Raw genomic sequence first — 72089 nt, 5'->3', positions numbered from 1 at the left:
ACAATTTTATTTTTATAAAATATTAAAATTTATTATTGCTGGCATATATCAACGAATTTGAGTGCACAACGTGTATTGAAATATTTTATTTTATATGGTATCGATGAATTACAATTCTTAGCTCAACGCAAAGTGTTAAGAATTATTGGAAATCCGTACTATTTTTTTTGACAAATAAATATTTTTGTAAATCTGTGCAATTCATTTTTATTGGATGATAAACATTGACGCACAAGTGAAATCCTTGTATCCTATATGTGCCATTGCTCAAAGGACAATTTTAGCCTTGTAGAACTTTTTTAGCTTTTTACAATGTACGGCTTTTGTATTGAAATATATTTATCTTCTTTTCTGTAACGGTTCCCTTTCGTTTTTTCATTGTTCTCGTGTTACCCTTAAAAATACCTTAAACATCACGTACTAACTGATATTGAGAACACACAATTCTTCAGTGAATATAAACAATGTTTCCTGTTAAGTATTACGAACTATCTCATCCTTTTTTGTTTATCCTTTTCTCTAACCTTCCGGTAGCCATTTTGCGAAATGATAAAGAACACTTAGTTATTTGAAACCTTATAATAACGACAACATTAATTTCAAATATTTTCATTTTCATTACAGCATTTTTAATAATATATTTTAAAATCAATATAAAGACAATGTCACGTTTTTATTTCCAAAATTCCAACAAGATAAATACCAGCGCATCAAAGTTTGTGAAAGTAAAAAAAATCTTTACGATCTCATAACTAGTACTTTAGATAACTATTTAACAATAGCACAACAATTATTGCAATAAATTGTATACTAAGGTTGTTCAATAGTAACTGTACCCCAAACGATGCAATTCTATACTGTCGCTTAAAGTTTAAATCTTTTCCAACCATTTCTAACACTTTTACTTCTGTTTACATTTTGTGCGTTATATTGAAAATATAATAAATTATCATGTAATGTGTATGCACAAAATTGCTGTAAAGGTAAATAAAACGCTCAACAACATTAAAGAAACGCAGAACCCAATAAATTGAAGCCAATTTGATTTGGATCAGTAAAAGTTTTCCTTCTTTTAAGTTCAGAACTAACTTATAAAACTATCGACTTTCCAAAAACTTTTTTTATGATGTAGCAGTTGTACACTGCTGCATTTTTTTTGCGCAATAAAGTAAAAATATGTAGCAGGTACTTAAAAAGTAAATTTTAGTTTTTAAAATAAAAACATTAGAAGTTAAAATATTTGGTGTTCTATAACTTTTAACATTTAAAGACATAAGGAATAAGTAATAATTAAAAAAAATAACATCGTTTACCTTTACCTTTTCTTACAACAACGCAATTTATGATCATTTAAATAATTCTATTATTTCTTGTTTTTATTTAATATTCAACTAACTAAATTATTGTAGTTAAAAAATAAATATTTCTTGTTTATATTGGACGATTTAAGGTCAGAGATTATGAGTATAAAAGTTAACGTTTAGTTAAAGATAAAAAGTGTTCATCATCATGTTGCAGGAGAAATTAGTAAAACTTTTTATAAATTCTGTCATTTGCAAGAAAAAGAAAATTATAATACTTATAAAAACTATAAAATAAAACTTATGAGTTCATGAAATTATTTTTTTTTATTACTGTACATATTTTTTTAATCTGTTTTATAACTAAAATTCAAACTTTAACGCAGCAATTGTATTAGAGTAAAAAATCATTGAAAGTACTTAAGGCACAATACTAGTAATAAACTCTAAAATAATTCATAACAGGAAATTTATTTTTACATTTTCCATTTCTTCGTTACCTTTTATCGTCTTCCTCTAACAAAGTAAATTACTTTCCGGGTTGTTTTTACATAGAAATTATACATCTACGCAAGGTAACAACTTCTGTAACTTCAAAGTTCAATGACATTTTTATACAATAGTTGTGTAGTTGGATACTAAAAGTAAAAATTAAGTTTAGTTCAATTGTTACGCGATAATTCTATAATAGCTATGCGAAACCAAACAATAAACTGAAAGTTAGAGTTATTCATTTTTATTGATATCTTTTTACTATGTAAGGTATATGTAGATTTTATTTAACGAATAGAGCATTAGTGTCGTTAACAAAGTCGTTTCAGTGTAGGCTTCCAAAGTGCTGCCTTGTCAGTTCTACTGATAATAGAACTACTTTGACATTTAGTGTAATATCATATGACTTTGCCAGAAGTAAGCCCTTAACTAGCTCGTATGGATTCCTAAGGGAAACTGATAGGTACATAGATCACGATCATTGTCCCATAATAACATAGGACGACGAATGATACACAAGCTCACACACGACTAAGCGGACAAAGATGGGTAATGAGATGAGGTAAGTGGAAAAGGGTTCGAGGCATCGATGGCGCTCAAAATCTGTAGTCATGACGACCACAACACTCCTGCACCCCGTGCAAAAGTTACACAGTTATGGTATATACAGTCACAATTTATTTTTACTTTTATAAATAAATAAAAAAAGATATTAGTTAATGTAATTGAAGGCCGATGCTCTCTAGCAATAGAGGTATATTGTAGTATCCATAATCATAAATACTATGATTTATTATTGAACATAAAAGAGATATGATTAAGTAATAGAAAATTACATTTATTTTCATTTTTTTTATAATTTTTTCCAATAAATTATAAAATGTAGTCTATCAATTAAATTAAATTATTTTTTATCATTATTTTTTAATTTAAACTAACCCATCTTAATCCAAAACTACTATGTTTTAAAAATCAAACTTTAAAACAAAATTAAAGTAAATTAATATATTGATCATTATAAGGCTGATAAGTGATAAACTAAATTAAACTCTATAGTAATATATTATTTTTATGAATTTTTCGTGATATTTGAAAAGTTGAGTGTTTAATTTTTTTAACAAAATATGTTTGAAAATATATTTCTTTGACTTTTCTGAAAAATGATAAGTCATAATATTGAGTTTGTGATGCATTGTCGGCAATTCGGGAGTTTAGCGTACTTATGTTCTTAAAATGAAAAAATAGAGAACTTAGCCCCTAAAAATAATAGTTGTATTATCGTATTTGATAAATCGTGATATTTTTTATTTTTATATATTTCTGCTTTGAGCGAAGGGAGAAAAAATTATTTTAAGTTATCTAAAAAAATTAATTCTTTTGTGCCAAAATTTTCACAAATTTTCCGTACATAGTTTTATAGTAATGTACACCGAAAAATAACTTTTGTTATGAGATAGAAAATAAAAAGTTAATTTTATTGGTGAAATTTGTTTTATATATATATATATATATATATATATATATATAAAAGTTATTACACAAAACAAGTACTATAAAAAAAAAAATTGTTTTTGATCTTTTAAAAATTTGACATAGTAGCTTTTGTGAAGTAACTAAAGATTTGATTGCATAAATAATAAATTCATACAATTACTCACACATAAGCAAAATATAAAACGGATTAATTTAGTATTTTCTTAGAAATTTTACGAAATTGCTATCTTGATGAGTTATGCAAATTATCTGAAATGAGTTCTCTCCCAGACAGATTTTGAAATATCAGATGACATCTTGATCCACTCCAACTTTCATTTATAAAACTTAAAGACATCCAGTTTGTGTTATATTTAACATAATAATTTTTATTCTGCAAATAACGATAGCATTTAAGTACAAAATTAGCAACAATTACTAAAAACGTTACTTGTCAAGAATAGTTTGGAAATTGTACTTTAAACGTTACATTCATTTGAGAAAAGGTTTTTTAAATAAGTCACGTGAGTTTTAATTGCAATACTGAAAGTATTACGTTTAAATTGAGGTACTTATAGAGTATAAACCTAATTAAGTAGAATTTCAGAATAACACATCAAACTTAACGTAATTTAAATTTTAGTTAAAAATTATTATTCTTTATTGTAAATTTAAATTTAAATTCTATATTGTCTATTTTAGTTGATCAAATATATATCAAACAATATTTTACTCGATAATTTATTGCAATAATATGAAAAATGGACATTTTTTATTAAAATATCTATTTAATTTTAGTACATCAAAACAATTTTCTTTTCATGAATAAAAATGGTATAATTCTCCGTATTACTGTACCACAAAATTGGTATTACCGTAATGTAAATAATTACTGAAACGTTAAGTAAATGTATTAACTTAACGCGATTTAAAAAAAATTGTATGAAAAAAACAGCCCAAAATTAGCATGTTATGAGTGACAAATATTCTAATAAATATATACATTATTATAATGTAATAGTGAAAGTAAATAATAAAATTAACAAAGTTGTTCGTTAATTGCTTGGTAAACAATCACTTAGTCTGGAGGCAATTGCATTAGAAAGTTTTGTAGGTCATAATAGTCACGGAACAGTAATAGAATTAATCTCCTATAATAATCCCAACTAATATTAACAATTTACACTTTTCTAATAAAACTTCTAGTATAAAAATATGAAGGTTTTAATAGCTCATAAGTAGACGTATATGCATTTATATATTTTGTTAAGTAATTTAAAACAAATGATCAGCAAATACAATTTACAAAAAATGCAATATTTTTCTCATACAAAAAATTACGTTTTTATAGCGACATTGATAAAATGAATTCTAATTTATTTTTAATTCGTTAAAATATCTTATTTTCATTAAATATTACAATACAGTTTTTATGGAATGTTTGATATATTATTGAAAAAATATATTAGAGGCGTAGCAGGTGCTGTCAAATTCTGATCAAATAATAAATTTCCGTTCAGGGGCTTGAATATTAAAAGTATAGGCGCCACGCATTTACATTCATAGTAACGTTGTAGTTGTTCATAGTAATCCACGACGGGCGAAATGCCAAAGGACAAGGAAAGTATTATCACAAAGTCTTGGGTAAGAAACTTAGGTGATGTGGATAACGAATCTATAACGTTATCAAAATCTAGGAGATTGCCAAAAATCTTATCCGCCGTCAGCCAGTATATCCGATTCCACAGGGGCTTTTCTATTGCCACCATGAAATATGTTACAAATGCAATTAAACTGACTTTAGAAATAGTGCAGCCAAAATGGATATATGGAAAGGGACAACTTTGGGAATTGAGTAGCACATAAACCGTAGAATTTGCACAACGATGTTGACGACATAATACTTTTTTTCAAGCCAGTTAAGCGGGTTTTAGGAATACTATGGGTATTCACGGGCGATAAATTACCCTCGAAAATCGTCCAAACAGTTTGAATGGCACTTTACTTCTCAAACTGTTATGCATTTCACATCATAGAATACAAAAAATTTCACGAGACTGCGCAGCGCTTTTGTTGACGAACATTTTCATGCGATAATACGTTGGTATTCAATATAAAACTCTGCTTAAACTGAAAATGCATCTGTAATCAAAACTAATGGTGCTCAGATTTTACAGAAACCATGCCTGAATGTATTATAAACTTCATACAATTATTTGATATTACATCCTACATAAGCTAAGCATGTGATTCACTTTTTAATATTGCTACATTGTTATGATTTTCCTTTTAGTAAAATTGAACTGCTTGAATTTCACACCATTGGAAAAACTTCTAACATAAAATTTACTTGATATAATAATAAGCAATTCATTTCTATCGTAGACTCAATTATTTTTTTACTTTTTTATTAGCATACAATATGATTAGTAAAAATTAAAAGGACTTTTTTCTAATTAGACATTTATACCAAGTTCTGCACAATGTATATATAATAAAATAATTATAGAAATATTATATATATATCTATTGCCATCATTGAAAATTGTTAAAGTTATTTATTATTAGATAATGCTGTAGTGTCATATGCAAATGGAATTTCTATGCGAAGCAATAAACATTTTTGATAACAAAATATTATGTTCTTACGAATACTTTTAAATTGTGTATAAATTAAAACGATGAATTATTTAAAAAAAATATTACATTATTTATTTTAGTGCAAAGAAAAAATGATTAAAACATGTTTGAAGGCTTCTTAAGAAGCATAGTAAAAATTGTATATTTTCTTTTGCAGGTTATTTAATTACTATAATGGTTGTTTAAAATATCGATTATCAAAATAGAAAATCATGGTAAATGCAAATATATTGACCGTTTCTTTGGTTAAAAGTAAATTGAAGAAAATTAATTTGGCGCAAACATTAAGTTACATTCGTTGGACTATGTAACAACAACACGTCAAGTAACCTGAACAACATATTTATATATCCGTTTCAGTGCTGTTCAAAATACGATATTGGATATTGAAGTTCTTTCTAAACTTTTCATTTCACACATCAAAAAACACTTAACTTCTACATTTTCATTTTGTTCCAATTAACTCAGAGCGATTTTTAACTTGCTTTCTAATTATTTTCTGCAATAAGATGACGTTACGTATAATTTATTACTTGTTAAATAATTTTATTATTTCTTTATTATTTTTTGAACAATTGCAAATAAAATCATAACTTTTTCATAGCGGATTCAAGTTTTTATCTCAAATCATTATTTTTAATAATATTAAAATGTTTCATACTTGATAAAATAAATAAAAGGGATTTCTGAGAATTGAATAATGTTAATTTACCAATTTAATATTAATGTTTATTAAAAGAAAGAAAAAAACTGTATTGAAAAAACTGTTGAGCAGATGGTTGATCCTTCAGTTTTTTTAATATTAATCTGTAATTTATTTCTTTAAAAAAATTAAACGAGAGGTAGTAAACTTCAACATTTTTTAATTTTTTTTTTTGTAATAATATACTAAGTGTTAAAATATGACAGTTGCAAGTTATAAATTAATAAAACAATTAATTGCAAAAATTCTGTAATAAGCCCTATCGTACATAATTTCTTGATCATACTTTTTATTATGATAAAATAAACCTTTCAATCAGTTTTTTCTTAATTTTTTACTTAAAATTAAAAAATTATTTCAACCTTAAAGAAATTAAAATAATTAATATTCTGTAACAATTTATTATCAACTATAACAATTATTGTTATTATTTAAATAAGTTATAATTTAATTTACAACAGCGTTTTAGTTTTTTTCCGCGAGATCATTTTACATGTCTGGGAGACTAACATTATTAAACATATAAAAATTTTATTCTTTACGAGAATTCACTTATGAAATCACTTAAAAACATCTGGTAATATTTAATAAACATTTTATAAATAAAAAAACATACTTTATTGCATTTTTGTAACGTTGTTTTCATTAAAAATCTACACTATTTTTCGTATAAATATATAATTTTATATTACTTTTATTTTATATTTATGATTATTTTACGAGTTTAAGAATTATTATATTTAAAAAATAGATAACTTTTTTTAGTATAATTTTTGTTGTTTTTAAGGTTTTATGGAACATTATGGAATAATCCACAAACCTCTGATGTCTTTTTTACAAACGTGTAAGTACTTTACAACTGAGTTAAACATGGTTCTTTTCATATGGATATATTAATTTCATTTTTAAATGAGCAATAAGAAATACTATTAAGAGCATATGCTGTCAAAACCCATTTTATGTAAAATACAAATCATTAGTTAACATTATTATTATTTGAATACAAAGTAAGGGCTGTTGCCTGATCAGCAATTAACATAAGACAATGTTTAGTTGGTACCCTCGAGAGTTAAATACCTTTTAATATTTAATAGAAAGTTTTAATTGTTTTTGTCTTGTATGAATCAAATAGTTAATTGAACCGTATACTTTAAAGATAGAAAAACAGTGTGCTAATTAGAAGTGAAAAATTCAGTTATTTATTGGTGTACAAATTTGAATTTATTTCCTTTTTATTTAATAAAAAATAAAATTTTGTATAAATATATATATTTTTTTAAACTATATATTATTAAGTTAATTTTATTATTAATAATAATAAAAAATAATATTAAAACAATGATTCAATATTCTTACAGTTTTGATAATACTAAAAGTTACTATTTAATCAAATTTGACATGGTTCATTAAGTATTAAATCGAAAATGAAAAGTCGAAAGTATAAATATTGAAGAATGGAATACAATTTTGTTGAAAAACTCCACCATGTAATTGACTTTTCAAGAAAATAAAATTCAAGGAATAGTATTATTATTTTATTTAATTAGTCAACAGTAACTCTTGATTCGTAATGTTAACTATTAACAATTAGAACTATTTTACGAGGTATAATTAATGCAACAATGTTAATAAAAGTATTCAGTTAAAATTTTTTTTATTGCTTTTGCAGTTTTCTAAAGGCAGTTTCTGTTTGAAAATTGACATAAAATTTAATCATCTTACCATGAAAGTAAAATATAATTAACAACTGAATAACATCAATAGATACTCAAACAGTTATTTAGTATTTTTCTCAATAATTTATTGATTTTAATATTTTATAACAATTATTTTGTTTATAAATGGAATGTTCATTGAAGCTTATAAAATGTTAGTTGTTTAATTATTTATATTGATATAAAATGTTATTATTAAAAAATCGAAAAGTACAAAACATAAATCAAAGGTAATACATCTTCACCGTTAAGCTCTTGCTTTAATATTTTAAATCTCCTAGTCATTATATGTGATTGCAATAAATTGAAACCCAGATTTATGTAAGAAATTGGAAGTTTATTAGGTTGACTGGCATTTGTTTGTGACAGTAGCACCAAAGAGCATCCGAAAATAAAATCGTCATCTGTCTTGCAGTTGCCAACGGTAGGCGGTTTCTTTTGAATTTTTTAATGCGCTTTGAACTAGAGCAAAAATGTGTGTGGGCTGATCAATATAAATTGGTCGAAACGATATAATGGTAGATAGAGCAAGGGTGGGTATAAAAAACCGCTCGATTTGAGACCAAATACATTTGTGTGACTGTTGTGCAGAGAAAATAAAACAATATTTGAAACCGTTGGAACTGTAATAAAATTTTACTTTATGGTTCAAAAATAAAATGATTGATAGCATATTGATACGAAATATTATAATTTAGTTTTTACATTAGCAGTGTTATAAAAATAAATATTACGTAGAACAGTTTGAAATGAAAAATTTAAATTATGTACATGGCTTATGTAAAAACATTGAACAACTGTAAAAGTCATAACGGTTGAATTAAGTGATCAGCTTTGAAAATTCATAAAGTTCAGTAATATTAAACATTTAAGCTCTTAAGTTTAACAGTATTTTATCATGTGATATGAAATACAATGTCACTCTTTTTAAATTTACGAGTACTGATACATTGCCATGGAATTAAATGAATATGTTAAGCACCTTAGTTTTCATAATATTTTCTAACGATATTTGCCAAAAAGCGTTTGAAAGTACTTACACTACATGACTGAATAATTTCCGATACAATATTTATAGTGAAAAGCGTTTCTTTGGCAGTCACAATAATTTTCAACATTCACAGCTTAAAGATGATTCTAATTAAATAAATTTTCTATCTATTTTAAATGCCAATGATTTCATTTCGACATTTAAAATGTGGCATTTTTTCAACTTTTATACTTAAACACATTTTTATACGAATATCAATGTATTATAATAAATTAAAAATTGATTTAATATGTACAATTATAAAGTAAGATAAGTTTAATATATATCGTTTTAACTATTGAATAGGAACAAAATCAAAATATTTAGTTATATGTGAAAAATATAATTATTATATTTTTAACTATTTTAATTCGCGTTCAAACATACGAGAAATTTGAATATGAAAATTTTATATAAAAATAGGTGAGGTTATAACTTCCAGAAATTAAAATAAAATATATGTCTATTATGTCTAAATATATTAGGGTATATTTTGGGGTAGAGGAAAAAAATATTTCATTAGTACCACCTACTCTACAAATATCATATTTCCGTCTATTCTAAATACTTTAAAGCTCATTTAGTGGAGAAATCGGATTCTATAAAAAAGCTAAAATATCAAATAGACAGTGTGTTCATTCCAGTGCATAGATTATTTTTATTTTAATGAGAAAAATATTTGAAGGGATTATTACTATAAAATGTATAACACAACTTTAAATTGCTATAATTTTTTGAAAAATGTATGGATCAGGAACATTTTTTTCTATATAAAGTGTTATAAAAAAACAGTTTATATATACTTCTTTCGTGTGATATACTTTTTCTTTGAATCGGACCATTTGCCCTTATACAGAGGGTGTTCAAAACTTAAAACATACGTTTAAAAAGTAGAACTATTCAGCTTAACTTTTGAAAATGTTTCGGAAATACTGCGCCTTTTAAACATATGTTACATTAAAGCTTTTAATGTGTACTATAATTAAAAAACAAAAAAATTCCCGACGACCTATCTTCTATTTGCAAATAGCCGTCGAAGTTGAACAAATTTATTAAATATTTAGTCATATATTACACTTATAAATCATAAATCATAATCAGGATGTAAATAAGGAAATGGGAGTTAATTTTGTTTTTGGAATAATCCACTAATTTCTTAAAATTAAACACTATAATCATCATCGAAGCGTTTATTATTATGGTCATTGTAATCACTGTCAGATATCATATATACTTATCCCAACTATGCCACGTATATAATATTTTACAATGACCAAACGTGGACCATTGTACAAAAATATAACAATAAAGAAAATAAAAAATATTTTTTTTTATAATTGTTTATGATTTTATTTTATAAAATTAACACTATTGATTTGATAAATTCTTTGGCACATTTATGCAAGTTGTTTTTCAGTCGAAAAACCAAAAATTAAAAATAACTAAAATTAGAGGCACTTAATTTTGTCATGATTAATATTTTAGGTAATGATAACCATTTTGAATTCTTAAATTGCATGATGCACTACATAGTACAACATTTAACACTACGTAAAAATACTTGTATTAATTTTTAAAGCAAGTACTTTTGTACTATGTTTTTTTTTAATTTTATTGAGGGTAACTCTTCAAATTGCTCATTCAAGATTAGGATTAGGATTTAAAATAATAACGTTCATAAAATTACAAATAGGTCTTTGTATAATAATAATAATAACTAGCACATTGCGCGGATGCTGTGTAATCCCTAATTTTATTTTATCGCCAACAAATTACATGTTATTGTTATAAGAATAAACGATAAAACCATATGGGTCCCACGTAATTATTATTCACGACATATGTGATCGTATTCCATGTAAAGTTACTATACACACAAAATTGCTTGGACTATATCCAACCGGATTACCGTCTATCCGGTGCTTCCGATTTTATACAATTTTAGTATTAAAATAAAATATTCTTAAATAATTTTCTCTTCATCATAACAAAAACTTACAAGTGCACACCATTAATTTACTCAGATATTAATGCATGCATGTATATTTATTACGTTCAAAGAAAAGTTGAAGGTTCGCTGAAATGTAAAATATTTAATTTAAAATATCCATGTACACATTGTACGAACTGTTTTTGTACTTAAAACTTTAATTTAATTTAACGCAAAACTTGGTGCATTTTACATTAATACAATGAAACCCCACAAGCCAAAATAATTGTAACAAACTATCAAATAGAGGAAGTCATGTTTCCTCCTGAACTTGCTTTGAAAATAAATCATATAACAAAGTAACACTACCAAGTACCACTAAACCAAAGTAATTGTATATGAAACCCATTGTATTATTGCAAATACAAGCCCTATATTACCGCCCTGGTAGATAACGTCCGAAGTTTTTTAGTTTTTATCATAAAAATTATTATACTACAAGCCTATTTATAGCTACGGTTTTACACCGGTAAATTTTATCACAATAAATTACGTGACTTGATACAAAGTATAATTTTTTATTATATTTTTAACGAATTTTTAAAAAAATTTATTAGACATTATTTATTTAAATTTAATTGTAAAAAAACGATAGATATATTTTAAAAATAAAATGTATTTATAAAAGCTTAACTAAGTTAATTTTAGCCATGTATAATTATTTTTATAATCAATCAAATATGCTGAAAGTAATCAAATCAGTACATAATAGTTAAATGAGATCTAATTTACAGTAAATATGCAAACATTTTTTTTTACTGTGAATTTTTTGATCGCATCTACACTAAATTATTTTTTGGAAGAGTAATTTTTTTTAATCTTAGAAAAATTAAGAAGCGACAAAAGTACAAAAACATTAAGTAGTCATAAAATCATTTTTGGAATCAAATGTTTTTTTAGAGAATTTTTGATATTATTTGTTATCAAGTGACTATCAACAAAGTAAAAAATGACTTATTCTTACATTATAAATTTTCAATGAATATTAATAGTTTAAATCATTTTCAAGTTTCATTAAATTCTCTTAAAGAAATTATTTAGGTATTTTGATTAAAAAATATGCCATCCTATTAATCTGAACATGAATATTTCCATCACTGAGAATATTTTTTCGTTACATCACTACTCGTAACTCTTGAATATCATATTCCATATAATTTTATATTTGATTACTTATTGCTTATTTCATATAGTCTGTATTTTTTTTTATTAGAAAACCAATCTGAAAAAAAATTAAATTACAAAAAGTTTGTTCCAAATATTATTATGCATAGAGTTATGCGTTTCCGTTATAGAGTTATAATGACTTGTTTTAACGTTACTATAATAGAGTAAAAGGAAGTGTTAGTAACACATCAAATATTTTGTAGTTCCACCATAAAACAGCTAATTAATCGTACGTTATTATGATCTTACCATCAAATAGTATCGTAACAATAGTTAATAAAATAATTCATATTTTAGCACAGTAATGTGTGAGTCGTATAACCTTACATAGTAACAATAATTTTAATTGATTTTATGAACGCTTCAAAGAACCGGTTTTTTGTAGGATTCTGGTATTTTAAAGGGTTTTTTAAATCAAATAATTTTTAATTCCGGTTAGGTTTTAAGTTCTTTATTTTCTTATTCTAAAATCATTTTGAACCAATATTTAAAGGTTCTTATTTAAAACGTTTCAAACGCTGTTTAAGAGCATTATTGCATTTTAGAAAAATAATATTTTGTGATCTGTAAAATTTCATTTATTACTATACATTTTTTCAAAATACTTTTCTGTTCATAGCTTTTCGAATTATTTTGTTTACTAAATAGGTAGACAAATATTAGTATTTATTACTTATATATATCGATCAAATAAAAAATCCTTTATATATTTTTTATATCATTTGTTATAATTTTAGAACTTGTTTTTTAATTTTAGAACATCAAAAAAATATTTAAATGTTTGATACGAGAAACTAATATCTGATTTCTTCCAAAAGTTTGTTATTACCTAAAAAGGTCAAATTTTGAGGTGGCAGTGTTATGTGGTCCTGTTTATTTAAATTTTTTTTTTATACTACTTTTGTTCAGTAAATTAAGAGCGACAAATAAAGATGTCGTAACAACGTATATCATTCTTGTTCTAGTGTGTTATATCGGAATTTTAAAAGGAAATTTCATAAAAACTATTTAAGAAATCTTATAAAAATTAAATACAGTCATATCCAATAAAGTGATGATTTAAAAATAAAAAATAACCTCGTTATTTCTCTTATAATAGGAACAATTTTATAGATAATTATTTATTATAAATATCAAATTAAAGAAGTATGTTTTATCTACAGCATAAGTTGCCTAACTTCAAAATACAAACTTTACATTTAAATTATGCGTTTACTAGAATTATCAATAGAAGAAATCGTTGTAGTTGAAGTTTTTAAAATGGAATGCTAAGAGTAAATAAATTAAATCTATTGGTTGATAAAAGTTCAAGAATAAAATAGTTAAAAATGGAAAATAATTAACTTTTAACAGTTTTTTTTAATAGGTTATTGTCGTGGATTTACCAACAAAAAGACGATAAAAAGAAAATGAGAAATATAATGACAAAAGCGGCAAAAACTTTTTTAATCATGATAGCAGTTAACACTTAAATTTATGTCCACGATAGTCTTTTTTTCGAAAATGAATTTCCAACTTAGTCAACCCAATGATTTAAAAAATGATTAATGATTATTTAAAAATTACCAAACGTGGTGAATGGAAATCCAGAAGAGGTAATTTAGAGGTCGATATAATAAAATGTGCACTTCAACGAAATCCGGTGATATCGATAAAGTCTTTGTAAATAAATGTCTCTGCTAATAAATGGTTTAGAAATCCCTCGAGCAAAAAGAATGGCTCGTAAATTCACCACAAAAAAGGTTAAGTACCGTTCCCCTTCAATGATGGTAACACCTTTTGTTGATTGCTCGGCATTTAGCGTTTTTATTACCTACCTATTTCATTTCAACAAGGCATTATTCAGCCAATAAAGATGATAATTACAGGAAATGTATAAGTTTATACAAATACAGAAATTATGAACACTATATCAGTAAATATTTAAAATTATACGTTTAAAGTATCAATATTTAATTTTTTGTTTTATATATTATGTTTTAAATGATGTAATGATATTACATGCAAAGATATTGATTTTAATATTTAAAATTAAATCATAGAATATTTAAAAATATTATGTTAATAAACTTTCAAGTTCTCTGTCTCATCTATTCGTACAGTTGATTAAATCTTTCTACTAATGTATTGCTTAAAACGCTAAGAAAATTGTTCATGTTTTACTAAGCATTGAAGAGATGATCTAAATGTTTTTTTAAGAGATGATTATAATCATTACATGTTAATATATTTAACAGTGATATCCTACTTAGCGTTTGTTGTCAAGTATTTAACGTCATGTTATTTATAACGTTATGATTCATTTCATCGAAATATATCCTTAATTTCAATTACAAAATAATCAAAATTACCAATAATATTTCAATAACTTCAATTACAGCCTATTTGGATATAAACGTATCAATCGAGCAATAATTTGTTTGATATTAAATATAAATAAATCGTTATTCATTATTATAACAGTAATAATTTTGATATAATATTAATCATTATTCATAATTTATCACAGTCGACTTTTATTAAAAATCAAAGCAACTTGTAAGGAGTGTTATAGAGTGTTCAGTAAGTTAGGAAACGGCTTTCTTTTGTTCTCATTGTTTATAACAATCGATATATTTCCATACTTACTGATCATTCTGTATAGTATTACTTATGTTTAACGTTTAGGGTTATGTTAATACTACTACTGACCTATATTCTTATAAGTGAATTACCAACTTTTTAATTTTTAACATTCAGAATCATGTTTAAGTTTCTGATTTGAGCATTTAAATTAACAAAAGTCGCTGCTGCAATCGATCAGAATAATATTAAAAATTAAACGGCAGCATGGTTGAGACAATTATATATGATTTTTGACAGTGATTTATTCCAAAATCAGAATGAATTCCTATTTCCTTATTTATATCCTGGTTACAAAAAAAATTTTACTTATGAATAAATTTACTGGTCTACAAGGATTTCCATCAGATAATAAAATATACTTTACTAAGCCCATTTTTGCGCCGATTTTAAATCTGCTATAAGATTTTTTCTATCACATCTTTTTGAGATTATTACTAATTATTATTTATATATTAATTATATATTATATATTAATATTTACATATTAAAATATTAATTAAGAAAAAAAAATTATTTTTTTCCAAATTTCTATGTTGAAAATAATCCATGCAAAATTTTGTTTCAACATTTCATTTTTAAACTAATTTTTTGTCCTTATATTAAAAAGATTTTAATTAAAAAAAAGTTAATTTGAACGTGATATAGTTTTTAACGAAGCGGCACTAAGACGCATTCGCATCAGTCTACGATTGCTTTAAAATAAATACAGTTTTGTTATAACCTGACAAAAATATGTATTTTTGTTTGATTTAATTTTTAATCGCCATAAAAATATTTTAAGATTCCTGTTCTTAGAGTTTTTTATATACTCATTGTTACAATTAATCTCTAAAGACTATACATAACCATAACTATTGTATTTATCTAAGTTAAAATATTGATGAAATCATTCCTATACAGTAGCGGCTCGTGGCTTGGACGACTGGAAGATCGTACCCCCTACAAAAATTAATTAAAAGAAGAAAATTAATTGTATATTCTTAATTTTACATTTTTATTAAAATGCAAATTTTTAAATAGTAAAATAGTTATAATACATTTGTTGTGTGCGAACATTAAAGTTGTTTCCCTCGGTATATACGGATTTTACATGTATACACACTGGGGCAGGGTAGGAACCTCCACGTGGTGCCCCTGGAACGACGGGATTGCCAGCCTGAGATATATCTGATATATAAGACAATAATGCAACACTCGTCAACCAATCCTACCAACCACTGTCTTCAATCAAAAAGGCCCTTTTCAGGGCCAACCATGACGACGATATCCTTTAATATCGAAGGTCTGACACCAGAGAAAGAAAATATTCTAGCGGACCGACACGACAAGAAGAAGGAGAATGTATACACACGAGCAGTGTTTGGATGACCAACAGCGTCGTACGAAAACATATTTTGAAACGTAAATTATAAACGAGGTGCCCATTCGTGTGCATGCGAATACGGTTAAGCTGCAATCTTATGTAAGGGGTTTGGACGACCGGCAACGTCGGTAAAATTTTAAATATAATCATAGTTTGTTTTAAGTTTAGCGAGAATTCAATTGTTTTGAATTTCACACAGTAAAGTTTTATTACTTGCAAAGTAATCTTTCTGTGTTCTTTAATTTTGTAAGTATTATTGTTTACTTATTTCAAGACAGATAGTAATAAAATTAATTTTGAAGTTTTGATTCCTCGACCATTTTTTTTTTTCGTAGTCTTAGGAAAACTTAGAAGAGTTCCTCGACTTGATATACAATAAATCGTCAAAATAAAATATCTTGTTCATGTGCTACTTACTAATGGTTTTCTTTGATTTACTTCGTAATAGTAACGTACTAAAAAATTATAGTACGTTTTTTAATTTTTAATTCGTAATAAAAAAATTATTTAGTATGACGTCGGTAGAGACTCATTTTCTGTAGCCATTCGGGACTGGTGAAGTATTAATTGATTATTACGTTTTTAATTAATTATTGTTATTATATATAGAGTGTTCGGTATGTATTTTTTTTAATTTTTATAAATCTATGTCGAGTTACTTGACAAAAAAAATACTGATAAAAATAATCTACGTTAAAATTCGCTACGAAATTTATCTGTTGTGACCAAAATTCAATTTTTCATAAAATTACAAGGTAATTATATTAAACTGCATTGGTTGATATTTTTCATAAATTAAAATTAAAAAAACGACTTTTTAAAATTTTCAAAGGCAAAAATAAAAAAAAAAACACTTTTGCAGCATAAATTGTACACAAAAATATAAATACCAACTGGTGAGAATTTTTTTTTTAATACTTCTTCTAATATTTAATAAGTTACTACAATTTTTAGTAGCTAGAATAAATGTTGAACTATATGTCAATTTAGCAACTTCTAAATAATCTGAAAAAATCATATAATTTTTTACTACCAACAGAATCACATTATACTTTAGCATTCAAAAATTAAAAAAAAAAATGTTGTGGCTAAACCTAATAATTCAGGGTACAGAGAGTATTTATACAAACAAATTGTTTTTAGTACGTTAATTTTTCACAAAGTTATGGCGCTATAAGTTTAAAAGTAACAACGTTAGAAGGTGATTCTTTATGCGAATATTACATTTTTTGTTCAAATTTGACAGCCTTTTGCAGATACATTAATACGCAATATAAGACTTAATTTTCATAAGTTTAAAAGACGCAGTACGAAAGTACTGTTTCGCAGTATTTCCGAAACATTATCACATGTTATGTTGAAAAAGTTAAATTTTAGTGCAAAATTTGCTATTTTGAAATATTTTACACCTGTGGGCAGGTGTAAAGTTAGATTTTTAGAATATGTATACCAAATGAAATATAAACACCTAAGGTAATTAAATAAAAAAATAATTAATTTGTTTTATTTATTTAAAAAATAATTATGACAGTTTTAAGAAAATATGCCATAGTTTTTTTGGGGGTTTCCCCATTTATAGGGAACGTATTATTAAAGACAATAACTTCTACTACATACGATTTGTGAGCGTTTGACATGTCATTTTAAAAAATTGGTCTGGTGATAGCTGAGAAAAAGTGCAATAGACATAAAAAAAAGAACACATATTAGTAAAATTAATACTTTCTTAGCTTCGCATCAAGCTAAAAGACACTATGAGACTTTGTAAACAGCTAAATATTATTTTTATTCCAACAACGTGCTCAATTATATTTTTTCAGTCAGCAATAAATTTGATTTATGACACGGCTATGAAGTAGTTAACCAACTCACACCACAGTCTAGTTATACATTTTCAATTGCCTAGACCTAACTAAATGCGGCTACTGAAAGCCTATCTTATTTTAATTTTAGAATTTTTATATACAAATAATTAAAAATGCGTCTGACATCTTTTATTAATTACAATAAGAGTAAGTATTTATTTTTTAAGTATCATAAATTGATTTACGGTCTAAAAACTAATAATTTTATAACATTTAAAAAAAACTCCCTAATTTAAACAAGTTAATCACATCAAAACTATGTTATTTATTGAACTTATTGATTATGTGAATTTCTTATTAAAGCTATATGAACTATTTTGATTTAAAAATAAAATTTATATTTATATGATACCTATAATATTACTTATAAATACATGAATTAGTGTTTAAAAGTACTACAATATTTTATCACAATTGTGCGCCTCATGTTTCTCTTAGCCCCTTTTTTAATTAAAATATACATTTATATTAGGCAAAAGTTTTTTGGTCATTCTAGAGTCAACTTTAAAAAACTCTCTAAAAACTAATGTTCTACATAAATTCGTGACCTGCAATCTGATTATGTAACACCCATTCAAAACTACCATTTAAACATTTATTTAATTATTAAAATTAGTGTAAACGAATTTCACCGGTTGTTAATCGTACTTTATTGATGGTAACATTGCAGTTTGTCAGTTCGCTATTGTTTAAAGAATTAAGCTTAAAAATATAAAAAGTTGTCGTTATTATTGCAATTTATAAGTAAAGCATTAAAACTTCAAAATTATCTAAATAATATGTATAATTATACTGTATAATATTCATTGATATATTTTAAATAATTTTAATGTGCGCATTACTGAAAATATTTCATTTTATTATTTACAGTCAAATAATATTTGTTAATAATACAGTGTAATAAAAACTATACTTAATTTAATCTAGGATTAGTATAATGTTAAAAAAATTGTATAATTTAAATATCTTTCAAATAATAAATAGATTTTAGCACATTGAATTTTATAAATAATGGAATGATTCAAAGCAATAACTACTAAATGCATTACTACCTATTACAAAACACTGAAATGTTTTTAATACTCTTATTCGTTGAAATATTTGTAGTGTTTTCGTATTATATCAGTATAATAAATAACGATGGTCGTGAAAATAATAGTTTACATAAAAGCTGCACTACATAGTTTACGTCATGTGCACACCATCAACAATAATTCACGCCAGTGTAGTACCCTCGAAAATATATATATATATACATTGAAAACAGACAATAGGAGGTACAAAGTGCATTCGCATTTGGCCGTTAAAAGGCATTATTTTGAAATTATTGCTAAGTTAAGCCTGTTATTTACAGGTGAATTTCATTTGAACTATAAATCATGTTAGAGAATAAATCCGCGGTAAATAATCTACAAATAAAATTAATTAATTTTAGATTTTTAAAAAGTCCATTTTAATGAAAAGTAAGAGAACTTGTTTTCGAAATCGTACCATAAAAATACAAACTTGATGGAAATATGTAATTATTGTAATCATTATTATTGATGAATGATTGGCTGTTAGGTTAGAAAGTGTAACCTAATGTGTTATTTTAAATTACTATTTTTCAGTACTACAAGTGTTTAAACAAAAGCTATTTTGAAAATAATTTAATACTTATTTAATATTTTTAATTTCTAAATATGTTCTTTGACATTATGGTGACTCGTCACTATAATTAAGGTTCGAGAATTCTAAGATAAAAACAATTGAGATCGTGTCTAAATAACCGGTAAAAAAGAAATTCGTATTATATAAGCTGAAATATGACTGAAATCGTTGAATGTCAAAAAACTTTGTTATATACTTTCAACATTTGTCGTCTACTTGTAATATATTTATTAGCTTAGTTTTTATTTCGTAATGTAATACTAACATGTACATCATTATACATGTAAATAACCAGGATTTATTTCTGTTTTATTTTTATTATTTTGAACGATCTTAAAAGTTCATTTCATTGTTGTCACATAAGTCGTCACGTATTATTTTTATTATTTATTAAAAAATTAGGCGTTGAAATGATTAATATAAATCCTAATTGTTTCGATAATTTATATGACAGTTTTGTCAGTAAAATGAAAAAGGGTTGAAAACGCTATAATGTCAGTGACGTTAAAATTCTTTGTATTATCCAAATAATGCGGTAGAAAAGCTGTGGCAAATAATTGAATACTTGAAATGCTTTACAATTATTGTTGCGCCTAATCTTGTTTGCTGTGAACTAGTATCATATCATTTATAATACTATTTTAACTAATGAAATGTACATTAATATATATATTTTTTTTAATTATCAAACATTTTAATTGATTGATTTTGATGGCACACATTTTATTATAAAAGCAAAACTATTTTAACTTTATTGAAAATTAAACATTTAATAACATTTAAAAAATTGTATGATTTCAATTAACTTAAAGTTATATAAATTGTTCGGTATGGGTTTGTATCATTAAGTTTACATATATACACACTTTCTGTAAAATAGGGCAACTTAGCATCTTAAAAATAATATTGTCATTAAAAAAAAAGAATAGAGATAATAAAATGTCAATGCAAACTTATTACACACTTTGTCTAAGTATTTTATACTTAATTTTAACTCGGATAATTTTTACTCTTTTACAATAAATACTATATTAGGAATTTTTAATTCAATGTGGTGAAAAGTCTGTCTATTTTACGGTATAAACGTATATACTGTAATATTAACGTGTACGTTGATATACAATATTATTCAGTGCATGATAATAATGAACTGTTCATTAACCGATAGATAATTTATTTTAATTAGGGTAATAAATCGAATAATACACACAAACTTCATTAAAAGAACTTTTATTTATTAAAACTGCTAACTTACAATTTAACCACATATATGAGCTTAATTTCTCTATTTATCTGGGGCTTTCTTGAAATATATGTATGCAAAGATGATACCTTAAGCCATAAAATCCCTGTAAAATTATGGATTGAACCTTTAATGTAATTACTTTTACATTACGCATAAATAGTAATATATAATATGTTCATAATATGTTTCTAAGTAATGTTATGTAATCATAATGGTTCTATACTAAATAAATAGAATAATACTGTAAAGCTTTTGAATTTTCTAAAATATTATTAAAAATTTTTTTATAGAATTTCTGAAAAAATATTAGTAGTGTTGCGTCATATTCTGTAACATCATTTACAAAAACTTATTGATAAAATTGAACATTTTTACCTAATTTTTAAAAATTTACTATAATTTATCAAGTTCTCTGATGTATTGTTTATTATTAATCGTCAATACAAGTTTATAAATAAATAAAGTTGATTTTTGCTTTGAATGTAGTTTCGCCTTTTTTTATTATTTGAAATTTTAAAATTGCTGTATCATTAAGAAATTACTATAGTTTAAGTTCAAAATTTTATTAATATATTTTCTAGGCTTTATAATTTAGCCGCTGGAAATGTTATGTTTATTTGTTCAATGAATTTTTTTTATCAACATGTTAATTTAATAATATTCATAAAAATATTTTAGAAAAAAATCTATTTTTCTTTGTATTAAATAGTATATTCTAAAACTTCATGTTTATTTGATTAAAACTCTCATAAACAAACTGACTTGTTTATATATTTTTTATTAAATTGTTTCGTAATTTTGATTTTAAAAATTAAAAAAAAAAAAAAATCAGGAACTAGTCTTCTTCTAGACGAAGACATAAAATTTTACTTTAATTGGATATAAAGTTTCTTAGTTTCGCACCCTACAATTGATAAATAATAACTATTCCTGTTACTTACAAATTAAAGTCAAGTATATTATTGAATTTATTCATATGGGTGTTAACGTATAATGCTAAATATTTTTTTAAGATTAAAAAACCACTTTTAATTTATTGTAAATATTTACTCGAAAACTCACTGAATAAAGTTTATTAACATAATTTCAACTATTTTATTTATTAATTTAAGTTGTCGTACAGTTTTAATACGATATTTTTTATTATTTATAAATCTATTTTTAATGTTGTTAAACATTGTTTCAGTTATTTTCATTTTCATCATCGTCTTCATTTGATTCATTACTGCCTTTGCAACCTAATTGGTTTTTAATTATGTCATTGGCTTTTTCTGCGACAAATAGTGTAGGAGCACTACTTTCAGTGCTAAATATTCTTGGTATAACTGATGAATCTGCTACCCAAAGATTTTCTACGCCAAAAACTTTCAAATTTTGATTTACAACTCCTTCTGAAGGATTTAATGCTATTGAACAGGTACCTGCCATTTGAACGTTCATTGTAGTTAAATGCTTAATAGCATATTTCCAGTACTCTTCAGAATCTACATTTGGTTCAGGACCTCCTGCAATTTTCAAAGGTACAATTTTGGGGCCATATTTCTCAAATGCCTCTGAGGTCAATACTTTTTTAAACCATTCAATGGCTTTTAATAAAGTAGTAACATCATCTTCGTGAAGTGATCCGTATTTTATTACGGGTTTATATCCATTATCAGTTTTTTCAATAATGACATTTCCAGAATTTGTCGGGTGTAACAATGAAATACCAACAATTTCCATATCATTATTTTCATTAATGTCGATAATTTGTTCTGTAATATTGTCATTGAAATTAAATGCGTCTAATTGAGAAGGCATAAAGACAGTATCATCTTCCGAATAATAGTAAAAATGAATTTGGACGTCAGGAGTTCCATCTTCATTGACATCAATAAAACCAGTGAAACTAGATAAGCCAATGTTGGCTAAAGGACCGCTCTGTTTCAATAAATATTCATAAACCATTTCACTGATAGAGTATGCTTTTAGTGGTTGAGTTTCAAAAGATACAATCATACCCAAGAAACTGGCATGAGCTTGTAAGTTAGAGCCCACTCTTTCGTTTACAGCTACTTCTGGAATGGCCAATGAGTTAAGTAAAGACTTAGGTCCAATACCTGATTGTAATAAAAGTTGAGGAGATCCGATTGGACCTGCACTTAAAACTACACCTTCGGTAACTCTGACCTTAATTAGTTCTCCTATTGAATTTTCAAATTCAACGCCCACAACTTTGTTGTCTTCAAAAAGTAGTCTCTTAGCTGTTGATTTCAGTGCTACTCTCAAATTATATTTTCTATTAGCATCGGTCAAGAATGCTCTTGCTGCGTTTAAACGTAAACCATTTTTAATCATAGCGATAGAGGAAACAAAACCTCTGTGATTTTTTACATCAAAGTAATCCACTGTTTTAAGGTTGGATGAAGATATAGCTTTTGAAAAGCTTTGTCTAATACCTAATGTTCTAGTATTTCTAAATGAGTCAACACTTACTTTTCCGCCTTGGCTGTGGAAATTTTTAACTGTTTTACTTGTAGTAATTTTTTCAAATTTGCAGTCCTCGGACTTTTTGTAAAGTTTTAAAGCGTATTTCCATCCCCATTTTGTCAAACCAATGGATTCTAAATAGAGGTAATCTTTTTCTAATCCTCTATCATACAACATATTATTCATTGCTGTAGTTCCACCAAGGCACTTTCCTCGAATAACATTCACCTTTTTTCCATCTAAGCTTTGACCAAAAGTTTCGTCTGCTACTGCGAAATATTTCCAATCCATTTCAGTTCCAATGGAGTCGGCCCAGAGTCCGGGAATTTCAGATGTCATTAGAGGTAAATTTCCAGCTTCCAATAATAACACTTTAAGATCTCTATTGTCACTTAGCTTAGCAGCTAGTAATGATCCTGCTGTGCCAGAACCAATAACTATTAAATCAACTTTGTCTTCATCTTTTATTGACAGACAATAGTCTCTAGGGTATAATATTTCCGATGCCATATGACATTGCGCCCTGTTAAGTGCGTTGAGTAATTTCATAAATTCAGGTACAACAAACTGACCGTCAACATTATAACCATATCTGTGGCACATATCTAACATATTTATGTTAAACGCTTTGTTTGAACTTTGTGTAGCCCATGTTCTTTTTCTAACAACTCTTGTTGTAGTGGTAACTGAACGGGTAGTTGTAGTCGCTGTTGCACTTGCGGTGTGAGCCAAGCTTCCAAAAGATGCTGCATAAGAATGGACTTCGGTTCCCAAGCTAAAATTATAAAATTAAATAATTGGTTGTATTAAATGATTCTTTAAGTATAAAATGATAATTATAAAATCCACTATATGTACATTTTTGTTCCCTGTAAAAAAAAAGATAAGCTTTTAATCGAAAATGAATGGTTAATAATAACAAAAAGATAGAAAAATCTTCGTTTCAATAAAATGTAGAATTTGTGAATGAATATCAAATTAATTATAGCATACATTGATTGTTCCTGTCTTATTAGCTTGGTTAGATTATCCGTCAATTAAAAAAAAATTAAATTTTTATTTTATTAATTAATTAAGACACAACAATTTAAATTAACTTAAAAAATATCTACTTATAAGCGATTATTAAAATTTCTAAAGAACCCAATCGAATACTTACAAGACTGTGAGCAGTCCCATCAGGAGACACGATATCCTGATAGAAGCCATGGTAATGTTTTGAATGGTCTTTATCGATAAAAATTGGAAGCTTATATTGAAATACTGACCATAATTGTATATTTTTTAAAATATGTTGTTTAAATTTGGTCAACATTTATTTGACGTACACGGATTTATATTTTATTGTTTGATAAAGAAATGTACCACATAAATCATTATAATGGACATCTCACTTGTCAAAAAATGAATTATTACAATTTAATTAAAACTATAATTTGTCAGAAACATAAATTATTAAATTTTTATTTTATTTGTATTCATTGCGACCAAGATTTTGAAAACTATAATTGCAATATTCAACATACATATTGATGGTTTCTAAAAATGTATTAATTATTAGAGGTACCCGAAGACAATTTTTTTAGATTAAACGTACTCGTGTGGAATTATATTAGTAGAATATACAAGAGGTAATTAAATTTTTTGATTATAGAATATCTGTAAATATCATGTTTAAATAATTATTTCAATGATTTGGCTTGAAAATGTTTTACCAAAATAATATCTAATTCGAAACAAAATTTAATAATACAATATATTAATTTAGAATATTTTTTATCGTTATTCTATTGTCATTGATTAATATTGGAATATAATTCATACAGCTGTTCAAACACTGTATCACTATTTTGACATAGATTAATGAAAAATATCGTTTCTCTCAGAAAATAGTGTTGTGCAGTTTATGTTATTGATATTTTAAGCACTGATACTGTATTGTGACAATTTATTGAACGATTGACTATAATTTTCCATGATATCGTAACAGTGAAACTAAATCTTTATACTTAATAATCAACTTAAAAAGTATATTTTATAGATTGTATTTTTTATATAGATAGTAACAAAAATGCCAACGTGCAAAAATCATATTTTTATATCCAAATATAATATTTAATCTAATTGTAATGTATTGTTTTGATAATATAAAACATAATATAAGATTATTTACAAAATTTATTTTAATTTATGTTTTAATCTTAATTTTATATATTTAATATAATTAATTCAGAAATAATTTTGAACTTAACTATGCTAAAAACCTATTAACAGTTTCCTTTGCATAAATATGATCAACTGAAAATTGCGTCAAAATGGTGTCATACCAATCATCTAATTGACTAACAGAAAAATAAGACAAAAAAATTAAGATAAATATAAACAATTGATGTGCAATATCAAAGTAAAATTGATCGAAGTTGATAGAAAAGTCCTCTTTGATTTATCTCAAAAATAAAAAACGGTTCTCAGTGGGATCGCATTACAGTATGGACGTGGCATAGTTGGGATAAGTATAAACGATATCTGACATTGATTAAAATTACAATCATAAGATATGCTTTGATGCAAATCTGTAGATAGTGTTTAATTTTAAGAAGTTGGTGGATTATACCAAAAACATCAAGAATTTCTATTTCCTTCATTATTTCTGATTAGTAGTTTTTTGATTTAGAAGTGTAATATATGAATAAATATTTATCATAGCGAATAAATTCACATGAGGGGATTCAACATTTTTTCAAGAGTATCCGGAACACTTTGAAAAGTTAAGTTGAAAAATATCATTTTTTGTGAATAAGTTGTCATATTGAATCCTCCATATCGGCAGGTAAAGGGTCAAATTTATAAAAAATATATATAAAATGATAGGCAAATACCTCATGTATCTATATAAAAAATTGTATCTATTTTGTCATTTTTAAAAAAGTAATGGCAATTTTAAGTGAAAAAAATTTTTAAAAATGTCAAAAATTAACGATTTTTTAAAATTCGTAATTTTTTTGGAGATTTATCCCATTTACGGAGAACGAGAGAAATTTTTGAGGGTAATGTCTTCGACTAGTTACAATTTGTGATCTTTTGGCGTATCGTTGAGAGAAATTGGTACGGTGAGAGCTAAGAAAAGTGACACCAAAAAAAAATCACATCATAGTTAATACCTTCTCAGCTTCGCATCGTAGCTAAAACACAAAAATATCATTTTCATAGGCTAGGCAGGTTCAAACCTTGTAGTCCAAGTGTGAAAAACACAAATGTTGCCGATTCGTCAACTGTACATCGCATTTGTTCGTGATAAATTTAATCTAATTCAAATTTTAATTTTTTTTTCTTGAAATAAAAAAAAATTAAATAAGTTTATCTTTCTATGCTATGTTAATGAGATTTATATAATATTTATGAAAATTAGTGTACTCCACTTAACGGGTATTTTAAAATATAATAAAATACAAAACTTATTTTTGAATACCGCAGCCATTTTCACCATGAAGATAAATCCAGAAGTCAATTTTTTTTTTAAATTAAAGTATATTACATATGCTTTAATTTAAGATATATTTAAAAGTGTCAGTATTTCCGGAATATTTTCAAAAGTTAAGTTGAAAGAGTCCTAGTTTCTATATGCATGTTTGAATTTTTAACTCACCTTGTATGAAGGGAAAGGATCCAATTAAAAAAAAATATATATGTCGGATTATTGGGTATACAAAAAGTATTTATAAAAAAAAAAAATCTATTAATTCATATATTTTTCAAAGAGTTAGAGCAATATAAATTTAAAAATATAAAATCGAGAATTTTTTCACAAAAATCGTACGTATTCTTTAATTTTAATGTGTGTTTTCATTACTAAGTCAAGTCAGAGGTCAAATATTTTTTTTTCAAAATAAAGTTTATTTTATAAGCTATAATTTAAAGTATATAAGGTTGAGTTGATAAGGGAATTTTTTTCAATTTTTGAGTAGATACAATTTGTGATCTTTTGATGTATGTTCATATGAGAGCTGAGAATGAGTGGTAACAAAAAAAAAACACATTATAGTAAAATTAATACCTTCTCAGCTTCGTATTGAAATAAAACCTTAACATTGAATTTAAATTAAAAAATTACTAAAAAAAATCACAACAATTTTCTTACATAGTAGTAAAATTTTTATTGATATTAATTTTTTTTTGATAAATATGTTATTTCTCCCATTGTAATAAATAATTTTGTAATATTATATTATTAATATTGTAATAAATAATCCCATTGTGTAATAAATAATCGGAATATTCAGATTATAATTATTATAAGTTTTAACTTTTATTTAATTACTAAGATTATTAATCAATTTAAACCAAACACGTATTTATAATTATGGCTTTAACATTTTAATTTAAACTGTATTTATTTTTAAATATTAAAATTTCATGTAAATGCTAACTTTAAATGAGCATATAGTTGTAAATAAAATATAAATGACCAGAAATAAAGGTATTAGAAATTAGTTTTATATTTAATTCAGTAATGGAGATAATTATTAATAAAAGAAAAATATTTTGAATAAACTACTATTTATTTACGATTAATTAGAAAAATGTCAATTACATTACAAAATGACGCTGTAAGAATGGTATACATTTATAAATATAAATGACTTTAGTCTTTTAACATCTTAATTTTATGTGTCATTAGATTATAACAAGTACATATATTTTTGAGAGTAGATTGGTTTTAATAGTATTCAAAGCACAATTTACAATATAATTATATTATATTAAAAAATGCTTATATTATATAAATTTTATAGTACAACTTATAACATAAAATTCTTTTAAAATGGATTCTCTTAATACGTAATTCAAAATAATATTTGTTTCTTTAAAATTCTTACAAAGATAATTATTATTTTAGGTTATAAAAATTATATGGATTTTTTTCATCGTAACACGTCAAACACTTATGTGTGTTTTTAAATATTTGTGAAATGCACAGTGATAACTATCTGGCTAACTTCTACAATTTTGATTATAGGTGGCTCACTCTAGAAGTGTAATCTAATAAAACCTTCAACATTTTTAAGCTTTTTAGATGTAAGTTTTTATACTAAAACTAGATATTTTAATATCATAATTTTAGTAATTAAAGTGTAGTAATGAAAAGGTATTATTCTGAAAAAAAATTTCAGAAAAAGGATGCAACATAGTGAAATTGAGGCATTTTTTTTAGATTAGTATTAATTAATATGTAACAGTGATTTAAACCACTGTCGTAAAACGCTTCGTAGTGTGTTTAAAACAAATAAAAAAAAATCTACCATCTTTACCCTAAACTACACGATTTTTGACTTCAGAAACGATTTCTTATAGAAGACTACTTAGATTACTTATAGAAGTCACCTAACGTCTCTTTTTTTTTCAATCAAAGTAACCTATACTAGACCACTATATCACAGTAAGGTTACACAGATTTTAACAAATCAAAAAAAAAAATCCCACAATTCAAAGATTTTAAATATATATATTTTTTAGATTTAAAATAATTAAATTAAATCCAATTGTATTATTTTTGGAATCATGTGATCCATATAAAAATCAATCAATTTTTTTTCCATTTTTTCTTTCCAAAATGTATCGTCTCTTAAAACTTTTGCAACAGATAGTCCTAAAAATGTGTTTTAAGTTTAAAATAATTCTCTATGTTAAAAAAAATAGGTACCTTTATTTGTCCAAACCACAAAATAACACAATTTTCTTTTTGTTATGTGTAGTTGACCTTGTACTTGATAATACTCATCACAACTCTTATTTAATGTTATCTTTGAATTCATATATATTAAATATCTTAATTTAGAACTAATAGCAGCTTCTTCAGGTGAGCAATTACGAATCTTATAAGGACACTTAATTTCAATGATCGCATCATCACCAACTAAACCATCTGGACGGGCGATCAAAAAATTAAATTTTTCATCGATAAATACTCCACAGGGTTTTATCGTTTTCCCAGTAATTTTTTTAAAATCTTCTTTTGCTACGATTTCATTTTTTATACCATACTGTTTACCAATATTTGATTCTCTAAATAATATAAATATAAATATAAATTTTAAATATTTTTAACTAAAATGTAGTTAAAACGCTTTTTTATAAAGTAAACTAATCGTATACTATTAATTGGTGTATTTTTAATGAATTTTCAGTATGGAACAAAAAATATTTTCAATAAATAAAAAATCAGTTATAGTATAACAAAAGCTTAAAGGCAAACTACAACTCAAGTATTTTTGAAGTGGAACTTTTTTACAGAAAGTCCAAAAAAAAAACAGATTATCGAGTGTCACGGTCGACCATGGTCGGCTGTTAAAGTATATTAAATATTATAGTTTAGCACTATATTTTCAAAAATTAAAGTAATTTTATTTCAAATGTAATAAATAATTTAATTTCAAATTATTTCAATTGTGCATAAAAAAATGTTAAAGAACCACAATAGATACAATTTTCACGCAATACCTTCATAACGAAGTTTCATCTAATCCGCGCGTACTGGTAACATGCTCTGTTTTTTTCATTTAAGATAAAATTTTATTTAAAAAAATACTTACAATTATTGTTAAAAATTACAATTAATACTAATGATCCACTGTGTCATATAGTGTTGTAGCGCAGTGAATCATTCAGTTGCCACCTTAGCACTATTTGCTGTAAGTTCCCGAATAGGTGACCATACGAGAACTTCAACAGTGACATATAACTTATCATCTCCCTTAGCCATAATGAGGTTGTGTTAGCTCGACAGACGACGAATGAATTTTGTCAAATCATTGTAAGATAGAGCCGACCCCAAATAGCTGAGATAAAGACTAAGAAGATGATCACTTACAATTAATGATAAAACATTTTAAACGTATCATTATCATTATTTTTCTATAACGTTACCTGGAAATCAACTAGGGAATAAAATATTTCCATTGGATGACATTTGTGATGCCTAGATTACTAATTAAAAAATTAATTGATATTAACAGCAAAGTCAAAAATCGACCAATTGTAACTTCATTAAAGTTACGTTATAATTTAATTTAAGTTATGAGCTCACAAATATTATTTCTAAGTTAAAAAACTGTTAACTGGTATCGTGGGGTCCAAAAATACCACGATAAAATTACTTTTTGATGATAACATTAATGAATGTTGTCAATTAATTTCTAACCTCCTTGTATTCTTTAATCATGTATTTCAGTATGGTATACATCGAAAATATTTGTTATAACATGATTGTGTTATGAGGTATAATGAGTTATCATGGCAACGGGATTCGATATTACCCCATTATTCTAAATGTGTATGATTTTTTTTTTTTTTGATAATAAAAACGTTGAGTCTTTTAGCTTCGATGCGAAGCTGAGAAGGTATTGGTTTTTCTAAGATGTGTTTTTTTTTTGTGTCTGTTACCACTTTTTCTCAGCTCTCACCGAACCGATTTCTTTCAATGATATGTCAAAAGATCACAAATCGTATCTAGTCGAAGACATTACCCTTAAATATTGAAAAAAATTCCCTCGTTCCCCGTAAAAGGGGGAAACCTCCAAAAAAATTACAAATTTAAAAATCACTAATTTTCTAAATTTTTTTTACTTAAAAGTGCCATAACTTTTTCAAAAATAAACATATCAATATAATTCTTTTTTATATAGATGCATAATATCATTACCTTTCATTTGGTATATTTTTTTCATAAATTTAACCCTTAACCTGCCCACAAGGGGGGATTTAAAATGACAACTTTTTCACAAAAAATTAATTTTTTTAACTTAAATTTTGAAAATGTTCCGGAAGGTCTGACACTTTTATATATATCTTAAATTAAAGCTAATGTAATATGCTTTATCATGAAAAAAAAAAATTTCGGACTTTATCTTATCTTCATGGTGAAAATGGCTACCGAATGCTATTTTTGTGTGAAAATTTTCGATTTTGTATTTTCCATTTTTAACTTTATTATGCTATAACTTTTTGAAAAATGTATGAATCATTACAATTTTTTTATGAGAAGTAGTATTTATATAGATCTTTCATTCGACATACTGTTTTTTTAAATCGGACCATTTCCCTAAATACAGGGGGGATTCAAAACATAAAAATGCATATAGAAAGTAGAACTTTTTCAACGTAACTTTTGAAAGTGTTCCGGAAGGTCTGACACTTTTATATATATCTTAAATTAAAGCTAATGTAATATACTTTATAATGGAAAAAAAAAATTTCGGACTTTATTTTATCTTCAAGGTGAAAATGGCTACCAAATGCTATTATTGTGTGAAAATTCTCTATTTTATTTTTTACATTTTTAACATTATAATGCTATAACTTATTGAAAAGTGTATTGATCAATATAATTTTTTTATGGGAAATACTATTTTCTAATAATCTCTTTTTTATTCGACATACTTTGTCTTAATCAGGATATTAATAAGGAACTAGCAGTTTATGAAGCTTTTGGAATAATCCACCAATTTTTTAAAATTAAACACTATCTAAAGATTTGCATCGAAGCGTTTTTTTTTTGATAGTGATTTTAATCACTGTCAGATATCATTATACTTGATCCAACTATGCCACGTCACCACTGTGCCGCGACCCCCCTGTGCTGGGTTTTTTTAGTTCGAAATGGCCGTTTTAAATGATATTGAAAACCTTTTAGATATTGATTCTGATGGTGATTTAAGTGATAGTTCAAGCATTATTAGTGATAATTTAACCGAGTCTGAGTTCAAAAATAGTAGTGGTGATGACGATGTCAATATTGAAGATGACGGTGACAGTAGTTCTCCAGATACTCAGGCAAGAAGTTTACGTTTTTATTATGGTAAAAATAGATGTAAGTGGGCTACAGATGTACCTGCTCGATAACACACACAATGACATTTTATTATAGCTCATGTACTAGGAGTGATCAGTAAAGGTAAAATTAACAAACCACATAAAGTAGACCTCAGAGTGATTCGCTATTAGGTTTTCAGTCAGATAGATCAATAGTTTCTTACATTCCGAAAAAAAAATTAAAATGTTGTTCTGATTTTGTCTATGCACCACGGCAAAGATATTGATCATAATAGTGAAAAACCAGAAATAATTGAGTTTTATAATTCATAAAAAAGTGATGAAGATACATTAGACCAAAAATGTTCTGGGTACAACGTTGGACGCCGTACAAGATGATGACCACTAGCAGTGTTTTATGTGATGATGAATATTTCTATGACAAATGTTCCAATAATATATTTAAGTTCAAATCCAAACACAAAAAAAACTCGTCAGTAGTTTATAGTGAAAGTTAGAACATTTTTGATTTTAGAAGATCTTGAACAGAGAACTCAAATGCACAATTTGCCTCGAAATATTTCTACAGCAATAAAAAAAATTCTAGAAAAAGAAAATACGAACACATCTGAACCAAGAGTTGAACAAGGTTCATCTACCAAAAAAAGGTGTTCAATTTGTCCAATATCCAAAGATAAAAAAACTAAATTAGTATGTTCTAAATGCAATGCTCATAACTGTCAAATACACTCATCAAAAATAATAATTATTTAATTGGCAACAAACAATTATTGTTTATTGCCAATGCCAAAAGTAAAGGTAAAATATAAATCAAATTTTGATTGAAAATTATTACCAAAATCAACCCGACAAAATGAATTAAATTTTAGTTAATTTTTAATATTTTTAATATGCTTGCAAATAACATAAAAATTAAGTTTTTCATAGAATCTAATCAATTAATTATAAAAAAAATAAGCTATATTTAAAATTAAGTGTTAATAAAATCATTTTTTTTTCATTTTTTACGAAATGAACAAAAGAAGACTAAAAAATTTTTTTAAGTTGTTAATTGATGCATTATATGTTTATGAACAAATTTAAAATAGTTTCAACGTTTAAAAAAAAATTTTATTATTAGAAACCATTAAAAAATTTCGGGGTCCAATTGGACGCCATGATACCATATACGTATGAATAAATGAGAAATACCAGTAAAGGTTACCTACATTTCTTTTCTTGTTTTCATTAAATCATCATTATTAATTTTTAAATGATAAAAAACTTGTTTCAATGCATTTTTTATTGACGCTGTATATTTCATTTTACATATTTTTCCAAATTTTTTGGTATTCAATCTTAAACCACGATTTTTATTCCATAAGTCATTTTTATAATAAGTGTATGAATCTTTTTGTAAGGCTTCAATTTCTGATTTGTTAACTTTAATTAAATTAAAAATGATTCGTTTTTTTTCTTCAAATTCTTCACGTGTTAACGAGACATTGTTTGATTTATTATCATCAACTATATTTTTATATACTACAACATATAATAAAGGAAACATATAGTCATAGGCTAAATTAGTATACGTTTTTGGGGGTTGCTAAATCAATTCTCCCTACCCTAAACTGTGCTATATAGAACAATATATAATTTTATTTATATGACAAATCCAATGGCTTTTCATTCAACAATCATTTTACTGTATTTATTTTTTTTTAATTTTTTAATTTAGACGAAACTAAATTTTTTTTTATTATTATTTGCATCAAAAGAGAAAAAAATAAATATATATTTTTTTCGGAATTCTAAAATAACCACCTTTTTGCCTCTTTTTTCAAAAAATGTAGATCGATAACGACTTTAGGATAAATATTTATTTACAAATATTTTAATACGCGAGTGACTACAGTTTGTACTTGTGTATGTGTACTCCGTCCACGCTACATACTCACTTTTTGTGAGTACAGATTATAAAATATCAAAATACAGTTTAAATTTTTTTCAAACTTCGTAACTTAATGCCACTATTTTCAATAGAAAGTTAGAAGTTTTCAATTTAAGATTATACATATATATTCATTTATTGAAGTTTGAATAAAAATAATATTCAATTTTAACGTCTTCTTTTAAGAACTGACGATTGTAGTGCAGAACGAAAAAACCTAGAAATGTTACCTAAATGGAATCCTGGCTCTCCTAAAATATTTGTTTAAGTTATTAAAATTAACATTTTGTAAATTAATTACTAAAAGAAATTTGATCCTTAATAAAAAAAAGTTCAACAAAAGTTGCGTACATTGATACAACTAGAAGAAATTGTTTTGTTATATTTTAATAAAATTACTACAAAAATATAATTTTATGGTCTATAATGAAAATATTTTCAACTTTCTATTAGACTAAACATCGTGACAAATGTTAAAAATAGCTATATTATCACTTTCACTGTGAAATGGTCGGAAGGCTATCAAAGTGTCAAAGAAATTAAAACCTCCCTGTAGTATATTTGAATTAAACACTTTTCGTAAGTAGTCATATGCATAGTCCTAAAAATATACTATTGTATGAAAATTTTACGTTAACTTAACTCTTTAGAACAGATTTGTTTTTGTTTTTACAAAATTGATAATAAATAAAATACTAGCATCTTTTTTAAACAGATTAAATATTTATAAAAATCATTCAAATTTTAATTGTCCTTTATAATTTACTATCAAATAATAGAAAATCTTATCGAATCATTAAAAAAGTTAAATTGTATACTGACCATCTAGCGATAACGCTTCGGCGTATGATTCCATAATTTGTATGCAATGGACATTCAATATATTTAACAGTTTCATTACGTATTTGCTTAATTTATCTTCATTATGAGAAGTACTTTGTAAGTTAGGTTGGCTTTGTTCAATATCTGATAAAGTTAAAGATTCCGGTAAATACTGTTTAAATTGACACTGTTCGGTAAATTTATATATAGAAGTAAATAGTTCAGTATCATAGAAGTAAGTTATATTTTCTTCGGTTATCATGTCTTTATTTAGCTGTTCAATTATTGCCATTTTTTTAATTTTTTTTAACAATTTTAATTGCCAAGGGTTAAGAAAAAATCGACCCCGAACAAATAAAGAAATCATAAGAGAGAGATATTTCCTAAAAGTTTCAAATCTTATATTAAACTCGTGTTTGGGATTTGAAATTTTAATTTTGATATCGTTTTTAATATTTTTTAAAATATATAAGCAAAGTAAAGTGTGATAACATTCTACCGAATCTAAAATTTCCTCAAGTTTCTCTAAGCTTGCAACTTTTTTTTTTAAGAAATACCAATTCTTTTTATACGGTTGAGTCAGTAAGTAAATATCAATCTCATCAAATGAAGAAACAAAAATTTCGTCTTCATTTTCTTGAAATGCCCACTTTGACATGTCATCATTTATTATAGTCAGAGCTTCCAAGAATTCCTCGTTAAACGTAGTTTGATAATTGGGCTCCTAAAAATGTTTTTATTTTTATGTTTTATACCTAATATTTTAAATGATATTAGTTTATAATTTTCATATTCGTTTTTAAACAAAAATTATAAATGTACAAGAGAAACTTTAATTTTTATAATTTTAGTGATATAAAGTGTTCAGTAAGTAAGGAAACAAATTTCTATTGATTTCATAGTTTGAAAAAAATTACCCATTTCTTTACTTACTGAACAACTAGTATGTAAGGTGTACAGTTAGTAAAAAAAAATGTTTCTATAGTTCTCGTCGTTTATAACAATTGATCTGTGCCCTTAATTTTTGAACACTCTGTATACTGAATTTCTTGATAATATATGTGTAGCTTACTTCAATACCGGGATAAGCATCAAAAGAAACGACTAATAATTGAAAAATAACTATTACATTAAAGCACATACATAAACTACAAAAATGGTGGTATTTAAAATACATTTTGCAAGTAATTTTTTTAATTTTGATAAAAATTTATCTACTTGCATAGATAGTGCATATTCTAACTTATAAATGTGCAATTACACAAGGTAGTTTTAAAGTAATTTTTAATTTATTTACACAATTGAAAATATTACTATTTCAATATAAATTCGGAATATTTTTTCATAAAGTAACCATGTATGAATTATTAAAATTAATTATTTGTGAATTTCTATTAGTAGCATGTTAGTAAAATATCTTACACATTTTAATTCAGAATATTGAAATACATACAATGTGTTTATTTAGAGTAGCTACTTTCCGATTTTCCAATATGGCCAATTTTGGCTGAAATAGGAAATCAGTTCATACCATTGCTTAACCTTAGTAACAAATACAAGTGTTCAGTAAGTAAAGAAAAGAGTTTCTATTGTTTTCAATTTTGGTAAATTGGCTCATTCCTTTTTGAACAATTTGTATAGACATTCTTTCAATCAAAAATTACCCTTCAAAACAAAAAAAAAAAAAAAAAATTGTGATGGAAAAAAATCCGAAACTAGATTCAGAATCAGTATCAAAATTTCATATAGAATTAATCTAAATATTATCGACAAGAGAACATTTTTTAATATTTGTTATCTTGTGTTATTTTAACTTTCATGTACATTGAAATTAATCATGAATTAACTAAAAGTAGCTAAATAACAAGATTTTGAGTCTCTAGTTATCATTCAAATCTTAGGGAAGTCATCTTGAATGAACTATAATAAACATTAAAAAAATGTGTACATTACATAAATTAAACAATAGTATATATTGTACGTGTCTAATTTAAGAAATAATTTATGTCTTGTTAAATTTTAAAATTATTCTTAATTATTATTTAGTTTTGTAACATAATTCAAAATCGTATTAAATTTAGTTATTTTAATTCCTTAATATCTACACAGAGTATAAATTTTAAATAAAAATTAGTCTCTAACTGAAAATCTATATAAAATATTATGTGATGATAGTTTACATTAAATTTAAATAATTCTTTGTGTTTTTCAAATTAAATGTGCTAAAATTTGCAGTTAAAAGAATTTATTTTTAGTTTTGCAAACAAGGAAACATTATACAGAGTGTTTATTTTAAGTAAGTACACATTTTATCAGAAATGTTTAAACATTTTTATTTTTATAAGTAGAAAAATTATATGGTCCAAATTACACTGTAATAATAGTTTTTTTTCATTTATTTAGGAATAAATAATCTTAACTTATATTTTTCAATACGTGAGCCCCATTTTTAGAAACAAGGCTACCATCAATAGTGCTAATAGCACATACTATAGTATGTGTAACTATAATAAATATTTATATTTTTAATTTATTATTTTAAATATTTATGGTTTTTTTTTGCTTATCAAATCTTATCTTTGAAAAAGGAATGAAAGACTTGTCAGCACAGGCCTGATAGCAACTCACAAACTTCACCTATTATCATACTCCACAAGAAAAAGTCCAGTCGAAATCACATATGAAAATTCAATAAGTTAAGCTCAGAACTCTTTATTGATAATATGATAGAGAAAAAAAATTACAAATAATTATGTTCTTATAAATTTTTTATCCGATCATGTATTACAGAATGTTAAAGTTTGGTATTTGGTTATTATCCAACATACGGTTATCTTATCATTAATAATTATTAATTATAAAGTATAATTCATGTAATCTTGTTAGTTTTATATTCAACGCAAGTTTACTATTGTACATTTTTAGTCGACGGCGTGGAATAATTTTAATTGATAACTATCAAAAAATATTACATGGATTATTGAAACTGTTTATTGCTGTTTTCGGTATTAAGAAATCCAAATTAATGATTAATTTTATCCTTTAAATCCAAATTTTTAAAAAATATTTAGACGCAAATAGTTGATTGAAAAAAAATTATTTGTAAATTTTTATACCCATAGAAAGCTACTATAGTAATACAGTAAATATTTAAAATAAAAATATTTATTTCGGACTATCCTAGTTACCATCCCAGTAATTTTTTTAACATAAGCCATTTGATTTTTAAATGTTAAATCATCACTTTTAATTGACAACTTAAAATAAATATTGTTATATTACTTTATACAAAAAAGAGTTTGTATTTTATAAAATATAAGTTATTTTCCTTAAATACAATTTATATGAAATTCTAATTTATATAAATAATTTTCAACATCAAAAATGAAAAATATATGATATAGACTCCTATAAAAAATATTTTAATTCCTGTTTTAAAAACATAGCTTCATAAATAATTAAAATAAATTAAAAAAAAGAAAAGGGTAAAAACACTGCTACTGACAAAACTGCCTCTTTATTACAGTCATTTATCAATTTCTGCAACAGACAGAGTTTACTGCTACGCAATCTAAGTAGGAGTATATAATGGGAAAACTTATCATCATTCCAGCATATTTTAAATATTACGAATGTATNTTAAATCTTTCTTTATCCGATCCAGCCAACGCTGACGTGGTCTTCCTCTGGGGCGTGTTTTATTTAGTTTAGATACCAAAACTTGTCTCATTAGACTGTCCTTATCTCGCCATATGTGTCCGGCCCATTCCAATCTTTTTGATACAAGATATTTTTGGATATTTGGTCCGTTAAAGATTCTTTCAATATCTGCATTAGTTCTCCTTTCATATTGACCTGTTTCCGTATTATATATGGGACCATATATTCTTCTAAGAACCTTTCGCTCAAATGTTAGTAGCTTTGTCTCGTCCCCTTTAGTTGTTGACCACGTTTCACAACCATACATTACTATGGGCCATAAGTAGGAAATATATAGCTTTTTCTTAGTTTCTCTGGAGAGAAGTTTAGAACTGAATATTTTGCTCATTGCATAATATCCTCGATTTGCCGCATTCAGCCTCAACCTTATTTCGTTATGCATATCATTCCTATTATTCAAATTAACCCCCAAGTATTTAAAGTCTTCTACTTGCTCAAATGTATATTCATCTACGGAGAGATTCTGTAAAATTCTTGGACGCCTGCTCATGATCATATATTTTGTCTTGCTCTCATTTATATTGAGGCCCATTCTTTTACTAGACTTAATTAATTTATTTGTACTTTCTTCTACTTCGACTTGAGAGTCTCCAAGAATGACAATGTCGTCAGCATATGCTAGCAATGTTCCCTTACCATTTAAATCCATTTCTCGGGTTTCATTCATATCTCTCACTATTCTTTCCAATGCTATATTGAATAGAATCGGGGATAGCGCATCCCCTTGTCTTAAACCAGACTTGACTTCGAAGTCCCCTGACTCCCTTCCCAAGAAACGCACTTTGCATGTAGCATTAGAATTGCAGCTTTTAACTAGATTTACAAGTTTTTTGGGCAACCCAAAATTCTGTAATGCTATCCATAGTTGTTCTCTGTCGATGCTATCGTACGCTTGTTTAAAATCTATAAATATCATGTGTAAGTCTTTGTCAAACTCATAATACTTTTCCATTGTTTGTCTGAGCGTAAAGATATGGTCACTGGTGGATCTTCCTTTTGTGAAGCCGCATTGATATTTTCCTACTATGTCAAAAGCGAATGCTTCTATCCTTCGTAAGATAGCTATTGAGAGCACCTTATACGCAGTGTCTAATAACGAAATACCTCGATAATTATCAACTTTTGTTGGGTCCCCTTTCTTAAAAATTGGGCAAATAATTGATGACGACCATTCCTGCTCTATTTGTTCGGTGTTCCATATATTCGTTATAATTTGGTGTAGGTTAATTAGTACATCTTTTCCTGCAATTTTTAGTAGTTCAGAATTTATGTTATCATCCCCTGGAGATTTATTATTCTTTAGTGATTTAATGATTATTTCAATCTCCTCGATACTTGGTGCTAGAAGTTCAGGTTCTGCTGTATGATACACTAATTCTTCGTACTTTTCATTATTGTTACTTCCGATGCGGTTATTTTTGTTATTTAGGAGTTCTTCGAAAAATTCTTGAAATTTGATTACAATCTCGCTAGGTTCTGAAATTATATTACCACTTTTGTCTGTGATGAAATTAATACGTGCTTTAAATCCTTCCTTAACCGACCTACACTTCTTGAAAAACAGTCTCGGTTCTTTCTTATATAATTCGATATCTTCTAAAACTTTTTTTTCCATTGAGCGTTTCTGTTGTCTAATTACTTTGTTGGCTACAGTTCTAAGCTTTGAGTATTCATTAAAGTTTTCTGGTGTAGGATTCAGTATCATATTTTGTCTAGCTAAACTTCGCTTGTTAATCGCAACTTGGCACTCCAAGTTATACCAATGATTTTTATTTTGTTTAATGTGCTTACCTCGAAATCTCTCAGCAGCTTTTGTTAGAGATTCTTTTGTCTTTGACCACAATGTTATGTTATCCGATTCATGTTCTGCAAGATTATATTTTCTGAGATTTTCAGATATCTCTCTTTGGTATGTATCTATCTCCTTTGAATTCCTAATTTTTTCTATGTCAAGTTTGTTATTCTTTCCTGTATGTATCTTACTCCTCCATTTTACTGATAGCTTTAGTGCGAACGTTGCAACAACTAAATAATGGTCTGTATCTCCATCGGCTCCTCTGTAACTTCTAATGTTACGAATTGACGTTTTGTGCCTCTTGTCTATGATGACATGGTCAATTTGACTTTTTGTTTTCCCATCTGGAGCAGACCATGTATGTTTATAAATATTTTTTCTTGGGAAATAAGTGCTGCTAATTATGAGGTCTTTTGAAGAGCAAAAATCAACTATTTTGTGACCATTGTCATTTGTGGTAGCATGCCAGCTCTCTTTACCGATCGTTTGTCCAAAGGATGTTTCTCTACCAACTTGAGCATTTAAATCCCCAACAATTAACCTAATACAATTTTTAGGCAATGCGTCAAAAGTTCTTTCTAAAGTATCATAGAAACTATTTTTTTCCTCGTCGTCTGCATTTTCAGTCGGCGCATAGCAGTTCAATATTATTAAATCTAGTTTCTGGTGAGATATTCGTAGGTAGCAGATGCGTTCATTCACTGGCACAAATGTTTTAACTTGAGTCATCACTGCTTTATCAATCACAAAACCAACTCCTTTCTCGTGTCTACCAGTTTGTAGACCGCTGTAGAATATTATTGAGTTGCCACTTTGTATATTACCACTATTAAGCCATCGAACCTCCTGTATGGCTACTATGGGGATTTTGTATCTAGTGATTTCATCAATAATACATTTCAAGGCGCCTGGTTTAAATAAAGTTCTTATATTCCAAGTTCCAATCCGTAACTCCAAATTTTTCCGGTTCCTATTTCCATTCCGTGATCCATTTTTATCCACAATCCGAGGCTTTGGTTGAAGTTTCTTAACAAGAGTTTTGTTTTTAAAGAGGACGGGTTGTTAGCCCGTCGCTCAAACCCCCAACCCGGAGGACCAGTTTGAGCCAACTAACTAAAGTCAGCCCATAGCTCGGGGCCCCGGGTCCGCTAAGCCCGTAGCACTAAATACATAGTGCCCCCCTGGGGGGTAAATATTTATTTAAAAATCAGAAATAGCCCATTAAAATAGTAATATTCTTTGTCAATCAGTAATTAATTTTTCACTTATAACATAACAAATTCTAACATTTAATTTCAAACTGAATCTTAAAAAAAATTACCATACCAAATTTAGAACAATTAAAGTAAATTACACCTGAATTTTAATCGAACTGATTCTAGTCTAAATTATATGCAAAATTAAGTTCAATAAATAATTGAAAATAATTTTATAAATTGTTTATATAGGTTATAATATAATGAAGATAATTTACAAATAAAACAAGACACTTTCAGTCTTGTTCCGTTTTTTTTTGTAACAATATAGCGTATTACACTGAACAAAATAATGATTTAGTAAAGTACAAAGTATTATTGTCGTAGCAATATTACTTAAAATAAATTATTTTCTATTCCCATATTTACCGAGTATATTAAAACACAAATAATAAAGGAAAAACTTTATTTACATATGTATTACTTTAGATAACTGGTAGGAGACAAAAACATCTCCTCGATCTTTTGTTATGCATAGTATACACTAACACGTATTCATCTCAAAAAAACAAAGCTTTTGTTGTATCTACGTTGCGGTCAAATTTAGAAAGTTCATATTAACCCTATAGTGTATCTCTATTATTTACTATGAATGTGTGGTTTCTCCCCACATTTAAACGTACCCCATCAAACCTTCATAAATTAGCTTTTATAACGCTTTACTAAGATCGGGTGGTTGACTAAACAAATACTGCCGCCCCCCTTTAAGTCTTTGGATTCGTAGCTTGACAACCCATTAATATCTCAGATTTTACGTAAGGTAAGGTGAAGTAAGTGTGTACGTTTCTTTTTATTACTTAAGTGATCATAAAATAATTTGTGTACTATTCCTTTGTTAAATAATTATCACGTATAACATAAAACTATCAAAGTACTTGCAACTATATTAAAAAGTTCAAATAAATTCAAATTCAAATTTCTTAGCTTAATACGTTATATTTCTTAGAGCCCTTCTTGACCTTTAGCTGACTTCAAAATTATTTTGAATACAACCGAGTTCTTAAGTAATAATATACTTGTTCGTTAAAACATCTCGTTCACAAAAAAAATTGAAATGAAACTATTTACTGCTAATACATTGGGAATATACCTTATCTTTATATAGTTTCATATAAACATGAATGACATTACCATACAATTGTTTATTAAAATAACTAATATAGGTGAAAGCTAAGCAAGTTGATACTTAGCAAGATGATCTTCTTGGATTTAAAAAATATATAATAATGTTTCGATACTTTATATGGATATATTTTTAAATATTTTAACCAAACAATGAAAAATTATTCGAACATAATTTAAATGGGTGCATAGGGGAGTCTTGGGTACAGTTAAATTTGAATTGATTAAAGAAATATTAGTTGTAATGATGAATTAAGTTCGCGTAAAATGAACATATAAAATATTAGCAAGACCAGTCTTCTGTATTTTAAGTGAACTTAATTTATCACACAACTAGTTTTATTTAATCAATTAAAATCTACTATATGTACAAGTATACATCTAAAATATGCCATATTTTTTCCTCTAATTTGGGGAGTACATATATAATAATTCTTTCAAGCATAACCCAAATTAATATAAGGTATGTTAAATTGCCCCTTTAAAATATTATCCTACCTTAGGCTGGAGGCAAGATGATGAATTAAACTTTTTTCTAATTAATTAATAATTCTTAAAATAATTAATGAGACCATTTTTAATTGGTCTCAATTTATCATGTAGTATTTCTACAAAATTTTGAATTTTTATAGTGAATACTATCTTTAAAATATTTAATCAAAGCTTAACAGTGTCAAATTGTCCCACTCTTCTCTAATTTTAACTTTTATACTAACAAAATTTATAGCAAATATATATTAACAATATTGCATAAATATATGAAATATTTATGATTCAAATCACTAGTAATGTGTTTTGTAAAAATAACTATGCATTGTAATTTTATTTTAATTAATAACCACTCAGATACTTTAATCTTAATCTTAAGATTAAACTATCTTCTTCTAATTATCTTAACTAACTAATTAGTCTTTTTAAGTTGGACAAATTTTTTTTTTGACTGAATTTACCTTACAGTAAAATATTACGTCTTTTACAAATAATATTCACTTTTTATCATGTTCAATATCTTATAATATTACGATAACCTCACAGTTGATGCAAACATTGCCTTTGTTTTGACTAATCCTTTGAATACACTAGCCAAATTCTAAAATATATCAAATCTCAAAGCCTTAAAATCTCGTATATAAAAACAACTTCTAAGAGAAACAGATTCAGTCGTGAATTTTGTAAAGTTAAAGGACGTATACATAAATTGTGTAAAAATATTAAATACTTTATAATATTGATCAATACGTATACAAAAACACGTTATATAATTTTAAGAACAAGCAATGGTCTTTAAATGCATTGATTTCCTTTGAATATTAATATAAAATACAAAGAGTGATTTTAAAGAATTGTTCTTTTGAGGTCTATAGTAATATAAATGTAAAAATTATTCAGTTGACTGAATAATTATATAATAACTGAATAATAATTCAGCGCTATACACTTTTTATTTAAATATTTTTTGTTTTAACTTAAGGTGTACCCTTTAATGTAGGTACTAACACGATCTCACCCTTTAAATTGCTTATGTAGGCGTCAACGCTTTTCCTCGTCCTCGACTTGGTCGAAACCATAAAATGCACATTTTCAAAATCTACTGTGTTCTGCTATCATGAAAATAATAATATAGTAATATATGACAAAAACCTGTAGACAAATTAGCCGGAAATACCCATTGCATAGGTAGTCGATTGATGTTGCTGTTATAAAGGAACTATAAATAGGTAATTTTGGTACTGTTGTGTGTACGGTATAGCAATTTATATTCTAATGAGAATATTAAACATTAAATTTATTTTCTCAAAGATCAAAAAAGTATGTTTAAAATTTTCAAATGTGTTATGTACCCCTGAAATAGATTTAAGCATTATTTCACAATTATATTAACAAAACATCATTGATAATGTGGTTTATTGAGACCGGCCAAAAGGAATGGTTTAATTATACATTTTTCGATTAAGCAATACCAGAATACTGGCCAGAGCAGAGTCAGTCTTATAACTACCATGATCTATGAATTTTATGTAGCCGTACTTTAATTAATTTACTAGATTAATATTATATAAGTTCTTGAGGTAACTTATTATTTTTTGTTACACTTGTAACAAGTGATAAATATTTCATAATGATACGTACAGTTTTTATAGAAATTGTGTGTTATTCTACTTTAAGTTTATGCTTTTCTTGTCATTCAATTTTTTTATTGTATTAAAAATAAAATAATTCTGTAATTAATAAAATTCTAAGTTTATTATTCAACTTTTTTTAGTAAATTATTTTAAAAGTATTTCGATAGGTCGTTAGTAAATTTTTTCGGACAGATATTGCAGAACAAGTTACAGATATTTCTAATGAGTATATTATGTTTGTAGTGTGGTTAAATTGTATTGGGTCGAATCCAACCTAATAAATTAGATCTGATGCATTTTATCTATATAGTCTTTTAAAGATATGCATGATTGAACAATTAATAGAAAATTTTTATTCCTTTTATTTTTATCTTCATAGAATAGCTGTAAGTATTTACGGGTTAACAGCTAAAATTATCTTAGCAAATGGACCATTTATCATTCTATTATACGTCACTAAGTTTTTAACTCATTTATTAATCTGTCGACATCAAAACTGTAGTAATTACCATCATAGGTCTGCTAAGTAGCTACCATTGATTATCTTGAACTTCTTTACTAGTTGTGCAAAGTACTTAAAGATAAATCGATATTGTTCAAGAGTACCATCAACTCTTTCTCAAGATTTTCAATTAAAATTATATTCCATAGTTAATTAAAAATAATAATATGTAATAACATTTTATATTAGTATGTGTATATTTTATTAGTGTAACCATTGAAATTTAATATTTAATTTGACAATTAATTTTAACACAAACTATATATTTTTTTCTTATGAACACTTTGATTGTATGACGTAGAATTCTATGAATTTATCTACATCTTTGAATATTTTAAACCGAACGGTTGTTAAGTGATATAATACGGATGATATACTCGTGATATTTTAAGAATAATCCGGAAAAGTTTGATGGCCAATATCTATTTTTAATTGATATTATTGGCACAGGGATTTTATATACTTGTTCTCACAAATGTTCAGTATGAGATTTTCCTTAAGTTAACTTCTTCAGGTCAAAATTTTTTTAATTGCAAATAGAAGTTATATTCGTGTATCTGAATGGACATTGTATTTATGAAAATCGAACTGGTAACATCTGCAAAAAGTAAAAATATAATGTTAATTTTAAGTGCTTATTTAACAATCACAGAATGATGATGTTAATAATTTTGCACTAAGGACACATAGCGTTTTCAATTTACATTTAAATCTTCTTAAAATTTTAGTCACATTTCCAGATAATATCAACATTATACATTCTAGTATAAATTGTTTGTATACATAATTGTCTACAATTTTTTCTTGGACAAGCATTCTTTCAATTAAATTTTTTAAGGACTTGTATTCTCAATAAATAGTTTTATGCGACAACGCATATTATTTTTAAAAGTTTTGAGGTGATTGTTTTAATATCGACTAAGCTAATTCCTCATTAAATCATGCCTATTAAAAAATACCTGATCATTTATTTTTCTATATTAATTCAAGAGTTTGTTTATGAATTTATGTTTTGTATTTACCTACTTTCGTTCTTAAAATTTAAACGTATATGTGTCTTCGACTGCACCCCAAACTCTCTCTATTCCCTTCCTATGACGACAGCCTTTTGACGCCCAAAATGCCTCCGAAGTGTCAGCCGAGCATACCATAGATTTGTAAAAGAGACAGAGTTACACATAATTTAAGTTTTAAAAATACTATTTAATCTGTCCTGTGTCGTATATGGCCAATTGTTTGGCATATACATATATAATGTAATTGATAATTATTAATAAAAAATTTATAATCTTTATATTATATTACTTGTAAACAAACAAATAACTTATCTGTTATAACATATACACTGTTCAACACAATTTCTTATTATTTATATATATATATGTCAATTTATCCATTGTTAAACATGCTATCTCAGTATAACAATCATGTAATGTATAATTAAATACAGTAAACTAAAAAGATCACTAAAAGCGCTGACAACAATATCCCTGGATTGGGGGTACTATCATTTACTATAAAAAGCACTGAAATCCTCTCAGACTAGGGAGAGAGTGATGAGAGTTCGCTTTCGCCGAATTCAAATAAGAAAACAATTGTTAGCCACAACCCCGTGTTGTTGTCGGCTATTTTTTTATGCGTCTTGATTATATACATTCGAAAAGAATTTGTTTTAATTTTTTATTTTTGTGACAAAGTACGAATCGAACACTTATAAGTGTATATATACATATCGAAATATTTATCGAATCATCTCACAGCAATTTGCAAGAAAGAAAGAAGTAAGTGAATTTATGTTATCCCAATTATTGAAAGTTAATAAGTTTGAGTAAATGATGACAAAGCAATAGATCATTTATTAAATTAATATCTTAAAGTGTTAATTTTGACTGGTTGGTTAAAATATTATACATAATCACTCTATTATACGGTATTCGTGAACTGGCTTCGCCGTTTCGTTGCCTTAAAGATGTTTTAAAAAACTTAGCGTGATGTCTACTGTACAAGTTGTTGCGGTTTGTTTTTGCCGCACTCGCGGGATGTTATAATGCTAGGAAAAGCACAACACGTCAATGGTTCAAAAGTGAACGTTGTAATATTTAATTGGCGTTTCGACAACACTATATTTATGTAATATCAGAAAAACAGAATATAGTAAACTAATAATGACAAATATCAATATATATATACAAAGGCACAATGTTCGTAACTGTGTGTTCGGCGTTGTGGAACAGACGACGAGCGATCCGATCAGTAAGGTGCCACGGAGATTACTTAACGTATATTTGCGGCGGGTCGTAGATGGACGTGCGGCACTTGCTGGACTTTGTACCGTGGCGTATCGCACGCGGTGTTAGTCAAACTACCGTGTGCACGTAGTAGGGCGACGGCTGATAAAGGTGCCACGGGTCGCGGGCTCCGTGTATAGAGAACGACGCGGGACCGTGTCAAAGTTAGGCTCTGGTTCCGTGGACTGGCTTTGCCGTTTCGCTACCTCTTAGATAGGATATTAGAAACTAACCAGACAAAAGTTTATTACACCTCAGTTAGAGGAACTGCGTTGTTATTTTTATATCTACTTGCCTTTGTCGTTCTAGACCCTCGAACCATACGACCCCGATAGAACCACAACATCAGGTTCTCACCATATACAGCCCAATCCTAAAAATTTCATTATTTTTATTTTATTAATTTTTGTTATTTGAATTATAACACCTGTTTCATTAATAATTAATTTTGGGTACATTTATCTATTTACGATTTTTAACGATTTAGTGGATTTTTTCAAATAATAATGCTCGTAGTTTCTATTTTGGATAAAGGGGATGCAACTTTTTTATCTTAACGGCCCTTTATATTAATAATTTAATAGTTTAAACACCGTAATTAATAATTTTTTTGGTGTATAACTTGTAATTATGTTAATAATAATAATAATAATTTTGATTATCCAAATGAGGTTGCCGACACTAATTAGTTGGTAAGTGGCATTGAGTCGTTCATGTATTGTATAAATTAAAATAACCTCAATACGAAAATAAGAAAAACAGCCCGCACAATCGTTTGTGGAGAATGCTTAGAACGATCAAAATGCTAATAACAGTTAGTAGCCGATATAATTAATTGAATTGATGACTTGACGCAGAGTCGATGTGTACAGAGAGGTATCACGAAGATGACTTCAACTTATATTTGCGGCACTTGCTGGACTTGGTACCAAACGGTGTCAGTCAGTCAAACTACCATATTCATGTAGTAGGGCGTCGGCTTAAAAGGAGGCGCGGAGCTCCGTGTAACACAAAGCGACGTGGGACCGTGTCAACAACTTTATAATAAATTTACTTATTGACTCTTAATTAAAAAAAAATTATCTCTCGGAAAAATCTGCCAGTGAAACTGTTAAAACTGCAGTGTTTTGATAATCTAAATTATTTAAAACAAATATAATAAAATGTATTAATCAATCATTCCGATACTGTAAGTGTTTACACAGTAAATTTACAAAATAAATTTGTATTGATGTACCTTTTTCATTGTTTTTGTAATATGCGACATTTATTTAAGTTGTTTCTGTGTATTTATGACATGAATTATATTATTAGTTATTTATATAATATACAGAATGATTTTCTTATCATAACCCACTCATGTACTTGGAGAATAAAAGTACTATAAACATTTTATTTTTTGTTTATCTTCAGGTACACATTAATCTTGAATTATTAACTATGTAATACTTTTTTAGTTTATTCCTTGTGGCTTGTAGGGGTGTCAACTTTTTTTTTTTAATTGAAACACATATTTTGAATTTAATAAAATGTTTGAGTTTTTAATTTAATAGTAAATGATATTTGAATTTTTAATGAAATTTTTAATAAATACGCTTTCTGTACACAAAGAATACCTATTGATAGTCATAATTAACTATACACACCCCGTGACAGTGATAGCGACATCATAAAAGAACAGTTAGCTACCTGTATTTGTAATCATTCGTGTATTATATATGTATATTAATTTAAAAAATTGAAACTTAAAGTTTTATTTAATAAGGCACAAGGGATAATCTTAAAAAGTATTACATAGCTAATAATTCAAAAATAATATGTAACTAAAGGTAACCAAAAAAGAAAATGTTTGAATTATAATTATTCTGGAAGTAATTGAGTGGGTTATAAAAAATTCACTCTGTATTTCAAAGTCTCATAAGAATTAAAAAACTTTAATTGAAAATGTCGTATTAAAATATGACATTTTCTGTATACAATAGCGTTTTGAAATTGTTTGATTTTATTATTTTTTTCCGTTCAAAAATAAATAATGAAACTAAAGTTAACTTAATATAAGAAAACGTAAAAGTGACTATATTTCTTATAAAATACTTTTTTTAATAAACCAAATATTGATTAAAAATAAGTCATTATATTCAATAAAATTCTTCCCCAATTATATACTCGAATACTATTTAGCCATTTTTAAATAAACTATTAAACCAGTGCTTGCATTAAGAGAGTGTAAAAAATGCACTCGCATAGGGCATTGTGTTTTAAATATTTTATAATTTGCACAGAGCCTCGCAAATTATAACACCGAATCGGCATTAAACAATTACTTTAATTAAACTTTATTATAAACGTTATAATTAGAAGCGTAATTCTTATAGGTATAACACATAGAAATAAAAATTGTAACACATCAATTATTGAAAATTATTAATACTTCCAAGTTTAAGATAAACTTTTAACTAATATTTTACCTAATTCACAAATTATTTTTATGTTATCGATCAATGTGATAAAAAACATACTGCTAATTATACTTGATCATTAATTGAGCAGAGTTTGCTTGACAAAGAGCTAATTATTACTAGTAAAAGATCTTTTTCAATGAAATTCTAAAAAGCGCGATACGTAGGCACTTCACTTTTCTACTGGTAGTCGATATTTTATGAGAGTAAAACCAAACAATAATAAGACCTATTTTGCTCTTCCTTCGACAAATTTGTGTGTGTATATAAATAAATTGTTACAACATCAGAAGCCGGTGTGAATACAAGGGGAAGTATAGGAGCAAAGCTCCTTACCAAAAAAAAAAAAAAAATCTTTGAAACAGCGATTAAACCCAAAGAAAAAATGAAATACATCCGTTGTAATACATATGCTTAGAGATGGATACTATTGGTTTATATACTTGATTATATGTAAAACTAAACATCATAGGTGATAATGAGCAATTCTTTTAAATTATCTTTGGTATTGAGTCTATGTGCTTTTTGTTACGTAATTCAACTATTTTAATAGCTTTTAAATTAATAATCATTATTAGTGATGCAATTTTTCTACCATGATATACACGGTATTACTAATATTGAAAAAAAAGAGATCATGCTATGATCTATGTTTCTTATCTGAGTTATAATAACAGCAGAAGTAAAAAAAGTCTGTTTCTTTTAATGATAATATAAAATACAAAATAAATATACTTAATTATTTCTCTATTATATCTGGTATTACAAATAATAATCATGAAATATATTTCATATAATGGTATTTGTGAACAGATTTCAAGAAGTTTTATTACACTGCGCAATAATAAAAAACTACGTTGGTTTTTAAAAATTACTTTGTAATAGTAATATTACATTTCCTACAATAAGAATTCATCACTTGCAGCTAATATTAATTGAAATAAAAAATATTTATTTATAACTAAAATGTAATAAAAATATTTAACTCAAAAACTACAAATAATCTAATAAAAAATCGCGTATACATATCTCGGGAACAATAATACCTTCCTTCAAGAATTTAAAAGTTTATATTCTTCTAGGTTGGTTTCAGCACGCCCTGAAGTAATACTTCACGGTAGTTCCAAGATGGTCCACACTTATGCCGGTCGTGAAATAATAAAAAAAAAAAAAGGTTGGTTTCAGCAGAAATAGAGTGTTTCATATCGATTAAAAAAACATAAGGTGCTCAAATTTATAAGATAAATTTAATTAAAAAAATAAAGTTATGAAAAAGTATACCAAGAATATCATGTTATATAATGAAATATCAAATATTTATAAAAAAAAATGATATATTTATAAAACATTTTTTGTACATCAGTCGTATTCTAATAAAAGGCTTTAAACAATCTTTTGGAGCGTTGTATTTCTTTGATAACTATTTAGTTAATAAAATTACAACTGATTCGTTAAAACTGTAATCATTATGCCTCGTTTAAGTTTAGATACAAACTTGCCAACATTAAAAATACCAAATGATTTTTTAAGTAATAGTGGAAAAATACTTTCAGATACACTTGGAAAAGGGAGCAAAGTGAGTAAAAATATGCTAGTAATATTTTATACACTTAAAAAGTGATTTCTACTACATAACTTATATTTTTTAAATTCTTGAAATTTTTTTGCCTATTTACGCAATATTCAATGTAGTATCAAGAATAATTCTGATAATATAATAAAAAAATAAATATTTTGTTAATACAGTCCATTGACGCAACTAAAAGGCTAAAGAGCTTAAGCCATCAAAAATTTAAGTAATTTTAATTTATGTATAAAAGTATTTTTTATTTGGGGATAACTAATTTTAGACTGCTATTCAAGTTACGCCTTTGATTCAGACACTAAATAGCTAAGATTTGAAAGAGAAATTGAGGAATATTTTTTTCAAAAGGGAGGGGCACTTTAGAATTTATTTTTAGGATGTGTGAATTGAATTTTTCCGACTGTTGGCAATATATTTGCTGACTTATATATTTAGTAGTGAGTAAAATAATCCACGAATTATTCTAAAAATGCCAACCACTAATAAGTTTAATTAACGTTTGGGAGTCTGACACCCTCCACATTCCTATTAATCGTTCCCAATTAAAGGTAATATTTTCAAAACTATAGTGTATACATCTGTCAATATTTTTTTTATTTTTAATCATAGTTAAATATACTAAAAATAAAATTAAAATTATCATAGTAAGTATTGCAATTTAAGCATCTTAGGATTTCAAGTTTAAATATTTATAATTTAATGTAATAATACAGTAAAAAATCTCTATTTTTTTCGTTTAATAGCAAACAAATTATTATAAATTATGTACTGTTTTAAATAATAATATCTCTGATCTACACCTAAATCAATGTTGAATAATTATATTCAAAGATAATGCAGAAAAGTCCACTATACTAATGAGCCGTGACGAAATATTAAAAATTATTTACAATTAGTTGTCAATACCTATATTTGTTCATATATTTCCACACTAATGTAATTATAGGGGATATGGGTATGATATACCCCCACGATAAAAATAACTATATGGCAAAGATACGACTTTATTCTTTTGGGGAGATTTGAACAATTTTCTTATGCAATATTCCAACGACAAAATCCTAATAAAGCCACTGTGCTTTCAGTATTATTTTCAGTGACCTATCCAGTGTATGGACAATTTTTAAATTACACTTTGAAAGTAATATAAATGATTTTTTATTTTATTTAAAATTATTAAATTTAATTAAACATAAGAGCATAAGTAAATAAATAAACAATATTTTACTTTTGCAATTTTTATTTATGTTACCCATTTAAAAACAATACTTCGCTAATTAAAAAGAATACAACTTAACATTTTATTTTTATTGGGTTTAAAACAAAACAAGCTTGAAAAATGTCCACGAATTTAGTTTTAATTAAACTGATAAAAAACAGATATAAGTTTATTCACTTGAGAGTTTGACGTCGGTTAATTAGTAGTTAAATAGTAAAAAAGTCTATTTTATTTTGTCTCTTCTGTAAAATTTATTAACTTTTCTGTGCTATTCATCTTTAGTACAGGTAACAAATTTAATTAATTATTTTTACAATATTTAAGATATTGCAGATTTTAAGATAAGGAATATTATAGCATAGTCACAGCTTATGATCCATCAACAGCTATCTATCTATAAGTAGCTGTAACTACAATGATTTTGTTCTAAATACTGAGAACAAAAATTGGATTACATGGTTTTAAATAAAATATTGATTGTTATTGAAAGATTAATAAATATACATTTTTTTTGGCAATAATATAAATTAGTAATATTTATCTAAAACAATTTAATATGTCAATTAGCAAAAAAAATTCATTTGAAAACGAAGTTGGGAGAACAGTTTCCCACTTACAAGTGATTTTTTTATATACCGAATAACCGAATGTACTTACAACTAAATTGATTTAAAATTGGATCGTCACTAAATAACAATTAACCTTAAAATAATCAGAAGTGTTACCCTCTTACTCTATTAGTAATAGGATAATTAATAAGTTTCAATGTCATAAAAGAGTCAACTTTTTTTATTTTATTAAAAAAGAGAAGTAAAGTAATTACAAATTTTTTATTTCAGTATTGTGTAACAACAGTAAACGCAGGTTTAAAAATGTATGTTAGTTCTTCAAACGAACCATGTGGATTAGTTAGTGTTACCTCAATTGGTAGTATAGGTCCAGAAGAAAACAAAAAACATATTACAGCCATAACTGACTACGTTCAACAAGCTACAGGAATACCTAAAAACAGGTAAATATAATACAAATAGATTTGTATTAAATTTCAAAATTAATATTTCAACATAATTTTGAGGTGTATTAAAATATTTTCAGTGTAATTAATTACAATAAAAATCAATATATTTTTTTTATTTACATGGTTGTTTATTTTGCACATTATGTAACAAAATTAAAATTTTATTATGAATTTTTGTATTCAATAACAATTATCATACACAAAATTAAAACATTAAATTTAAATTATTTAAATTTAATGTTATGCATTTTTCTTATTTAATATATCCTAATCATGTTAGAAATTTAAAAAAAAACATCTTGCTTCAGTAGATATAAAATTAATTTTAAAGTTTTGTTTTAGATTTTTTCAAATTTGAATTTTTAGGGTGTCATTTAATCTTGTTCATTTTATTGTAAAAATTTGAATAATTTATAAAATTTTGGAGGCAGTAACGTATTTTCAAAAAAATTATGTTTGAAAATAATACTAATTAAGGATAGCGTTCACGCTACTTTCCTCCTCTACGATACTTAAACAAATAATGTAATTATTCAATAATAGTATTCTGCAGAACTCTTGTAAAAATACTAATTTTATGACTAAAATTTGAACGTGGACAATTAATTTTAAAATATTCAGTTTATTTATCATATATATCTATATAAATTAGATTAATACCGCATATTACAATCAAATTGTTTTACTATTAAACAGTTCATAGTACAAAGTGTATAAAAAAAGTTCTAACTTTGTCATGAAACAATTTCTGTAAAACCACAAGACATTGAGACAGACATTTTTAGTTCTCTAGTTAAGAAACATATTTTTGAAATTGAATAATTCATGTGTTTTTTTAATATTTATTCTAATTTTTCTATTTATAGATTATTTGTATTTTTTCAATCAAATACACCTGATAGTACTGGTCATCTTGGAACAACATTCCATCAATTATACTTTGTTGAAAAAGGAGTTCGACTTTAACTTAAAATAGATTGAAAAATATATGATATTGCATTTGTAAATGTATGTTGTTAATTTAAAAAATAATTTCAATAAAAAAATAACTAAATATTTATTAATATGTATTTTAATATTTAATTGTCGCCTTAAAATAAAAAAGTATCTTGTAGGAGGACGGTTTAATTTAATTTTCTTCTGCATTCGTGTAAGAAATTACTAACGAGATAAAATAAAGCATTAACTAAGCTCTAAATTATGAAAACATGTAAAAATGTTTAGTTTTTAATTTTTCTTTTTTTTGCTAATTTTGATGAAAACCACAAATCCTTTAGAAATATTACTATAGATTGTAATAACTCTAACAGTTAGTTCTATCAGGGTCGCATTTAGAAATTGTACAGGGGTACCAGGAATGTCATTTGGGGAAAGGCAACTTGGGCATTTACCCCAATCTAATTTTTAATAAAACTGGGGCCTGTCAATTCGCACTCATACTGATCGCGCCATACTTTGAAAAAGCTCGTTCATTGTTAAAAAACAATTTATAATAATCATAGGAATATAGTGAACATTTATTTTCATCCGATGAAAATGACGGCTAATATTACTAATTTAATTTTCATTATTTATCTAAAAGTTTTTTCATAGAAAGTTCCGTAGGAAATTATTTATTTAATTATCGTCAAAGTGATTCTGTTAAAAAGGTCTGGATAATTGTTATATATAGTGTAATATTGTAATTGTGCATATGATGGAAAAAAATTCAAACAAATTTTTTCTTATAATTATTTTGCCCAATTAGGTTTAGACATTTTTGACAAATATTCTCTTGATAATTTGCTATTTATCATACATTAGTTCTCATTTTTTTCGAGTACAATTTAATATTATTCATCATTCATAAATTTTATCTTTAATAATTTATATCTATTAATAGACACATAATATCATATAAGAAAGTATGCGTTAGTAAATGACCTGGTAGTAAAATTTTCTTGATAACTACTATAAAGATAATTTATGACTTATTAAAACTAATTAATGTTGTCTACAGTATAATTAATGATGAATTCTTATACATTAAATCAAAATTATTGAACAATAAAAATGTAAACGGTTTTTAATTTTAATACAATTTATAAAAACAAAATTTTTTGAAATTTATTTTTCTATCTTATCATCAAACTAAAAATAGGGGTTTCTACTAAATAAACTAAAATTTAAGTTTTTTATCCATAAAGGGATTAAAAAAAATATTTAACTATTTTGTTTGGTTGGGTTTGGTTAGTAAACCCCTAGATGCGACCCAGAGTTCTATAGTATAGAAATAACTGTTCACTTAAAAGCATCTCAATTCATTTTTCGTTAAGTTGAAGATTCTAATAAAAAAATATTCTTTTTCCTCGCCTTAATATATATATTTATTATACAAGAATATTGAAAGTATAATATTGTGTGAAGTAGTAACAACTTATCACCACACGAGAAGAAGCCCTCAAAATAAAAATGAGACAGATCTATTTATATCAAAATAAATAATTGTTAATAGTAGACAAGTATATTGTCAAGTATTTACTTATCTTATTTATGTCAATTAAAGAACTATAAACTCAGTATATATTGTATTATTTAACTTGTAGTAGTACATAGTATTAGTAGCACAGGTGTACTCAACATTTTTTAATAGAAGGCTAAAACTAAGAAATATCCTTATCACATTTTTAGCCAATTATATAAGAAAAGTATTGATTTAGTATGATCAATGAAAGCAGGGCTTCGTCTTACTTTAGACGCAATTTGAAAAAAAAAATTTGGAAGGATTTAAATTAATTTTTCTTCTCTTTAAAAATATTTCTATATAAATTTAAATGTAATTTTCATTATTTTCGGAAGGTCTACAATAGAATTAGAAGAACTAAGTCCCTTCTAGACTCCCCAAAATAACCTAATGGATACACCATTCACAGTATTCATGTAAAATGACAAATGTCACTTAACATCAAGACTTTGATGATTTAAATGTCTTGATAAGCAGACAATTACCCTCTTATCAATAATGATTTATTTTGCTATAATTCTTTTGAACTTGTAAGTTCTAATGTAGAGTAATTGAAAAAAAAAAATTAAACACTATATATTAAAATACCAAATGTGTTTACTATGAAATATAAATTGTATTTTTTAAACAAACTTATGTATAATTTTAAATGAGATAACAATGTTTTTCAAGCCATACAAGTATATTAATCACTTAAATTAAAGTAGTGTTATATAATAATTCATAAAAAGACTCAATTCGGTATGTTTGCCAAATAGTCAGCAACTTGTTGCTGGTCTAGTTTTTCAAATATTATTTCATTATTTTTGTTTTTACGACAAACTCCAACTTCAATGTTATCTGCTGTCATTTGTCCTTCAAAGCCTTCTTTTAATGCCAAAATAGCAGTATGAATTGCATCTTCTAGTTCTAAATCTTCTTTATACCTAGTTTTTATAAAATGCTTAAAATGAGTAAAACTTAACATTGTTGGAATTAAATTCCTTTTTTTTTACATATAGGTAGACAATTTTTTTTTTCAAATTTTATTAGTTATAAATATTTTTTGATTTGTCTTTTATGAATTACTTTTTAGAATTATCCCTTATAACTTATAGGGATGCTAATTTTATTTTTTCAAATACAACATACATATTTAACTAGCTTATAAAATATAAACGATGACCACTTTTGGACGAATCATGTGGAAATTATTAACAATTTAAAATATAGACTAGAAGTAAAACGTGGTTGCACCTAATTTTATGCCTAGGTATAAAAATGAGAATATTGATTTACTTTCTAATGACTAATCCAAAGGTTGTTATCAACCAATAATTTTATAAATTAGATAATTTTTTATATTACAAGCTAGTTAAATATATATGTAGACCTCTGAAAATGTTTTCAAATTTTACCTGATAATTAAACATTATTGGGTTAAATTAATTGAATTATATTATCTATATTATTTTAAATAAAATAAAACTTTTTTCAAAAAAAAAAATTTTTTTTTATGGAAATGAATATATACTAGGAATAAATCTTAGTTTAGCATATTATAACACACAAAATTTCTAAGTTGTTTGTTCAACTATAATGCCAACCTAATTATAAAATAATGAGTATTCAAATACTTGCATACATCCTAACAGCAAATTATACAAGTTGAAGTACAAATATGCCATTTTCACAAAAAATTAATTTAATTAATATTATTAACAAAGAAAATCAAACGATTAAACACTTTTTTACCTTTTTTCTAAAAATAATTTACTATTGACATAGTTCTTTCCCAGAGCTGTTGCTTTCCATGCAAAATATGCTCCAGAAGGATCACATTGGTAAAGTTTAGGTCCAGTCTTATCCCAACCACAAACTAATAATGAAACACCAAAAGGTCGCACACCACTAAAACAAACATTAATTACTTATTTTCTAGATACTTTAATTCAAATATAATTATAAATAAAATGAGTAAATTAAAAATTTTCCTGGAAGTTGAATAAATAAAAAATTTATAGCTCCATGGATAAAAATTATACAGTATACGCCTATGTCGTAAAAAAGCAATTAGCTATCTGTTATTATGATTGCCAGTATATCATACATTTGAATTCAAAAATTGGATAATTTACAGTAATATATCTAATAAAGGCATAAAGTTAGGTTAAAGATTCAAATGCCATTTACTATTAAAAGAAATTTCAGATATTTTATAAATTAAAAATACGTATTCCAATTATAATATACAACACAATAATTGTGTTATAATTATTATACAGTAAAAACTACCTATATAATATTTTTAAAAATTGCTGATCAGTACAACATTGCATAAAATATCAAGAAGTAAAAAGCTTTGGTGTATAATCTATATTTTAATTCATAAAATATTACCCAGATTGAGTATATTCTTGCATCACACTAGCCACTTCTTGAACTAACAAAGCAGTAGGAATTTCTTCTAAAAACTTCAATTGATATTGAGCAGCTTCTTTTCTTGCTTTCCTAACAAGTAGTCTATAATCTGGTCCCATACCTAGAATAGAAATTACATATAGTGAAATTGTATACAAAGAATAAGTCTAGATAATTTTTTTTAAATAAAAGAAAAGTTAAAGAAAATAATCTTTTCCTGTTGGCTACTTTTTTTCCTTTTCCCCATCTCTTATTTTCTCATCTTTGTTACACTCATTCTCTGCTCTACTGTTTTATCAACCACCCAACACTCTGAATCATACAACTTAGTTGATCTCAATAGTTGGAGTTATTTTATTGCATAACATACCAGACACTTCTCTCCACTTTAACCACCCACACTTATTTCTGTGTCTTACATCCTTTTCAATACCACCGTTCTTTTGCACAACTGATCCTAAATACTTAAAACTTTCTTAAAGCTTATTGTCATTGATCTCTTCATTCTGCTTATCTTGTGTTCTTCTTTGTCAAACTTGTACTATATATAATCTGTCTTACTCCTACTTTTTCTTAAACCCTTTTCTTCCAGAACTGATCTTCACACCTCTAGCCTTTAATTAATTTCTTCCCTATTTTCTCCTATTAATTCATAAAATATTACCCAGATTGAGTATATTCTTGCATCACACTAGCAACCTCCTGAATTAACAAAGCAGTAGGAATTTCTTTCTAATGTGTAAGCTACTATTATAATATTTTTGCTAGCATTTTAGTTTTATTTTTTTTAAATATACTTAAAAGTCAAAATATATAATAGTTTATATATGGTATTAACGTCTAATGAGTATTTATGAGTTTATTGTAAATACAATAAAAATAATAACACTAAATTTATTTCTTATGATAGGTCAAAACTAATAATTTATTTACTCAAATGTTATATTTTGAAGGTATGTATTTATTTTATTGATAAGACATATAAAGAGTACTCTTTGATATATTGATTTAAATATTACAGGTAACATTAATAGGATGAGATTTAAAAAACTATTATCATAAGAAAAATATTTGACTTACCACTGTAGACCATTCCAATATTGGGTGTTATTTTTTGAACTTTTTCTACAGTCGTTTCATACAATAAAGATTTACGTTTGTTTTCAGTAGCAACCACTACACCATTAGACGCTACAAATAAAATAATTTAAATAAAATTTTTTTTCACTAAAAATTATAGCTTAATTTCATTATAACTACCATTATATAAATGTGTTAAAATATTTTGATTATTTACCAATAATGTCATTTTAAGTTTATTTAAATATTAAAAAGAATTATTATTCTTTAAAATTAATTTTGCTCTGTAAAATTAAATAAAAAACATTTTACTTCTTAAATATCATATAAATATAAATACAATACAAACTCATCTTCATGTTTTGCATTTGATACATTAATTTAAGAATAAACTGTTGTTAATAATTAGTCTAATGATTATTGATAATGATAATGTATTATTTTAACTTTACATAACTTACATAAATTAACATATTTACATTTTTTTAATTAATATGAAAATTATTACTCAAAAATGTACACTATTTTTTTTAAATTAATGAAAGTCAGTATTTTATATAATCTATTAAATAAAAGGTAAGCTCATAAATAAACATATATAATTTTTATTGAATTATAAGATTTTACAGTAAAATTCTCTACACTAACTATAAAACCATAATAACTGAAGTAATAGTATAATAGTAATTAAAATAATCAAAAATAACAATTTTAACATTACCTTTAATTCCCACCGAAGCTGCTCCAGCTGACACTGCTGCTAATGCATATTCTATCTGAACTAATTTTCCTGAAGGGCTATTAAAAAAAATATATATACACAATATTAGATTTATGAAAGGTAAGAATAGAAATAAGAAAATATCAATATCAAGAATTTTCTATCGAATTACTCTGAAGACTTGTTAGTACAACAAATTTAATTTACCTGAATGTAGTTAGTGAAAAACTATATCTTTCATTAGCCATGATTTTTTGTAGGTAAATGAATGCACAATTTAAAAAAAAACTTAGGTTTGAAACTCAGAAAGCAAAATGTTATATGATAAAGTTTTCAACTAACAATTACTAAGCGGAAAATTTGAAGTTCGAATAGATAAGTTTGAACAATAATATTAGTTTGAGGTTAAGAAACAAACATATAACAGTCCAGCTGACGTCATGATATAAAATAAAAGAATTGATTTTGTGATAATTGATAAGAAAGAAAATTTTTTATTTTTATTGATTTTATTTTATTAACAACAATTTTTAAAATTAAAAATTAATTTTTGAGAAGGATCACAATATTAAAAATAATTTTTATTGATTAAAATATTCAAAAATGATGAAAAATTTAAAGAAATTTGCATCTCAAAATGTTTTGGCGCCTAACCACTTTATAAATCTAAAGAATGATCAATATAACTACAATGAAAGTGATTGGCAAGTCTTACAAAAAAAATTGAATATCTCTTTTATAATTAATTTTACTAGAATTAAAATTGTAGTTTATAAAATTTTAGCTTCGAAATGTAGCTAAGAAGCTATTAATATTACTCTGACGTTATTTCTGTATTAATGTATACGAATCTACTAGACCACTTTCATTCAACAATACATCATAGTATCATATAACATATTTAGTTAGAGGAATCAGTGTCAATATTTTTAAAAATTCAATAACATCCCTATAATAAAAGAAAATGTCCTAACAAATTGCAATTATAGTCTTAAAATCTTCAATGACAATATTTTTAGTTTTATTTAATATTAACTTTCTTAAATATGGGCAGATCAATGTTATGGGGAATACTTTAAAAATTTACCTTACTGATAATATACATTTTTTTTAAATTGATTTTGTGCTATTATAGGTTAATGGTAGCAAGCAATTGGTATTTTTGGATTTATACTTGGACTTTAATGGTTGTTGCTGTTGTTGGTCTTGGAGTAACAATATCATTAATGGTAGTTTTAAGATTTACTACTAGTATGGAGAGCATTGAATTTCTTACAGATAAAGAAATTACAAAACTTATTGGTAGTATAGATTTGGATAATCTATACAAATTAGATGGTAAATTAGAAGGATTCAAGAATATTCCAGTAGAAATTGGAACTGAAAATAATTTAGTATTTATGCATGTTGTGGATCCAGAAAATAAAAGTTAGTTACATATTAGCTTAATGAGTATAGATGAAATTATTAAAAATTTAAATTTCTTTGATTAGTATTAGTAAATAATAATTTTGTTTTTAGGTATGGAATCAGCAATTGAACTAGGATTTGGTAAAACACTAGTCAAAAATGTTGATTCATTTACTGTAGGTGATTTCAACAAGCCTATTTTTACTACATCATTTCCTAACTTTGGTCTTCCTGAAGGAGTTCGTCATTTAGATGTCGCAACAGCATATACTAATCGTATCGTAAGCCCAATAAATGAAACTCTTACATTAAGATCTTCCAACTATACTAGACTTAAAGGCAATGAAGGAACATTTATTGATGGGTCAAAAATTAAATGGTCAGCTGATGGTGATATATTTCTAAGATCAGTCAATGGAACAGTGATTCTGAGTTCTGATGGTTTATATTTAGATGTTCAAAATTTACCAGTAGTCTTATCAAATAAATTTGCTGCTCATCAGTTTAAATTGTGCATTTGTATGCCTAGTGGTATGATTTTTCGAGTTCCTGTACCTAATAATTACAACTCATACATGGCTTGCAGTATGATTAATTTAATTGATGATCATCCTTGTGCATAATTTGGTATGTATACCATTTAACATCTAATTAAATTTATAGAAACTTTGTTTTTTATATTTTATAATATAAATACAACTACATAATAAATTGTGTATAATATAAATAGTATAGGGTAATTGATTTATCATTGACCACTAAATTTCTCTAATAATAATAATTTTTAGGTCCATCTCTTATCCTTTATAAAGGTATTAAAATTATTTTTTTTTTTAATAGCAACATAAATATTAAACTATCATTAATGTTAAAAAATGATCCAATTAAAAAAATGACTGTTCGATGACAATTTTTTAGACCAGTACTTCGAAAGTGTTTAACATTTGAAAATATAGATTGAAGTAGAAGTGTGATTAATGTAATTTTATAATCGTGCATTTCTCTGCTATGCTATACCTCAAACCCAGGTATAAAAATATGCCTAACCCTAGAACTACTCGTTTAAAAGCTGTTATCAACCAGTCATTTACTCAATTAGACCATTTTATAATGTTAAAAATAGTTAAATATTTATATTGCTATTTAAAAAATATAGTTAGTACCCTTATAAGGAATAAGGGACTTAAAAATTTTTCAATTACTTAAACTTCAGTAAATAAATAATAGTTAACAAATTTAAGTATTTTTTTTTTTTTTGAGAGATTCTATTAAATTAATAATTAAGTATTTTTGGTTTCAGAACAATGTAAGACACTTCAAAAATCAAAACTAGAATTGTACATATTAAATGTTCGCATAAATCTAAATCCTTGTTAAATAAATAATTGGTTTTAATGTGACATCATATTTTTCCTACATTGAAGATTTAATTTTTAATTTAATTTTATGATCATACTTCTTGGTTATCATTATGTATGTTAAATACTATACTTATATGAGTTCAGTTTTCACTAAAACTTTAAAACATCATAAAATGTAATGATAAAAATTCATTAAGTTTTTTTTTTACTAATACAACATACATTGTTATTACTATTAATAAATTATTCAACACTTAGTTTTATTTACTACATATGCTGAGTTAAAGTCTACTGAAGAAAACTTTTTTTAACATCTCTAATTAAAGTTTTTCCTAGAATTATGAGTGACTTAGCATAAAAATATCTATTTTTTAACGTTTAATGACTTTTCAACTGAATAGAAGTATTTAATCAATATTGTTATTTAATTGTATAAACTTAAAAAATTGTTCCCATTGAAATTTAATTTATGATTATTGTTTTATAGTAAATAGTTGACTAATCCTTATTAAGAACTTATTTTTTATTTTTATAGAATTTATTATATAATTAACAATATATTGTCTACATTTTTGTAAAAGTAATTTTCTTTACTTATAGTTATTTATCATCTAGTCTTTTTATCTAGTCACTTACTTTAATATAGCTAATTAATTTTATTAATAAGTTTTGTAATGTTAAAATCTGTTATATTGAAATTGATATTACAATAAACATATATATGACATGCTATATTCTTTGTGGACAATGTTTAACTATAAATTAAAAATAATGTTCACTTAAAACATTAGAATATCCTCACATGTTTTCAATTTTACATAAAAGGGAATTGTGTATTTAATCTTATTTAAGTTGAAGTTGTTTTATTTATATTTTAATAATAGATTATAACCAAAACATTGTTTATGGTTTTTTTAAAGAACTTTATTAAATAATAAGAATATTATTTAGAAATATACATTATTTTAACATAAAAGTAATTAATTAATTACTTAAGTTCACATAAAGAAAATCAGTTGTCTATTTAAACAAAAATTAAAACTAGTCAAATTACATAGGTAAAAAAACTTAATATTCTTACTTAAATCTCAATCATTACATAGAGAACACTCTTTTTATAAATATTTAAACAAAATTAAGAATATTAATTAAAAAATCCCTTAAACAAACATCACACAAAATTTAAATTTGAAATACCAAGTAAATTGAAAAGTTTTAGGGTGCCAATACAAGTGTTAAAATAAGTCATTAGAAATTAACATGATTCGAATTCTCATGCATTTTCCATAACAACTTCTTCACTTTCTCCACCAGCAGGGTCAGCTTCTTCAGAAGTTTCCTCTTGCTTTTCATACCCTTTCTGTAGTTCTCCCAAATTAATACCATTCACCGATTTTAATTTTAAAATATCTGTAATTTTAAATACATGATTATGTTTTAAATCCATTATTATTTTTGGTAATTTAGTGACATTAAATTGAGCCTACATTTTTGACAATTTTCAGGAGAGGCAAAAAAATGATGTATTATTCAAAATTTATTTAAAATGATTTTTATTAAAAAAATGTTTTTTAAAATACTATTAAATAAATAAAAAAATTCACAATGTAACTTCTTTTTTCATATATGTTAAGTTATTTATAACAATTAAATATTAACCATAAGAAATCGACAAAAATTTTAATACATTTTATTTTCATAAAAAATGTAGTTACATAGCGAATTACTACAAAGGTAACAATATTATATAAAATTTATATTATATGGTTCTAGTAAATAATATATGTTACTTACTATCATTTCCATTAAGTATTGCTATGAAACCACCATGGGCCATAACTCTAACTAAATGTTGAGCAGTCATACACAACAAATCTTGCTGTTCTAATGTTAATAAATTTTGTATTCTAACACTTCCAGTTTCACATGGATCTATAATACCTGCTGAACCTGGAAGAAACAGTCCACCCGCTAGTAATTGAACTACTCTTCTGTATGCTATTTGAATAGGTAATGTTTGCTTGTTGTTCAATAATGAGCGATGTGCCTAAATTAAAAATAGATTTTATCACTATTTAAAATATCTAATTTTAATTTATACACAATAAAATTTACCAGCAAATCAATCATCCATGGATTTAAGCATTGTAACCCACTAAATCTATTCCGCAAATCCTTAAGAAGTCTTACAAGCATTTTGTTTGATGAATGAGATGCGTTGTCATCAAACCATCGGCTATAATCAAAAAATCATAAATTTAACTGTAAGTTAATTCAAAACTTCGTAACTTTATTATTTATATATTTATTATACAAATCTTTAAAATTAAATAACCTCGCAGAAAAAGATTTTTTATACACAGTTAAATTTTAATAATATATGATATATCTATCACAATACTCAAGATTTTTTTATTAAGTTATATTTATTACATAATAAATACCTGTGTCGAATGGCACTCATGTGTAACTTCATTGCATTTGCATCTAAGTGCAGACCAGAAGTAAGTTTCTTAAGATTAGCGGCTATAGTTGAGATTAGAATACGTACAGTTCCATGAGAGGTAATGACATCAAATCCTGTATTATCAGGTGCCATCAGAACATCTTAAAAATAAAAAGTATCACAAATTTAACTTAAGCTATTTTGAAAATTAAATCAATTATGTTATACATTTATTTTATAGACAATAATTGTATTGCAGTGGATCAAGATACTACCCACATAATTAATGGGCAATAAGTCAAAATAGCCAATACAAAAATTATGAAAAATATTTTAAAAGAAACCTAATCTAAATTATGAGTACCTTGTGCTATATTTATGCCAGTTATATTATTTTCTTTAAAATCAGAAATTATACGTTGTGATAAACTAATAACACTTTCTTTAGTAGGTAATGTTTTAAATATGACAACTATATCAGCTACAGAATGGCCTTTCATAATAGTAGCCTTTTTAAATGATCCAACTACTCTAACTTCTTCAATCTAAAAAAATTAAGAAGATATATTAAATTAAAAATGAAAAAAAAAAATGTCTTGATTTTTTTTTATAAACTTACAGATACTTCTGTTTTACCAGGAGAAATAATAATGTTATCTAATATTGATTGTATTTTTGTGACAACTCCCAATAAAGCTGAGTGGTCATCAGGGCTTGGTGTCAAAACTTGTGCTCTTTTCAATAAAGCCTGGTGGTAAAATTATAATTTATTATTTACATTAGTTCTTAAAGATAATTATAATGAATAGTTATAACTTACAGCATTAAAGGCTGACTCTTCTGTTGTATGAGCTCCAGGTTTTACTCGCGGAAAAGCTCCTTCACACAAAACAATGTCAAATGGATGTCTAGGTACTTTACGATTTAAGTATGGCGAAACTAAAGGTCCGCCTAATGGAGGCGGAAATCTGTTCATATTCATACGTCCACCACCACCTCGAACCATGATTGATATAATTTGTATTAATTAATATCAAAATTTCAATAAAGTTAAAATGACACTAAAAATTTAAATACAAAAATTTCTTTGTGAATAATAATCAAAAAATCAACTCGGTGTTTACGAATGATTCATAAACAATATTATTGATAATAGTGTAATAAAAATATAGTAAATACTTATACATAAAATAAACCTAACCTAAATTATTAATAAATTTTACAATGATACAAGTTATTGATATTTTCATGGAAGAAATCACGTACTTGTGTGACACTTATCAATTATTTATATATATATATATATATGTATTTACATTGTGCATATTATGTACAATGAACATAAATGTCTTTCAACTTTTGTGAGGCGTTATGAATTTTTAATTTCATTAATATTTTTACTCTTGATTAAACATTATAATGATATTACTCATTTTGACGACAAATCATTACATGACTTTTTGATCTTTTATGTTAGTTCACCCTAAACCTAATTTTTTTTTTAAAGAAAATCTTAAGATCATTAATTAATGTGTGCAATCCTGTGAATGTAAAAATAATGGGGTTATATTGATCATTATAATATTCAAAATATTAGTATTATTTACAATGAAGAAAACATAAAAATAATTTTACATATTTAATCATATTAAAATTTAATATCTGATTTTATATACAATTTTTAAAATTCGTAATCGTTACAATTTGGTTGACTGGTGCTGACAATGCTAGGGTCTAGTTCCCTGTAATCGTTCCGCAGCGTCTCTAAATCTTCCCTAGCGTTTTGAAACTCTGATTTCTCCATACCTTCGCTTTCATACCAATGAATAAATGCCCGTTTGCGAAACATCAAATCGAATTTATGGCATAAATTAGACCAAGCTGCCTCAACATCCGTCGTATTGGACATCATACACACCGCCCGACCGCAACCGACCATATCGTCTCCTCCGGCAACACACGCCGGCCGTCTAAAGTTAATTCCTACTTTAAATCCGGTTGGGCACCAGTCTACAAACTCCAAATGTTTGGTGTTCTTTAGGTGTGCTATGGCATAGTTGATGTCTTTAGGAACAACGTCACCCCGATATAACATACAGCAAGCTATGTACTTTCCACTGCTACCTGTAGCCATTTGTTTATTGTCCAACCGAAACAGTTGATTACCTTGTTCAAAACAGCTGGCCGTTATTTCTTTAATAGATGGATATTCGTGAGCTGACTTTTGAGTAGACACAAACGGTGCGTACGCTAACAAGGGAAAATGAATACGAGGGAATGGCACTAGATTTGTTTGGAATTCATTGATGTCCACATTAAGCGAACCCTGAAACCGAAGAGACGCTGTAATAGAAGACACCACTTGACTAATGATCCGATTGAGGTTTGTATACGTAGGCCGTTCGACTTCCAGTTTGTTCGCACTTATGTCGTAGATCGCTTCGTTATCTACCATAAATGTACAGTCAGTGATGTCCAGCGTTTTATGGGACACGAGTACGGAGTTGTATGGTTCGACAACGGCCGTAGACACACGAGGCGCTGGGTAAACAAGTACTTCGAGGTTGCTCTTTTTAGAATATTCTTGTTTCAGACATTCAGATAGAGCGCCGGTTAAACCGGATCCTGTTCCGCCGCCCATCGAGTGGAACATGATGAACCCTTGGACGCCGCCACATGTTTCTGTGAACATACGTATTGTCTCCATTACTTTGTCCACGTATGGCCGTCCCTCCGTATAGTAGCCGCGGGCGTAATTGTTGGCTGCGTCTTCTTTGCCGGATATCAATTGATTTGGATGAAATAAAGTTCGATTTCGGCCAGTCCTTATCTGGTCTATCACCGTCGGTTCCAAGTCGACCATCACCGTTCGTGGCATAAACTTTCCGTTGTTGGTTTCCTTGTAGAAAGTCGAATTCTCTGTGTCACAACTAGTCAACTTAACGTGTCCGTCTTCTCCGATTCCATGTTCGACATTATAGAGTTCCCACACGGCGTTGCCCATCTGTACGCCAGCTTGTCCAACGTGTATTGTTATTACTTGACGTTTGTTTTCCATTACAAGTTTTTAGATTTAAAAAAAATTTATTGAATTTAAAAATAATTTACCGTTAAAAATATAATAAAATCGTTCACAGAATAAATTTGTCTATGGTTAAAAATCACTAATAATTTTTAAAATGTATTAAAATTTAACTGAACGTGTTGTTGATTTTTTGTCTCTGAACAACAATCGCATAGTGTAGATTTTGTTTATTCAATAATTTTTAAGCCAATTTTATTATTTTTTGAAATTTTAAATACAATATTCTTTTTAATTTATATTGTTATTGCTATATTCGTGGCTTTAACTGTTTCTTAAAATAACGTTTATCTCAACCCAACATTAGGTTCCTGTTTCACTGATATGATATATAATTTTAGATTTTAATTATACAATAAAACTAAAGCTATATAGAAGAATATCATTTGTTACATTAATTTATTTTTACAAATTTTGTTATGCTATCATTATTATTTAATACATTTATATTTATATGAAATTCAAATTCAAATTAAATATTTAAAAATATCTAATCAGATAAAATAACACACACAAGAGATTTTTTTGCATATTATAGGCGCCGAGTTAAAATGTTTTTTATTAAAAATAAAGTCGAAATAAATTATACAACACTATAAAATAGTTATCAAAAAAATTTGTAACATGTACTTGAACAAAAATGTTCATAATAATTTTACGATTTTATTTTTTACATTTTTAACTTTATAATGATATAACTTATTGAAAAGTGTATGGATCAATATAATTTTTTAATGAGAAATAATATTTTTTAATAATCCCTTTTTCATTCGACATACTTTATCTTAATCAGGATATTAATAAGGAACTAGCAGATTATGTAGCTTTTGGAATAATCCTCCCAATTTTTTAAAATTAAACACTATCTAAAGATTTGCATCGAAGCGTTTTTTTTTTATAGTGATTTTAAACACTGTCAGATATCATTATACTCGATCCAACTATGCCACGTCACCACTGTGCCGCGGCCCCCCTGTGCTGGGTTTTTTTTATTAACATTGATGTCTGTTTTCACCACGAAGAAAAAAAAAAGTCCGAACATTTTTTTTTTCAAATTAAAGTATATTACATAAGCTTTAATTTAAGATATATATAAAAGTGTCAGACCTTCCAGAACATTTTCAAAAATCAAGTTGAAAAAATTAATTTTTTGTGTAAAAGTTGTCATTTTAAATCCTCCTCTGTGGGCAAGTAAAGGGTCACATATAAAAAAAAACATATACCAAATGAAAGTGAATAATATCATGCATCTATATAAAAAAGAATTATTTTCATTTGTTCATTTTTGAAAAAGTTATGGCGGTTTTAAGTAAAAAAAATTGAAAAAATTTCGAATATTAGCGATTTTTAAATTTGTATTTTTTGGAGGTTTCCCCCATTTACGGGGAACGAGGGATTTATTTTCAATTTTTGAGGATAATGTCTTCCACTAGATACGATTTGTGATCTTTTGACGTATTGTTGAAAGAAATCGGTCCTGCGAGAGCTGAGAAAAAGTGGCAACAGACATAAAAAAAAAAAAAAAAAAAACACATGGTAAAATTAATTCCATAAANGGGCAAAAAAAAAAAAAAAAAAAAAAAAAAACACATGGTAAAATTAATTCCATAAAAAATAATTCCATTAGTTTAACTGCCGAATAGAAATAAATCATAGTATAAAATGTAAAAGTAAGGCTATTAAATTTATAAAATATTTGTTCTCATTACTTACAAAATAAATAGTATCATTTTTTTCATTTAAATTATTTTTCTACTACGCTCGGGTATCAGAAAGATTGATGTATATATATATATTTTTTAACCTTGCACCAACAGTTTTTAGATAAATAATTAGCCGCAATACTTTTTCTTTTTTGTCGCGCCTAAAATAATATAATTTAGTATCTTCAAAAAGTTGTAGTTCATTATTTTGGTCAGTAAATTATTTATTTTACGAGTAATAATACAATGTTATTTTGTTTTTTGGTTCTACCTAATAGTAATCAACAATTATACCAACTCCTTCTCTAGTCATATGGTATGTGAGTTTTAGAATCCAGATATTAATCAAACACATTGTTATAGAGGACTATGACTAATTATATAACTTGTAAGATGTTTATCATAATTCTTAGAGTACATCAGATTAGTATTTCTTCTTATTCTTCTAGTTGTATAATATAATCTCTAACTACCCTTTTAATCTTAATTGTACTTAAAAATAGCTTATACGTGTGTAATATTTTTAATTTAAGGCCTATTACATTTTTGTAAATAAAGGGGTATTGATGAGTTTTAATAGCAATACATAAATTATTTATATTGTTATAGATATGCTTACAAATAGATTGTGTTGTATTATTAGAATGATAGATTGTGTTTTATTTATGTAAATTGAATATATTTTTTATGCCATTAATATTAATAAAGGCATTTAGGGGTATACTGTAATGTGTCTGTGTATAAGGTACAAACAACAGTAATAACTGATTAAAGTTTGAACTTTAAAATATATTTTTGATCTATTGTTTTATCGTTCTTAATTCTGATTAAGTACTCAAAACACATTATTTTATAACTTATATATTTTTGATAAAATATTAATATTAACCTTGATATTTCCTGTAAATAAATATGACTCGCTTTTTTCTCTTTTTTCTAATATAAATTTTGTATACAAATGATCCCTTAATGTATTTGACTTGAAT

General features: G+C 25.9%; 7 protein-coding genes across 7 annotated transcripts; 2 read left to right on the top strand and 5 right to left on the bottom strand.

The window, feature by feature from the left end:
• Nucleotides 1-22326: 22326 nt before the first annotated feature.
• On the bottom strand, nt 22327-25042 carry LOC126909864 (glucose dehydrogenase [FAD, quinone]-like). Its single transcript, XM_050692283.1, has 2 exons — nt 24889-25042; nt 22327-24504 (listed from the first exon to the last, which is right to left on the bottom strand). Exons 1-2 carry the CDS (start codon nt 24936-24938, stop codon nt 22443-22445), a joined length of 2112 nt encoding a protein of 703 aa, XP_050548240.1. The 5' UTR covers nt 24939-25042; the 3' UTR covers nt 22327-22442.
• Nucleotides 25043-28539: 3497 nt separating this feature from the next.
• On the bottom strand, nt 28540-36537 carry LOC126896993 (uncharacterized). Its single transcript, XM_050670309.1, has 5 exons — nt 36383-36537; nt 35311-36034; nt 33767-34079; nt 29431-29792; nt 28540-29376 (listed from the first exon to the last, which is right to left on the bottom strand). Exons 1-5 carry the CDS (start codon nt 36485-36487, stop codon nt 29255-29257), a joined length of 1626 nt encoding a protein of 541 aa, XP_050526266.1. The 5' UTR covers nt 36488-36537; the 3' UTR covers nt 28540-29254.
• A 15408-nt stretch (nt 36538-51945) lies between these two features.
• On the top strand, nt 51946-55457 carry LOC126897022 (macrophage migration inhibitory factor homolog). The gene is made up of 3 exons (XM_050670363.1): nt 51946-52151; nt 54219-54391; nt 55264-55457. The coding sequence occupies exons 1-3, from the start codon at nt 52044-52046 to the stop codon at nt 55361-55363; spliced, it is 381 nt and encodes a 126-aa protein (XP_050526320.1). The 5' UTR covers nt 51946-52043; the 3' UTR covers nt 55364-55457.
• Nucleotides 55458-57477: 2020 nt separating this feature from the next.
• On the bottom strand, nt 57478-61474 carry LOC126897017 (proteasome subunit alpha type-2). Its single transcript, XM_050670357.1, has 6 exons — nt 61309-61474; nt 61102-61178; nt 60381-60491; nt 59280-59421; nt 58635-58790; nt 57478-57826 (listed from the first exon to the last, which is right to left on the bottom strand). The coding sequence occupies exons 1-6, from the start codon at nt 61347-61349 to the stop codon at nt 57634-57636; spliced, it is 720 nt and encodes a 239-aa protein (XP_050526314.1). The 5' UTR covers nt 61350-61474; the 3' UTR covers nt 57478-57633.
• Nucleotides 61475-61586: 112 nt separating this feature from the next.
• Nucleotides 61587-64517, top strand: LOC126897008 (beta-sarcoglycan). The gene is made up of 4 exons (XM_050670330.1): nt 61587-61805; nt 62237-62529; nt 62623-63138; nt 63812-64517. The coding sequence occupies exons 1-3, from the start codon at nt 61705-61707 to the stop codon at nt 63132-63134; spliced, it is 906 nt and encodes a 301-aa protein (XP_050526287.1). The 5' UTR covers nt 61587-61704; the 3' UTR covers nt 63135-63138; nt 63812-64517.
• A 335-nt stretch (nt 64518-64852) lies between these two features.
• On the bottom strand, nt 64853-67471 carry LOC126897007 (interleukin enhancer-binding factor 2 homolog). Its single transcript, XM_050670329.1, has 7 exons — nt 67139-67471; nt 66938-67066; nt 66683-66863; nt 66317-66479; nt 65988-66108; nt 65667-65919; nt 64853-65282 (listed from the first exon to the last, which is right to left on the bottom strand). Exons 1-7 carry the CDS (start codon nt 67322-67324, stop codon nt 65146-65148), a joined length of 1170 nt encoding a protein of 389 aa, XP_050526286.1. The 5' UTR covers nt 67325-67471; the 3' UTR covers nt 64853-65145.
• Nucleotides 67472-67967: 496 nt separating this feature from the next.
• LOC126897001 (tubulin alpha-4 chain-like) lies at nt 67968-69376 on the bottom strand. Its single transcript, XM_050670322.1, has one exon. It carries the CDS (start codon nt 69374-69376, stop codon nt 68000-68002), a length of 1377 nt encoding a protein of 458 aa, XP_050526279.1. The 3' UTR covers nt 67968-67999.
• Nucleotides 69377-72089: the final 2713 nt, after the last annotated feature.

This window comes from Daktulosphaira vitifoliae, unplaced genomic scaffold (genome assembly GCF_025091365.1).
Source record: "Daktulosphaira vitifoliae isolate Bord-2020 unplaced genomic scaffold, ASM2509136v1 Scaffold_1, whole genome shotgun sequence".
Taxonomy (NCBI): domain Eukaryota; kingdom Metazoa; phylum Arthropoda; class Insecta; order Hemiptera; family Phylloxeridae; genus Daktulosphaira; species Daktulosphaira vitifoliae.
Note: the sequence above shows the minus strand (reverse complement) of the source record. Positions and strands in the feature narration are given on the sequence as shown.

Bases quoted from the DNA above. Each gene is read 5' to 3' on its own strand.
- LOC126897017 (XM_050670357.1), bottom strand. From the start codon at position 61,349: ATGGCTAATGAAAGATATAGTTTTTCACTAACTACATTCAG. The intron at 59,422-60,380 runs GTAAGTCAAATA...TTTCTATTCTAG, and splicing joins TATTGGAATGGTCTACAGTG to GTATGGGACCAGATTATAGA. The intron at 57,827-58,634 runs GTAAAAAAGTGT...TATAAAAACTAG, and splicing joins AAATTATTTTTAGAAAAAAG to GTATAAAGAAGATTTAGAAC.
- LOC126897001 (XM_050670322.1), bottom strand. From the start codon at position 69,376: ATGGAAAACAAACGTCAAGTAATAACAATACACGTTGGACAAGCTGGC.
- LOC126909864 (XM_050692283.1), bottom strand. From the start codon at position 24,938: ATGGCTTCTATCAGGATATCGTGTCTCCTGATGGGACTGCTCACAGTC. The intron at 24,505-24,888 runs GTAAGTATTCGA...TTATAATTTTAG, and splicing joins ATGGGACTGCTCACAGTCTT to CTTGGGAACCGAAGTCCATT.
- LOC126896993 (XM_050670309.1), bottom strand. From the start codon at position 36,487: ATGTATTTTAAATACCACCATTTTTGTAGTTTATGTATGTGCTTTAAT. The intron at 29,793-33,766 runs GTAGGTAACCTT...TATATTATTTAG, and splicing joins ATGAAAACAAGAAAAGAAAT to AGAATCAAATATTGGTAAAC. The intron at 29,377-29,430 runs GTACCTATTTTT...ACACATTTTTAG, and splicing joins TGTGGTTTGGACAAATAAAG to GACTATCTGTTGCAAAAGTT.
- LOC126897007 (XM_050670329.1), bottom strand. From the start codon at position 67,324: ATGGTTCGAGGTGGTGGTGGACGTATGAATATGAACAGATTTCCGCCT. The intron at 67,067-67,138 runs GTAAGTTATAAC...TTTTACCACCAG, and splicing joins AAGAGTCAGCCTTTAATGCT to GCTTTATTGAAAAGAGCACA. The intron at 66,480-66,682 runs GTACTCATAATT...TTTATTTTTAAG, and splicing joins TGGCATAAATATAGCACAAG to ATGTTCTGATGGCACCTGAT.
- LOC126897008 (XM_050670330.1), top strand. From the start codon at position 61,705: ATGATGAAAAATTTAAAGAAATTTGCATCTCAAAATGTTTTGGCGCCT. The intron at 61,806-62,236 runs GCAAGTCTTACA...GTGCTATTATAG, and splicing joins AACTACAATGAAAGTGATTG to GTTAATGGTAGCAAGCAATT. The intron at 62,530-62,622 runs GTTAGTTACATA...TTTTGTTTTTAG, and splicing joins TGTGGATCCAGAAAATAAAA to GTATGGAATCAGCAATTGAA.
- LOC126897022 (XM_050670363.1), top strand. From the start codon at position 52,044: ATGCCTCGTTTAAGTTTAGATACAAACTTGCCAACATTAAAAATACCA. The intron at 52,152-54,218 runs GTGAGTAAAAAT...TTTTTATTTCAG, and splicing joins CACTTGGAAAAGGGAGCAAA to TATTGTGTAACAACAGTAAA. The intron at 54,392-55,263 runs GTAAATATAATA...TTCTATTTATAG, and splicing joins ACAGGAATACCTAAAAACAG to ATTATTTGTATTTTTTCAAT.